Source organism: Bidens hawaiensis, unplaced genomic scaffold (assembly GCF_021521415.1).
Source record: "Bidens hawaiensis isolate Kalapana, Puna unplaced genomic scaffold, B.hawaiensis_p1.1 tig00032920_1, whole genome shotgun sequence".
NCBI lineage: Eukaryota > Viridiplantae > Streptophyta > Magnoliopsida > Asterales > Asteraceae > Bidens > Bidens hawaiensis.
The window spans coordinates 149,778-221,866 of NW_027495641.1; the positions used below are offsets into that span (position 1 = coordinate 149,778).

At 36.4% G+C, this 72,089-nt stretch overlaps 1 protein-coding gene and 1 pseudogene across 1 annotated transcript; one reads left to right on the plus strand and one right to left on the minus strand.

Annotated features, from left to right (window-relative positions):
* Positions 1-9,844: 9,844 nt before the first annotated feature.
* LOC143584326 (secreted RxLR effector protein 161 pseudogene) lies at positions 9,845-10,552 on the plus strand (annotated as a pseudogene).
* Positions 10,553-18,411: 7,859 nt separating this feature from the next.
* Positions 18,412-20,351, minus strand: LOC143584329 (bidirectional sugar transporter SWEET9-like). The gene is made up of 6 exons (XM_077066409.1): positions 20,222-20,351; positions 20,050-20,086; positions 19,734-19,944; positions 19,471-19,632; positions 19,265-19,384; positions 18,412-19,190 (listed from the first exon to the last, which is right to left on the minus strand). Exons 1-6 carry the CDS (start codon positions 20,268-20,270, stop codon positions 18,912-18,914), a joined length of 858 nt encoding a protein of 285 aa, XP_076922524.1. The 5' UTR covers positions 20,271-20,351; the 3' UTR covers positions 18,412-18,911.
* Positions 20,352-72,089: the final 51,738 nt, after the last annotated feature.

The window sequence follows — 72,089 nt, forward strand, 5'->3', positions numbered from 1 at the left end:
GTTCAGCGGTATTATGACATAAAGAAGCAGGTTGTAGGCAGGTATAAAACTTAGTATGGTTTTCATCGCTTCTGTGATACGGATTAGGTTCAATTAAGCTCAAAATTTAGATGGACATCACATGAGAGATTGTGGTGCCTCCTATCTATTCTCAAAGCGTATTTGTCTTTCCCAAAATCACCCCGAGTTGACTTCGACCCGTAGTGTCTGATTAAACAATGAGCACACGTCTATCTTCGGAGTCTTCTTCCCGCTCTTTCTTATACTTGAAAAATTCTTTCTAGCCTCTTTCTAGATATTTGAAATAACATAAGCTTCATAAGGCTTAATAATAATAACGGGAGTTTTTTTTTTATAAATAAAGACATTAATACGACTTCAAATTGAAGACAACTGCAAGTCCCGAATCTGTATCACTGCAGGTACTTAACACTATCTTCGCGGGAATCAGAACACTCATGGGCTCGTGTAAGACTGGGTACTCAATTTTCTGCCTATCATTTGAAAAGATGTATATGGAGACATGTACAATTCAGAATGATTCTCCACATTAAATCGAGAAGATTTAGTTTGTATCACTTCTACTTTTACGCACCATAGAAAGCTACCATAACATACAATGACTGTTCTAGAGTCTTTTAGGCCTAATAACTTCACCAGTTAAGCACACGAAATCAGTTCATCTATCACTTTCCAAGGTTGGATCAATTTTCATTTTAAACACCGTATTGAAACTTCTTACGAAGTTATAGACTTGAAAAATTATATCATCTCCCTTAAAAAAAATTTTAATTCTATCGCCCCGATCAAGTCAAAATCTTCAAATAAACGGCTATCCTGAAGATCCAATGGATCAGCCGGACCGACCGCATACGAGTATGTGTCCTTCTAACTAAGTATGAACGACTAATTTTAAGCGAAAGAATAAAAACCCATCATAAACCGCCCCGGTCACTTTCAGTCATCTGGTTAATGGATATCCTTATAATCTACAAGTAGAGGTAAGGACCAACAATATCCTTAGATATGTCCTTCAAACCTGAGCAATCGACATAATTTTAAGCGATAGTGATGGGTTTTTTTTTTAAGATAAAACTGAAACCAAGGTTACTCGGGATTGATCATCCCATTAAGCCCAACAAAATTTTGAAAACGGGATCGGTCAAACGCTTTAGTAAAAAGATCGGCAAAATTATCCAGTAAATTAACCTTTTCAAGCACAGTTAATTTCTTCTCAGCACAATCCCGTATAAAATGATTACGAATGTCAATATGTTTAGTTTTACTGTGTTTATCGGGATTGTTAGTTACTGAGATTGCAGTAGTGTTATCAATGCAAATAGGAGTTTGAGTGAAATTTAGACCATAATCGCGCAATTGCTGTTGTATCCTTTAAACCTGGGAGCAGCAGTTTGATGCTGCCATGTACTCTGCTTCGCAGGTGGAAATGGCTACTGAGGTCTGCTTCTTGAACTGCCACGACACCAATCTTCCTCCGAGAAACTGACATCCACCGGTTGTTGACTTCCTGTTCTGATTGAAACCTCCATAGTCATAATCGGTGTAAGCAACCAAATCCAGTTCTCCCCCTTTCGTGTACCATAGTCCCAACTTAGGCATTCCTTTGAGATACCGCAAGTTCCTCTTCACTTCCTTCATGTGGGATTCCTTCGGGTTTGCCTAAAAATGAGCACAAAAACAAACTGCAAACATAATGTCAGGTCTAGATGCAGTTAGATATATTAAAGAACCTATGATTGCCCGATATTGAGTTGGATCCACATCTTCATCACTGTCGGAATCAGCACCCAGTTTGTGGTTGACGCATATTGGAGTGTCAAATGGTGCACTATCATCCATCTTGAAGAGTTTTAGCACATCATGGACATATTTCGTTTGATGAATAAACATACCATCTTTCTTTTGATCAACCTGCAATCCTAAAAAGAAAGTTAATTCGCCCATGGCGCTCATCTCAAACCTCTTTTTCATGACCGCTTCAAATTCCTGACACATAGTTACTCTTGAGGCAGCAAAAATGATGTCATCGACATAGACCTGAACGAGAAGAAAATCTCCCCCTTTTCTCTTGACAAACAGCGTACTATCAATCTTTCCTCTCTTGAACCCATTCTCTAGCAAGTAGTCTAACAGTGTGGCGTACCAGGCACGAGGAGCCTGATGTAACCCATATAATGCTTTGCTCAGTTTGTACACATGATCAGGAAAATCTGGGTCAGGGAAACCCGGGGGTTGTTCAACATATACCACCTCATCGACTTTACCATAAAGAAAGGCGCTTTTCACATCTAACTGGAACACCTTCATCTCTTTGTGTGCAGCATATGCCAAAAACAGTCGGATTGCCTCCAATCTTGCTACAGGATCAAACACTTCATTGTAATCAACTCCTTCCTGCTGATTAAACCCTTTCACTACCAATCTTGCATTGTTCCGTATGATTGTCCCCTTCTCATCTCTCTTACATTTAAAAACCCACTTTGTACCGATAGCGTTTACTTCTAGCGGTTTCTCAACTAATTGCCACACTTCCATCTTCTCAAACTGTGCCAGTTCTTCCTGCATGGCTTCAACCCACGAGCTATCCTTCAGTGCCATTTGATAATTCTTTGGTTCAATCTGGCTGATGAAGCATGTGTACAAGCATTCATTTATAATTCCCGTGTCTTTTATGCTTGCGTAAACACATGTGTGTTCATCCAAACTTCTTCTTGTACGAACACCGTTAGAAGGATTACCGATCACATTCTCCAAAGGATGATTCTTGTGAATTTTAGTAGTCTGTATTGGACCGACTTCCAGATCATTCTCAAGATTTGAAGAAAGCTCATCAGTGTGAGACTGAGGTTAAGTGTGAAATGGATTGTAGAATTCATCTTCATTCTATACAGCAGGAGTTTCAACCGCACTAGACGAGTTTGGTTGATTTTCATCATATTGTGGACGTTGCATAATGGTCTCCTCGTCATCATAGAGTATCTGTGAGGCCATTTTCTCATCAATGTCTGCAAAATCCAAGTAAGGCATATTAAAAGATTTAAATAACTTATCATAGTAGAAAGCCTCTGCCGGTTCCATGCTAGGCCTTGGTGATTTGTAACTAGTAATGTCAGTGTTACAGACCACCTCAACCTTGCTGTTCGATAGATTAAAGACTCTTATGTTGGGTGTCCCAACAACATAGCCAACTAAGATACCTTCGTCGGCTTTCTCACCAACTTTACAGTTAGTCTTTAATATCGAACATGGGGACCCGAAAGGTTCGAGACCCTTCAAGTTTGGCTTTCTACCATGCATAAGTTCATAACATGTTTTATTTAATCTTTTATCAGTTAAAACACCATTAAGGATATAACAGGCTGTAGCAACAGCCTCAGCCCAGAACACCACGGGAAGTTTAGCATCTGCCAGCATGGTCCTGGCGCCTTCGATTAGAGTTCTATTCTTTCTTTCAGCTACTCCATTTTGCTGTGGAATATATGGGGCACTGTACTGATGCTTTATCCCTTTCTGTAGACAAAACATCTCCATCTGATAGTTCTTGAATTCTGTACCATTATCACTCCTGATGTACTTAACCTTCCTCCCAACAATATTTTCCACCTTGGTAATCAAGTTAATTACCAACTGAACTGTCTCATCCTTTGTCTTCAGAAAATACACCCAAGAGTATCGAGAGTAATCATCGGTTACAACCAAACAATATGAAGTTCCTCCTAGACTCTTTACATTCACAGGACCAAAGAGATCCATGTGAAGTAGGTCCAAGGTGCTGACAATCGAGTTAACTTTCTTGGAGTGATGAGGCTTCTTGTGCTGTTTTCCTTTCTTGCATGATACACATTGGTCTTCAAAATTGAAGTTCTTCAAAGGAACCCCTACCACCAACCCATTCTTCACTATGTAGTTCATCTTACGAAGATGTATATGACCCATTCTCCGGTGCCACAGTTCTGACTCAGATTCTGTTGCTTTTGACAGGAGACATGATTCTTCTGTTGTCATCTCGGTTGATCTCATATCCATCACATACGTGTTCTTCTCTCTTGGAGCTCTCATTACCACCCACGTTTCTGGTATCTTGAAACCAGGATAAAGTACAAGTGCCTCATCTTTAGTAAAATGAACAGTGTATTCTTTGTCACAAATCTGAGATACACTCAACAAGTTATGTTTCAATTCTTCCACAAAATTCACCTTTTCCAACTTTATTCTTCCACTCGTCACAGTACCAATACCACTAATTCTTCCTCCACTTTCTCCTGCGAAACTAACCCTTCCTCCTTGAACAGATTTCCAGTCACGTAACAATTTCTTGTTACCAGTCATGTGCCGAGAACAGCCACTGTCAACAACCCACATATTGTTTACAACCCTGTTTGACTGTTCCTGCACAATTAAAGAAATCGATTAAAATCTGGGGACCCAAGACCTTCTGGTCTTGGGTTGATTAAATCTGTTATCCGGCATCCAGTATCTTGGTTGCCCAAAGTTAGTTTGAAGAGAGTTTCTATAAGTTCTGTAAGGAAAACTTTTAGATGACTGGCTATGAGGCCATCCAAACCTTCGTGAGTTAACTGAATTATAATTATTGGTTTGGTAATTTACTGGGAAAAAACAAGACTGGTTTCTTTGAAATCTTGGAGTAGACCAATGATTGAAATTTGGTGTGTTAGTGTTCTTACCAGCGTCATAATTAGTACTCGTTTTATACTCAGTTTTAGTAGGACTCATATTTCCAGGTTTTCTTTGTTTCAGAGGACAATCAGCGACAAGATGTCCTATCCTGTTGCATCTAAAGCAACTTCTGTTCGAACTATTATGGTTGTTTTGAACTTTCATCTCAATAGTTGTTGCAGATGTCGAGGTTGGGTTATTATCCGTTTGTCTCACATATGGTAGGACCAACGGATTTAGGGAAGATTTCTTTTCATCAAACTTATAGTCCTCCCCTCGTTTTAGTAACACAGCCTCTTCTTTTATTTCACCCGATTCGGATGACTTGTCCGAATTTGACGAGACAGAGCTACAGACAGAACTTGTGACATTAGAACTTGACTTACTAGTTTCACTCTTATTAACTTCAGTTTCTTTAGCAGAGATTTTTATAGGAACTGTCTGACTAATCTCAACATTCGCGGATTGCTGATTACTAGGATCATAAGTATAGTTATTGTTGTATGGTGGTGGAACTTCAGAAAATACAATTCCCCCTTTGTTAACCGGGGAACGTTGAACACTTATGATGTGATCTAACATTGCCGAAAAATTTCTAAATTGTTCAATTTTTCTGTTCAGTTCCACCACTTTTACCTGGTAATCAGCTATCTGTTTATCTTTTTCAGCAATTTGTTTGGTCTTTTCTTATAACACTTCATAACTAAGATCAATTACTTGTATTTTTTCAGCTAGAGTGGCTTTAAGACTTCTGATATCCTTTTCACTCTCTTTTATTTTTACCGAGTAACTATTTTCTTTAGTTTTAGAATAGTGATGTTCTTCTTTCAAAGTTTTAAATTGAGTATCCAAACTAACAAACTGATCAGTTAATGTTTTCAATTGTTCAGACAGGTTTTCACATTTTTCACAATGAAGTTCAGAACTTATCTCAGAGAGCTGACCGTTCACATCTGCCATGTATGCTTGATCTTCCCCCGTCTCTTTCTCACTTCCTCCAGTTTCGATGTTTACCAAATTTTCCTGTTCGAACACCTCCTCAACTTGTATATTCCAGTTGTATCCACCGTTCTGTTGAGATACCATAGCTCTATTTTCACTACCACTCCCATTCTGTTGAGCAGGCCTGTTCTGACTTCGTTCGACTCTCTCATTAGTACATTCCTTAGCAAAGTGACCGTTTTGTTGACAGTTATAATATCGAACCTTTGATTTATCAAATCCTGGTCTTTCTCCCATGAACTTTCTACCCGTTTTCTTCATGAATCTCTTTACCCTTCTTATTATCATAGCCATCTGCCACTGCAGATCCATCTCTTCCAAATCATCAGCATCGATCTGATCATAGTCTTCATCCAAGGTTGCAGGGTCGACTATTTTCCCTTTGATGTAATTCTCATAGGATGCAATGAAGGAAGCATAGAGAGCAAACTACTGTTCAGCTGATTTGACACTCACGGGCATCTGTGAGTAGTTATTGCTTGAAGAATTGGATGAGAAATTCCCAGTTGTAGTTGAGGTTTTGAGGAATTACTACATCCTGCTACGAAACATACGTCACCATCCATATTGAGAATCACATGACCATCTGGAGTGGAGTTTGATTCCCCCTTTGAGTAGTAGGCAGTGGATTCTGATTTTAAACTTGAGCTTGGAGTGACTTTCGCACCATACATTCCCGGATCCTAAACCTGATCAGTTGGTGTCACCTTTCGAACCATGTTAAGTTCAAAATTTCGTAATTTATTTACCACCGTTTCCAGATCAATCTTGTTAAAGTCCTTATCTTCTCTCATCAGAACAGTGTACATCTCCCATTTTGGTGGGAGAGTATCAAGAAGTTTCTCCATTATCTCTTCTTCCTTGTATTCAATGGAGTAGTTATTTAGCTCGGTCATCAAATGATAATATCGTGTGATGATATCGTCAAGTGATTCGTTTTTCAGATACTTGAATATGGAGATTTGGGTTTTTAGCAGCTTTGTCTTGGAAGTACGTATCCCAACATTACCTTCATATCTATTCTCTAGTGCTTCCAATAGTTCTCTAGCAGTTTTGTATTTTTTGAAGGTATGGAGAATCTCTTGTGGAAGTGCCATTGTTATAGCTGCATGCGCTTTACTCTCTGCCTCATACATTTTCTTTTCATCATCTTCCATCTTACTGTAATTCTTAATCTGTTCACGACCTTCAAACATGGACGTTGGTGGAATGTACCCGTCTTGAATGCAAACCCACATCTTTACGTCTTGATACTTCACATACTGTTCAAACCGATCTTTCCATGCAACGAAATCAGTACCTTTCAGTAGTTTTAGAGCTTTAGTTGCAGAACCAGCTTCAACCTCCATCTTTACTAGTTCTGTGATATTTATCGAAGTTATTGTTGAAAGAAAAAAGATTCAAGAATCAAAGAAAAAATTCTGTGAACAGCTATAGCGACTAACTTCGCTCTAGCTTACAAGTTCGTTGGCCCTAACTTCGCTGAACTAATAATTTCGCTACTCAACTTCGCCAATATCTTCGCTACTTCTCAACTTCGCTGAAAACCTATATCTTCGCTGAAAATCCTAGTTTCAGTAGCGGCAACTTCGCCTGATGAACACTCGAGTTCTGCTGGTTTAATTAGGTCGTTTGCGAGGGACGCGAGGGTGAGTTGAAAGTATATTTGATGAGGGAAGATGGGCAAAAGACAAAAACGAGGTATATCAACGTAAACTCGTTCCGCGAATAGTCAAGCGAATTGCCAATTGTAGGTTCCCAGCCGGATCTACACGGGAATATCTCGTAACACGAGGGTGCGGAATCCCCACGTAATACGATACGAATGTAAGACAAATAATACGTTGAATATGTATACAAACACACGAGATTATACTGTAAAACTTGATGTATTGCAAGAGTCAACACGTGATACACAAGATCACAAAAACACGTTGTTCAGAAAAACCCTTAAACACAAAATACCCGAAGTTGAGGTATTTATAAACCTCGACAACTTTGCCTAACATGCTAGGCGAAGTTGTCATAACTTCGCTATGTCCCCAAGTTCGCCTAAATCCTAAGCGAACATAAACTAAACAGTATTCAACACAAAACAAACAAACTAAACGATTAAAGACACAGACAAAACACAAGATACTGAACTACTGACATCATGCACCAACATATATATCATATATTGCTACGGCAAGTTTACCACATGTTTGAATATTAATTATCAATACTAAAATGGAATGGATTCTTGATCTTAGACGGTAACCTTCGCATAGTTGAACAACTCGTTTAGAATCTCTCGTCTTGGTCACTTATATATTATATATATAAGCATTTATATTTTATAAAAAGTTAAAAAATTAGCCCCAAATGATTAAAACCTTCGATTAAAGTAAAACAACGATTTATCATTAGAAACATTTGTGTCCACGAATCGATACTTGGTTCTTACCAATACTATTCTACATATACGATGGGTACACTTGCCTATTTTGTGTGTGTTTAGTCTTTGTAGAAATCACTTTTATAAATTTAAAACACGATCTTGTGCAAAAAGCTAAATAAACAATCTATCATTTATTTTACAAGCTACACTACACGCAACATCAGTTCTACTTTCCAAAAACAATAAGGCGGCTCTCAAGCGGCTCACGGCGGTTCGAGCGTGCACCATCAAAGCACTACATTGCGCCCAACGCCCTTCGCCGTTGCCATCGTCCTCCTTCGAGCACGTACGCGTGCGCGTTGGGTGCTCCGCACCCTCCGCTAGGACCACTTGGTGCATGTTAAGCATATAAGAATATTACTATGGACACTCCATCTATTATAAAGAGCTTCCAAATCTATCCCACTTTTCATGTGGGATGGAATTTATCTTCCTTATTTATTCCATGAAAAGGAGTTTCATTTTCTTCCTTCGTTCCTTGTGGGATGGACTCCTTTCCTTAACATTGAATACTTCTATCTTTATAATTTATATATGTTATTATTACTATACCATATTTATATTAAAAATATATTTGGGTCCTTCTATTTTTCAAAGTTGACATTTTAACTCAAAAGTAAATATGGTATTTTTCGAGATGTTACAAAGTTGGTGACAACGACCTAGAAGAATAATCTGAACAAACAATTAACACCGAACCTGAATTTTCAAAAACACGAAACGTGCCACGTGCTGATCCATGGGAAACCGGGTCATTAGTTAGTCAAATGAAAACGGTCAAACCAGCACCACAATTGAACCAGTTAATACCGAAGGTGATGTACCGGCTGTCAGGAGGTCTGATCGAGTCAGAAAACAGAACCCGAAGTATGCAAATGTCGCCTTACTTGTTAGTCAAGAAACCGAACCCGTGACGGTAGAACCAGCTGTACGAGATCCTAAGTGGATGGAATCAATGAAGCAAGAGTGCTTTAGCCAGTAACGAGACCTGACATATTGTTCCAAAGCCTGGTGATGTAAAACCTATTTCGTGTAAGTGGGTTTTCGAAATTAAAATACGGGCCGAATGGTCGATAGAAAGATATAAGGCTTGACTAGACGCACGAAGTTTTTCACAGGAGTACGGAATTGGTTATGAAGATACATTTAGTCCCGCAGCTAAACTCGTTTCGGTTCGAGTAATTTTAGTTGTCGCTGCATGCAAAGGTTAGGATTTATGGCAAACGGATGTTACTAATGCGTTTTTGTTTGGCGACCTGGATCGAATAATTTACATGGATCAGCCAGGAGGTTTTGTAAGTCAAGAATTTCCTAATAATGTTTGTCAGTTAAAGAAAGCAATTTATGGCTTAAAACAGTCGCCGCGGGCCTGGTTCGGTAGATCGGTTAGCGCTTAGAACTCAACGGGTTTGTTCCTACAATAGCCGATACCAGTGTGTTCATCCGAGCCAAAGGTGACAAAACCGCCGTTGTCCTCTTTTATGTAAACGACTTAATTATAACCAGCGATTTAGTCTACGTGGTGGAGCGGTTAAAAACAAATATGTGCACTCGTTTTTTCATGAAAACTTGGGAAAATTAAAGCACTTTTTGGGTCTAGAGCTCGAGTACAAGAATGATGGGTTTATACTTCACCAAAATCGGCATGTCGTTAATCTTTTGGTGAAATTCTGTATGGAAAGTTGCAAACCGATACGAGTACCCATGGAACCAAACGGGTCTCTTCGAGCCGAAGAAGGTAAAGATTTGGAAGAAGTAACCATGTATAGGCAAATAATTGGAAGTCTTATTTATTTTACCTTGACTCGACCCGACATTGCATATGTCGCTGGTGTGCTTAGCAGATTCGTTCAAGCCCCAAGAAAACTACACCTTGAAACTGCTCGGCTAGTGTTGCGGTATGTGAAGTCAACTCCGAGCTATGGTGTTAAGTTTAAGAGGGAGTTGAGTATGGAATTAATAGGGTTTTATGATACCGATTATGCTAAAGATCCGGACACGAGACGGTGTACAACCAGATATGTTTTCTTGATTGGTTCAAGTGTTGTTACATGGTGCAGCAAAAGGCAGCCTACAATGTCGCTTTCGACTACCGAGGCGGAGTATCGGGCTGCAACTATGGCTGCGCAAGAGTGTGTGTGGCTGGTTCGGTTTCTAAACGAGTTAAATCAAGGTAAGAACGAGAAGGTAACCTTGTATGGGGAAAACGTGTCTTCAATACTGTTGGCTAAGAATCCCATGTTTCATGCGCGTACGAAACATACTGAAATTCATTATCACTTTATTCGTGAGAAAGTGTTTAATGGAGGTATTGATTTTAAATACGTTAACACGTTGGAGCAAGCTGCTGATATATTCACAAAGAGTTTGCCAAGAGAAAAGCTTGTGAGTTTTGTACTCGCTTGGGAATGAAGGAAGCAAATATAGAGAGGGAGTGTTAAACGAGACGATATTTAAGGGTGGTTCGTTAAATCTCATGGGGTGGCTTGGAGGAGATTTTAAAAAATAATTTGTTTATTATTTATTAATAAGTTAGTATTATTTTAATTAAGTTAGTCTTATCCTAAATCCTACTAGTGTTGGCATCAAATTGTGTATTTGAGTTCGAGTAGGACTAGACTAAAGGATATCTATATAAGCCTTTGGTATTTGACGTATTATTAAGTTTTTTGTTAGTCGTTTTTTAGAGTCGCTTTGTTGAGTCAAAAATCTGTGCATCCAAGGTGCAGCTCATTGTTTTTGTTCATTATTATAATATTTGGTTTTGTTGTCAAACCAGAACAAAGTTGTGTCATGTATTTGCAGTTAAAGAATATTAGCTTTATTCTTTCCTGCACGTCCAAGAAGTAACAAAGTCAAAGCAATTTTAGTTCTCTTATTCTACAATTATCAAGATCAGTTCTTGGTTACATCAATTTGCATCGGCTCCATTGTGTTAGATTTAACAAAAATTTCTATGTTTTATCCTATTATTGATTTCATATATATACCAAACGGTTTTATTGATATTGCGTTAATACATAGATTCATAGATTTGAATTACGAAAAGTACAACTCCTGAGGTTTGTCGCTATGCTGTTGGGTGTATAGTCCAATGAACCAAGATAATGAAAGATGGTTCATATGTTTAGTAGCGCCCCCACCCCCATAATTGGTATGCTTAGCTGTACACTTTCTTCATGTGGCCGTCTTTTATGCTTGAAACTCCAAACTTCACACGCTCCATCCACAAAGTGCTCCGAACAATATCTTATCACCTGACACATTCCAATGTTTAATCAATCTATTTGCATTCAAAAGAAAAAAGAATACTTGATTTTCTTTTGGTTCAAGCCGCTTTTAAAAGTTAATATTTGTTAAACTTCACATCATGAAGCTGACTCAAAGTTGGGCACGTACACCTTTCTTTCTCTTTGGCAACTTACATCTCTCTTTCAAACATTATTATTATTATTATTATTATTATTTTTGATAATCAAGTAAAATCCATCATTATTAACACAAACCAAGCTACATCTGGATAATAGGTAAGCGAGCAACAAGGTGCGCCGTTATCTCTCTTCCGAAAATACAAATACAATCACCTGTCTTTAATCATTTGTTTTCGTGGTACGTACAAATAGAAAATGTCATACTTCCCTATCTCCATCTTTTTAAATGTATATTTATTTAACCCATAAAATTCAATTACATAATCATAAAATATGCAATTTTCTATCCCTTAAATAAATTCCAGAATCTACAAAGGCGATTAACCTATGATCTCTCTCTTTCTAAATGAACATCATACAGTCTTTCAAATAATTTTGTTAAAGATTAGACAGCTAACTATTGTCATGTTGCCACACTAATGTCTGCTTATTAAATCAGACAGCTGGGATTGAATTCGTACGTTTGTTTTGTGAAGAGATTTTATCGTTCTTTTTCTTAAATATTAAATAATATTTGTTGCCTTCTTTTGCTGCTTCTATTTTATGGTCCAAATTAAAAACAAAATTAGGTTATGGCCAATGACACATGATGCACTTTGAGTCAACAATATCTGGACCATCTGTTAGACTCTGACAGTTCAAATTAAAGACGATCTTTGAAAACTCATTATGATTGTATGATTTTTGAAGCAATAATTGACACCGTTCCTACACAAAATATTAAAGTTCGATTGATACTAATTGACAAATTCATGTGAAATCAACTTTTGACCGTTAAAATTTGGTTGTTGACGGGGAAAGTAAAATTTTCCTGTTTCCAAGCTTAAGCTATGTGTTGCCTAGGTGTGTGCACAAGACCGAAAATCCGAATCGAAACCTAAAAAACCAGAAAAACCGAACCAGAAAAACCAAACCGAATTAGAAACTGCCGTTTTGGTTTTAAACTTAAGCAAAACCCAAAATATTGGTTTTGGTTCGGTTTTGTATTTTGTTAAGAACCGAAAAACCGATCCGAAATTACAAAAAAACCAAAATAACTATAGCATCTTAACCGTAGCCATTAAAAGAAAATCTACTGATAACCGTTTGTTTAGTTTTAACATATATATGGTCAATACCAAATATATTTGGTTTCTACATATGATTACTAAATAATAATACTTGTATTTTTAGTTTTGATTTTAAATCTATCTTTTATTAGTTTTTAATAATATTTAAGGTTTAAACATTCAATATTCCATTAATCATTAATTTAAATAAAACAAACAAATATCATGTCCAATTTCAATATCTTTGGTCAAGTTTATTTTGGCCCAAAACGTTTTGCCTCGATTGGTAAAACCGAAAAAACCGCATCCAAAACCGAACCGAATCCAAAAACCAAAAACCGAAAACGAGAAAACCGAAACCGAATGTTTTTAAAAGGCCATAAAACCGAAAGTTTGGTTTTTGGTCAGTTTCAAACAAAAACCACACTGAACCGCACCACACACACCCTTAGTGTTGCCATGTAGCGCCTCATCGGCGTTATGGGTATGTGGCCGGCCGATGTGTTGTTTCTTTTGCAGATTTCCAGAGTAGGGTCGTCTTCGAGAATTGTTAAAAAGTTGTCGGCCGAAGGCGAAAAAAAATTGGGTCTTAAGTAAAATGAGTTTTTTGTTAGGTTTAAACAATTTAATTATAAAATGGGCTTACTTGGTTATGATTTGGGTTGTGTAAAATCCTTGTTGTATAAAAATAGACTTAAACATGTCTCAAGTGAGACAAGAACAAACCCAAGCTAGTGATGCCCATTTGGCACTAGATCAAGTTAGTGATTGTGTAATTGACTTTAAACATGATTTATACATACCCTCTTTGAGAGTCGGCCATGTTCCAGAGATATCCGACGTTATACACCGCGCCGGATGGGTTTTTATAGTCGTTATTGGCGCATGCGCTAACGTGATAATGGCAAAAGGGGGAAACGAGGGGGCACTATGATGAGGCAGGTGGCTTCGGACGTGCAGGGGTATCACGCCAACAACGTCATACCACAACAGAAAGTGTATAAGTTATTTCAAACAAATTTACAACGGTAAGGAACTAAGGTTAAATATGTTAATTGGTAAAAAAATAAAATTAAGTAATCTTTCTACCTATACTAATAAAGTAAAATAATGAAAATGATGTGTCAGTCTCATATTCCTTCTTGGCTAATTCTTTGCGCTCAAATTCCTAATCTTTTTCTATAAGTATTTTAGAAACTTTCCATACTATAAATAAAGGTTAAATATATTCTAAAATTGGACAATTACTAATAAAATAAATAATGTTTTTGAAATTTAGATGGGATAAAATAAAACTAAAATTGGAATTATAAATATTTAATCAACTTTAATTTTTAATTTATAATACATAATTATAATCTACAAACTAATCTACCAAGAATAATAATAATAATAATAATATAAGATTTTTTAGATTACGTTTTCTTTTAAAAATCAAATCACTTTTCTTAATATTTTAATCCTTAATATCTTAACTTTCGTGGTATCGTCTTACTATTCTAACTAAAAAAAGAATGATGTTTATGTGTCTTAATCAGATTCAATCATAGTTTAAGTTTCTTTTATAATTCTCTAATCTCTTATTTCATTCGTCATAACCTTTCATGAGCTATGGCCAAAACCATTTTGACAAAAGGGTTATAAGTAAGAGAATAAAAAAGAAAATTAGGCTAAAAGTGTAAACCTAAGTAAATTCATTTTATCTTTTGTTTATTTCATGTAGCTCTAGAACCTGATACCGAGATTTGTTTATGTTTAAATTAATAAAATGAATTATTTGGAACAAATAAAAACAAGATACAAATTAAAAACATAAAATAAAATACACATTACATAAATACTAAAAATACCTACTACAAACAATATGGAGTAAAATTTAAAATTTACAAATTAAAAAAATCTTTTCATATACCATATTTCAAAATTTAACATTTACACGGGTTGTAAAATTGAAATTCTAGAATTTTTATTGTTTGCCCTGCATATTTTAATTTTTTTATTAACTTTATATTTGTGTCTTTATTTTAAATAATGCATTTTATTATTTTTTTTATTTGACAAATCTCGTGTAATACACGGGTTCAAAAACTAGTTATATATATAACTAGTAATTGAAATATAGTTATTAAGAATATTGTTTTTTTAATTAAAGTAATTTGAAACTTATTTTAGTACATAATTCCATTTAATAATGCGTAGAGCTTTTTAATTTACTTGATAGTTTTATTTATTTAACCCCTTATATAACAAACTAGTTTTAGAAATCCATATATTACACGGCATAAGTTAATGTATTAACTACAATAATAACTTAATAAAAATAAGAATTAAGTCTTTATATATTATTTAATTTTTAAGACTTATTAAACATTGAATATTTGTTAAAAAAAATAAAACTATTATAGTTTTAATAATTGGATGTTAAAGTACTTTTTAAACATAAACTTATTTATATACATTTTAATTTTAAAGAAAATATCTTTTATGACACGTAATTATTATATCAGTATTTTTTTATATTAAGTATTTTACAATATAATTTATGACATTAATAATTCAATCAATGGAGATTGACCAATTAATACGGTATGTTGAATTTATAATCAATACTATTTATTGAAAGATATTTTTTTTCCTTTTCCATCAATAGAAGAGAACTGATTTTGACATAAGTTTAATAGTGAGAATTAACCTTAAAATATCACGTGTCAGAATTATTTTCTTTTATTAGTATAGATAGATGAAATCAAATATGAATACAATTAGATAAACAATAATATAATGATTTGCTCGATCACTAGCTCATGCATGCTTACTAGAAAGTGATACGGACCTAATTTAATTATTATTTGGACAAGGACATACAACTGATTCAAATACAAATCGGGTTTGTAAGTAACCTGTTACGTTATTTTCCACACAATATCTTTACAAATCTTTAATTAAAACCTTAATTTCATCTTCATACATACAAATATCCTTACCCTATTTAATTTTCACCTCATCACTACCTATTAAACACAATATTTATATACTTTTTTTTGTTTTACTTTGAACCCACCTTTTCATAAGAGCACATGCCCTTGTTTAAGACCACTTATCCTAGGGGCAACACCCTCCAATGCTAAGAGCATCCGAGGGCTCATTAGAGATGGTCTAAGACAGGTTTGACGCCAAACAGCCGGCCCGTGCATAAATAAATGAAATACCCCATTTAGGGGATTTCACCTGAATTATGGGGGATTTCACCTGAACATAATTAATTCATCGCTAAACTAAGTTGTAGCTAAGTACAAGTTAGCTAAACTTAAGTAATCGCTCAATGCATGTTATCGTTAATCAAGTTATCACCTATATAACTTATCCTTGGAATAATTGTCACTTAACTAGGTTACGCATAACTAAAATTTTGCAATAACTATACGATATTGCGATTACTTCATTCGAGATAACTATACTAAGGTGGTATCTACATTCTACGATAACTAAGTCTAATTCGATTACTTATATCATGAGATAACTAGCAAAGTGTAAAAAATTATTAAAGAACACCAATAAGTTACCTAGTTATTCGTTATACTGAAAAACCAATATGATTTTTGGTTTTTTCAAATAAAAAAAAGAAAAAGAAAAAAAAACCTAAAACATGAATCAAGAATATAACTTCCTTAATTCTTGCAACTTAATCTAAAACCATTGAGAGTCCCATGCATAGATCGAAACAAAATCTCAATATTTTTAATGAGAAACTAACCTTTTAAACCAAACGAATGTTTAGATCCAAAAAAGATAGAACTTGAGCTTGAATCCAAGGATCTTCACCAACGAATCAACACGAATTAGCTAGGGAAACACTACTCCTTCGATTCAAGCTCAAAAGAGCGAGATAGTATCCTAGTCTTGGTCTCTCTCCCACAACTCGCTCACACAAAGACACTCTTTCTAGGAAGCAAATAAACAAAATATGTGTGTGGTGGTGGTGGTGGTGGTGGTGGAGGGGAGGGGGGAGGGGGTGGGGTGTTGGCTTGCTAGGGTTTATTCCTTAAATACCGTTTTAAAATAACCCCACTTACCTCCCTTTCACTTTAAATCATGGTTCAAAAACCACATAAATAGGAAACTCTTTTATTATTTATTTTAGTCGAAAACATGGGATCTTACATAAACCCGCTTTCTTCTCGACTAGGGCTTTAAAGTTATCAAATGCTTCACGTTTTTCATTCAACAACAAAGTTCACATATATCGTAAGTAGTACTCTATAATAACAAAGACATACCTATTATTGGAAATAGTTGATGGGGTCATTGGTCCACATATATCTCTTTGAACCAGAGCTAAAGGTCGAGTTACTCTAAACGAGGCCGTGTAGTTTGTTTACCCACCAAGCACGAATCACATAATAAATTTCCGTGTTAAACATGTGTTAAGCCTCGTATGAGATCATTCTTGGCCATTAATTAGATTAACTCGAAATTGATGTCCTAGTGTCTTGCATGCCAACACCATATATCATCTTCGATATTTGAGTGCAAAAACAGAGGAGCTTTGATCTTCATTCATAATTTATAAAGCTGGTTTACAAATCTCGTGACCTTCATGAATAACTACACGTTCTCATTATGCATGGTAAAAGAGTCATGTTTCATCAAAATATAACATCCAGACTTTGTTACTTCCCGAAGACTTATTATATTATTTGTTAACATACGACCCATCTCTAAACTTAACCCTCCCAGTTATGTTCTTTTTTAACTCCGTGAAATTTGATCAGTTTCCCTCATATGATTGGTTGCCCTTTTATCCAAATTCCATTCATCCTCTTCGATTTCATTGTTCTTGTAATACTTTAGGATTAGGTTTTATTCATTTAAGAACATGACCTGATGCATATACGTTGCTTCATTGTCCTTTTCACGAGCTACGATTTTGTTTGCTTCTTGATCGTTTTAAACTTGGTCCGGGTAATTTGATGCAGAGTGGCCTAGCTTGTCACGTTAGCCACATAATATTAGATCGGTCTTTTTATGGTTTCCTTGTCACATAAGTACTAAGAGTCAGGCCTTGTCCATTCGATCTATCTCGATCACAACCTCAACCTCCATATCCTCATCCCATGTTACATTCAAACTCACATGATTATTTGAATTAGAATTACTAAATAAAAGTTTACCTTGGTCACTCCCTTGCATATCATCTTCACGGATCCGCTCCTCATAGGCTTGTAGCTGACCTACAACATCTTCGAATCCTGTTTTTTTGAGATCAAGTGCTTGCTCAAATGAAGAAACAATTTGAATGTACTTTAATATCGAGAGACTTTTGAGAAACTTCTTTTCCAACCTCGCTTCGTCTAGAACGTCATCAAGAGCCATGGATTTCGGGGCAATACTCAATAACTTGCCTTATCAATGGAATCTGACTCGAACATCCTCATTGTGTCAAAATTAGTCATCATGGTTTGGAGACATGTTTCCCTAACCCTAGTGGCACCTAAGTGTCGGGTTTTAGTCAAATCCCACATAGCTTTAGTAGTTTCTTATCTTCGATATGCATGATCAAGGTTTTGGGCACGGATTGAAAATGAGTTCGTAGACATGTCGTTCTTGGCTGGATCGATGATACTCGAATCGATTGTTTCCCAGACCTTGTCAACTCTAAAGACTACCTTCATTCTCATAGTTCACACGGTGTAGTTCGTGGAAGTTAACATCGGACACTGAACATAAATGTTCCGTTCTCCTTCCCCATTTGGTGATGGCAGTGATCCATGTATGAAACGTCGGTGATCGACCCAACTTATTCAATCAAAAATCATGATTAAACCCAACTTGTTCGACCTAGACAACTCGGTTCTTCCTTGGCGGCAGTGACGACACCTTCTACGATCGACCCATCTTGGTCACTGAACAACGCGATTTGTTGTCAATGGTAGCTAGGATCGTAACCCTTCTCGTTGGCTGATTCATTAATTATAGTGTTCTTGAAAACAATTGTGTAATTAAAAACAATAATTATTAGTTTACTCTATAATCTATACACTAGATATTACGGAGTATTAAAATAAAGTAGGATCGAAGAATTGAGGAGCAACTAAAAGTAACCGAAAATCAAATTCATTTATTCAGATAATCATCAATCTCCATACAGAAACAATAGGACAAGGTTAGCTACCTAGAGTTGGATAAAATTATAAATTTCAACTAATGATCAAAAGACAAGACCTAATCAGAGACACATGATTGTCAACCATGAACCATGCATCAACTGTTTTAATACCATTTATGTTGAGCTCATGCAGCTACCTCTATTATGTGGCTAGTCACCAGATTATCATCAACAACGTTGTTCTCGTTTAACTTTGCAACTACAGGAATCGAACACATTAAGGTACTCAGCTTCACGATATCGAGGATTTCTTGATCTTTTGTGTCAGGAATCTTTTGTTCTTCAGTTTTGTTCTTGATTTCTATTTCTGACACTTTTTCACTACAAACCGGCTTCTTGTTCTTGTATATGAAGTAAAGGATAATTTGGAGAACACCAAAGGTGAATCCCAGTACATTCGGAATCTGTAAAGCATATTATATATGTTATAAGAAAATAAAGCAAAAACTAAAACAATTTGTATAAATGTTTTACGTACCGCGATGTTAAAATCATGAAGAAGCAGTCCGTAAAAGAACCATGTGACAGCATTCATAGTTAAAGCCACTGATAGTAGAATCGGCATGTATTCGACGCTCTTTGTTTTAATTACTTGTCTCTAAAATAATCAAATAATTTATTAGAAAAAAAATAATTTATCTTTATTTAGCTATGTTACGTGTAGACATATATTTTTATACGTACCACAACACCCAAGGGTGCAACAAAAACACATAGAGCAAACACAAGGCCAATCCATCCCACTATTATGACACGATTGGCGCCACTAGCAAGAAATTGAGTTAGGCCAACGATCAACCCGAAACCGACTACTATCATCAACCCGATTAACTTCAGGCTTTCAATCTGCATAAATACGTGTTTTAATTTGCTATCCCTATTTTAATAATTTATATGCACATTTACTTTTACAAAATGGCACGTTAAAAATTCCGATTATCACATACCCGAGCCTTCTTTGGTGCATAAAAGAGGAAGACACAAATGTAGAAGGTATTGATGAAAACCCCTACGGTGTTGATGGTGATGAGAAGCATCATATTAGACTTGAGCAATGCGTAATATATCCAAAGCATGGCACTAAATAACCCCACCACGTATGGCACCGATTGATACCCTTCTGTTGATTTCTTTTTGTAAACTTTGTAAAACGTCGGTCTACGATATATAACAAAAAATTTATCAGCCTTGAACCTATTTAATTAATTAACGAGAAAATACATATGCAAGACTTAATTATATATGGTAAATAAAGTGACTTACAATGGAGATAGAAACACCATGAATGATACAGCATTGCCTACAACATAAATAAGAATCAAAACATTAGTAACACATTTTTTGTATATTTATCATAACATGCATGTTAGTGCTAGATTCTCATGCACACACACGTGTGTGTAGGTGTAAGGGAGAGAAAGATAAAGTTATGTACCAAGAAGGCCAAATGCAAGAGTAAGATGAGCAAAGCTTTCAGCAGTCATCTTCTCAATGAGGTTTCCACACACACTCAAGACAAAGAGATAAAGAGAAGTGTTAAATCTCTCTCTCTTTCTTGTTTAGTTCTCTCTCTCTAGCTCAAGTCTTGATGAGTGGTGTGTATAAAAGGGTTGAATGAAGGGTTTATATAGGGCCAAAATTGTTACTTTAGCTTAAAGTATACTAATCAGGAGAAAAAGGAAGCTGATTAAAATTGTTGTTAATAAGAGCGGTTCTGCACTTCCGTGTATAATCACTCTTTTCTTCAAACCTAAACTTTTTGCTTTGCATACAAACCCTTCAATTATTTTTGTTTATAGGTATCAAAAGCACACTAAGGCATTCTGGCCGGTCATAGCAAGTTACTACTTTGCCCTAAGATGTGTGTGTAAATTACGGACTAATTAAAATTTTATTCATTAAATCATATATATATCACTAATTTTTTAATTCTGATTATTCATTAAAAGTTGAAAATGATTCAATTATAATAAAAAAACAGGTAAGCGTGCAATAATATGCGTCGCAACCCTCTTTTGAACAATAAAACCGATCATACTGAAAATAAAATATTGTTCTTCCTCATCGATGAGTTACTGTGCAAGATCCGCTAAACTTTTCTTAAGAACACAACAGCTTCAGAAAAGTATCATAGTAAAAGAGAATGAAAATGTGTTGAATTTTAGCACATGATTTCTCATACTTAACAACTTTCCTATTTTGTCTTCAACACAGTCTACCGACCAATTTCCGTTATCACCATTACGTTATATTTTTGGGCATATTGAATGTCATCAAACAAAATTGATCGATGTATATATAATGGTGGAGATTTTATTTTCATTTCATAATTTTCCTGACACCACATAAATATCTAATTTTGCTACGGAAATCCTGGTTGCAAAATCCACAGTAACAGCATTGGTCACAATTCACAAATGTCACTAGGGTTTTAAGCGACCAACGAAAACTGTAACAACAAAGCATTTTGAGAGAGTGCTGTAACCATTTTAATGTTAGGCTGTTAGCAAATGATATTTTATTAGTAGTGTAGGAAACACTATGTTTTTTTAATTATAAATAATATTTATGAAAGTTAATAATATACTTATGGTTTGATGAGACCCAAGGCCCGTTTATTTTTTTACTATCAAATTGGTTTTTAATTTAAATAATATATATCTTTTTTAAAATAAATAAGATATTAATTTTTATTATATCCTACTTTATAGGAATTTTACACCAATAATTTGTAGAGAATAAGTTTTAATTTAATGACATGTTATAACTCGTTTAAGAAATATCTGGGTTTAATAAGACTCATACCCATGAATTCGGGTCAAATGCATGAGAAACCTCCATTTAAAAATCAAGCAAATCTGGTGACTTCAAAAAAAGGGGGAGCGACCACATCGCGACACATATGATTTTCATATCTTCGTTTATATATATTATAGATAGATTAATCGTAAATTCTAATAAAAAAAATTAGGTTCCTTTCCGGAATAAAGGAAAGAAGCTATTTGACGTATTACTCATCACACAACAAACGAACTAAAGGTGTTCCTCAATATACAAAAGTATAATATAAATACTAGTAGTTTAAATGGAATGATGACAAAATACATATATATCGTAATGCTTGGAATAAGACAATATACATATATAGGGTAAAGCTTTCTTCAATAAACATAAAACAGATACTAGTATTATTAACGGTATATCACTTGTTTTATATGTAATTACTGATTACCAAACCAAATTAAAAAAGACATGTAATAGCGAGATTACATACGTACGTAATACATCTTATTACACATAAATATATATATATATATATATATATAACTTAGAATTAAAAAAATGATTTTTTAAATTGTTTAAAAGAACTTATCTCAAGTTCTCGCAATAAGAAGGATATTATTTGCTTATTTAATATTTTTTCAAAGAGTATTACGATTATAGTGGGATATTCAAAAAACAAGAATATGAAGACATAATCAATTAATATTGTTTAATTAGATAATAGACTTATAGATTTGGGATAAATGGCTCGGTGACATATACGAAGTTTTTTAATTACATAATGATCTTAAGTTCGTTTCTTGGAAATAAAAGAAGTTTGCCGTTAGAAAGTTTGGATAATAGGCATGTATACTAAGGTTCTTATGAGTATTTAAATTTAGGAAGTTAGATGCTTAGCTGTTGACACATATATTTATAGTCGACAAAGTTTAAGATCAGTTTATATAATATATATAAATTAATGAAATTCAGATGTTTAGTTTACCCAGAAACGTACAACATTACAAAGAAAAACCTAAAACGAAAAGCAAGAACAAGTCTAAGAAAGAAGAATTAAAGCAGACCGCAACCAATACGAACCACACCTAGACAACAAATCATAACTAGATTTTGAATATTTATCACAATCTGACACAACTTTAAATCTGTAAATTTTAAACATATATAGTCGCCCATTTTAAGACTCGTATTTAGTGAACTGTTATACCTTTTTATTCAAAACCAAAACCTTTTTGTCACACCCCATTTTGCATTCCAAATATAATTGCACATTTTGAGGCTCAAGCCTAGAGAACCATCATAACCTTTGACCAAGAATAGAAACTTGCTTATTACCTCCCATTTTTAGGGTGAGTGTCTCTTAAGTTGTTAACCAAGGCAACATTTATCTTTGTGTCAGGCACTATCTAATCTCAATGGCATCCAACTCATATATTCCCCGTTTTGCTTGTTTTTTTATCTGTTTCTTTGTTGACTTTATTTGTATCCGTAGAAAAGCTTTCCTGAATATAAAGATGTGTTGGACCAATAAAGTGCTGCCATATCAGCACCAATAATACAAGGTTGGGGTCATTTCTCATTCACTTCTAACTTTGAGTACTTTGAAGGGTATTTCATGATTGCAAACCTGTGGTCAAAACCTAGATGGAAACCTGTTGCAAGAATAGGCGTCGCAACCACCATCTCGAACCAATTGTAAACAGGCGACCACAAAGCCGGCTAGTCACAAATATTGCAACCGCTTAAGTGTATCGAATGAATTAGCCTCCTTGAATCTTTTACAACAAAGATTTCACATGTAGCAGTCATGGCTATATTATGTCTCCGTAAATATCTAGAGATGATATGGTTTTTACTAGACTTTCAATACATGGTTACCACGGGATTTTTTTTTTCTTTTTTATTTGAACAGCATAAAGCTACATTAAATTAACTAGATAACCAACGTGTACTAAATATTAAAAATAGATTTTTGATAATCAGTTGTATATTTTCTATATTTCCAGCCAAATTGCAAAGTATCAGTACACCACTAAAGTTATTTCCTTTATGAAATTTCTACCATTAATTTTAATCTTCAGGTTAGGTAAATATGATTTCACCCTACTTTTAACAAATACTGAACTTTAAGAATTCATCATAATTATCCGACAAAAGTTCAATATATATACTCAACTAAACTTCAAAATACTCATTTTATCTCAAGCATGATCCTGACGAGTATTCTGGCTGCATGGATTCTTTGCTAGTTCCAGGTTCCTGAACTAACCGACTATGTGTTATTTTTATTTTTTGCTTGCAGGTTACTCAAGCCTATAACGGCTTACAATGGCTATAATGACTAATTCTCACCTGAAGAATCGAAGAACCAGTTGAAAAGCACGTGGATAGAAGAATAAGTTTTCTAACGGTCATTGCGGCTCGGGTTCCTGGATTTTTAGGGCTTCTAGTTATTTTTATTTCCTATATAACGAGGCTGATGAGAACAACTTAGAAAACACAATTCTCTGCACTCACTACTCGTAATACTGTACTTAGCTTTTGTTCTTAATCAACTCTCGAGTTTTAACACCTTTCCTTATTAATAAATTGAGTCAGGAGATAATTTCCCCCTCCTGAGGTTTTTTCCAAAAATCCTCACCAGGATCTAAAGCTTTTCCTCGCTATATCAGCGTGCCAACCCTTCACTTTTACCGCAACTACTTACCATATTGTTGAAGAACAATCTACCTCACTTTACGAATTTGTTCAATTATTGCTTACGTAATTTTTTACCAAAACAATTTTGTGCCCACTGTGAGGCAAGTGATGTTTTTCATCTTCACATCTATACTTACATTCATTCGAATCATTACCTTGCAAAACTCTACTAAAAAATGGCCTCTCAATCCAAAGTTGCTTCTTCCTCCATGTCGTCCATAAGTTCCGGAGTCTTTCAACCACTTCCTCCTCCACCTGCTATCCAGATAAAGACGACCAACGCCGGCATCAACATCTCAGGATCCCGAAACATGCCTCCTACTACAACAAGGCCTTCCACCGGTTTGCCTACTCAAGGAGAGGGGTCTTCCAACACTAGACCCGTTCTCATGTCTAACAATAATATACTTGATATTTTAATGCAGATGAAGGACCACATGGAGACTTAGAAGGAAACCAACAATTCCGTCATGAGGGAGCACCGGGATATCCGGGCATAAGAAAAAAAAATTGGCGGAGGAATCCTTAACTCTATTGCAACCAAGCCTTGAATTTCTAGGTGTCAGGATCCCAGGGGAATCGCTATGATGATTTCCTATCCATGCAGCCAGCAACGAGTATACATATACATATACATATACATATACATATACATATACATATACATATACATATACATATACATATACATATACATATACATATATAACTCTTACTGACTGGTGGTTGTAGTTGTGGTTGTTAATCCATAATAATCGCTGCTGGTGGACTACAACTAGTGATGATTTCTTACATACCAAAGCCATCGCAAGTCCAATGACAACTGATCCCGTTCAGTACACAAGAAATGATGTTACTAGGGATTTTGGTGTTGTATCGGGATCCTCGGCCAGGAATCCCGATGCTGGTAACTTTAATCATGATTTTAATATGCATGTCACTAACCTTGATATTGCACAGGATTCCGGTATTAGTCCACTAGTGTAGAAGGAATTGCATAAGCCCAAGGACTTGATCTTCAACGTTCCTGGGATAGTTCAACCAATCCCGGAAGTATCTCCAAGCATTCATAGGATCTCAAGATTCGCACCTCCCATATGCAATGCTAAGATCCCGAAATGATTCCAGACTCCTAACATGAAGTTGTATGACGGTAGTACAAATCCCAAGGAGCATGTTGCCCAATACTGTGAAAAGATGGATATCAACCCCATACTCTCAGAATCTTAAAGAAGCTTGCTTGTGTAAAGGCTTTGGTTCAGCCTTGACTAGAGCTTCCTTAAAACGGCTCCTAAGCTTTCCTCTCTTCTCCATTCAACCTTTTTCTCATTTGGTTAATTTGTTTAATAATTAGTTTTCTTGTAGTAGAAGCTTCGAAAGGTTAAGTAGTTATTTCTATATGGTAACCCAAAGCAGCAATGAATTCCTCAGGGAACATGTCAGCAAGTTCAACAAGGAGGCCTTGGATATCCCTAACTTTGACGTAGCAATGACGTTGCAAGCTTTCAAAATGGGACTCAAGAAAGATAGATCGTTCTATGAGGATCTTGTTTTGAATCCTTACAGGAACCTAGACGAAGCAAGGAACAATGCTTTCAGTTTCATTAGGCTAGTGGAAGACCGGATGATTCAACATAGGCTAGACACTTCCAACAACCCAAACAGGAAGTCAGATCCCCATCATCCAAACTATACGGACCCATACCATACTCATAAACGACGTGATCAATATGGTGGAAGATGATGAGGATGATGATGAATCTTGTCCTAATTTAAATGATTATTGTTTTTCAGTTGATATTTTGGACTAATGCGTGCTATGTAGTAGGTGAAAAGGCATGACAGCCGCGCACGAACGAGAAAAGCGCTGCTTGGAAGGCAAATCCAAATGTTGCGCTTTTCATGAGGTTTGGGCTTGATTAGCATAAGCATTGCGAGGGCAATTGTTGCGGAAATTGTTTTGGACAAAAATCTGCTAAGGAGCAAGTATCCAAATCTGTTAAGTGAAGTAAGGGGCTAACTCGGTAACAACTAAGGTATGAATGAAATCTTGTTGAACTCAGTGATGTGATTACGAGGGAAAAAGCCCTTAACCAAGATAGTCTTACTTCGGTCAAAACTTATCAAGGTAATCTTTGATAAAATGACTTTGGTCAATTATTGATAAGATAATATTTGGTTGAATCACTTCAGTCAAGGATCAACAAGGTAACCTTTGGTCGATGAGTATGTGATTATCGTGATCTCTGGCACAAAAAACCCCCGGACGGTGAAAACTATCACCGTCGTTTATATTAAGTAAAAAGGGTGTTACAATTGTTGTGAAGTAAACAATCGAGATTACAAAGTAAGCTAGTGAATAGAGAGAATGCTTGTTTCTGCTCTTAGTGTGTGTGATTATACACGTGTTCCCTACTCGATCATATCACTATTAAATAAGATAATATCACTAACAATATTTCCTAACTATCCGGAAGTCTTCCACCAGCCGCTCCACGACCTTTGACCACGTGCCAATAGCCGTCCAGTAGCGAGATAAGCGGAAGAACTAGTCTTGTAGCCGTTGTTGATATTTAAACATCCATCTTCATATGAGTTCGTCCACTAACAGCCATGTTGAATTAGGATCCTGGATCCATGCTCTAGCTGTAAAGTGCTCTGTGAGGATAATTGATGCAAGTACGTCTTAAAATTGCCACACCTGTCTAACACATCACCATACTAAATGCAATCATTAGTAAACAAGTAATACCGAGAATCGTCGATCCTTCATATCCTGATACATATTTCAAGAATAAACTATCCATAACATAGTCAAGGATAAAGGATCCTCAGTATAAAAATCATGGCCTAACAATTTCCCCAAAATGGCGGGTGATTGTGCGAAACAGCTGTCATTTTGAATTTCAAACTTACTGCGAAAACTGAAAGATGGGACGGTTTTGCCATAATTAATTACCATTTAGCCCCCAAGATAATAATAACCGTCTATATATGCCGCCCTATATCTTTGATTATATACACGACTTCTTCCGACGCATCAGGTATCCTTCCTACCTTTCTCTCTTATTTTCTTTAATCATGTCTACTGCTTCATCTTCTTCTTCTCCGGCTCCTTCTAATCCTTCCAAACAGATTTACGATGACTGCAAGTTATCGGCAATGGAACCTCAGTGCCTCGTCAGTCGAGATTTGCAAATTTACGGATCCCGAGGTCGACGGTTTTCACTCGTTATTCCCTCCGAGAACCTTATTCCGACCCTACGAATCCAGTGTTAGGTGTGATGTGTACTCCAAGGTTTGGATCTGTTTTCCGGCGACTCCATTCCTGATTGGCTACAAGTACCCTTTTCCATCTTTTACCCAAAGTTTTTTCAACTCTACCAGCATATCCTACATACAGGCTATGCCGATGATTTGGAGGGTTCTCAGCACTATCGAGAGAATCATTGAAGAGGAGAAAATCAATTTCGGCCTTCCCGAGTTATCATACTTATACACCCTTACTACCCACGAACCTGCTCGTTTCATCTTCAAATCCAAGTCCCGACATCCCCATCCGATCTTAAAAGCCACTCTAGATGATTCCGTGTGGAGGAATCAGTTTTTCTTCGTAAAACGCGATTCAATACCGGGGGGAACTGATCGTCCTTCAACGTGGGTCACGAAGGGTAGGATCCTGGATCCTTAAGGAATAGCAGGATCCTTTATGCTTCTATTATAATCCTTATTCTTTCTTGTTGTCTGCAGTTGAGGACTTCGCTTCATTGAGTAAACTACCTGAAACAGAAGAGAAAGCAAAACGGTTCCTAGCACTGAATACCGAAGTTAGGACCTTTCAGGATCGATTTATTGAATGTTTTTGTGATATCTCCTCAAGTTCAAGCATGTCAAGTAAGTTAATAATTTTAAGGTAAATAAAATAAAATAGAACACTTATCTGTCGATTTTTCTTCTACAGGCAGCAAGAAATCAGGAAAGTCCGCTCTCAAGTTCTCCCTAGATGACATCGACTGTATGGTTACTTCTCCTGCTGTCAAGAAGGAGGCAGGCAGGCACTAGCTCCGAGCCCAAGACTGTCACAACCAGGGCCAAGTCCGCAGCTTCCAAGGGGAAAAGATCCTCTGATCCTGAGACCCATTATGACATTGTCAACTCTGTAAGTATACTGTATTATGTCCCTTAGTATTTTAGGATCCAATATTGTCCCAATTCTGATATGAAATTTATTGATAGGCTGTGACCGCTATGAGGGATCACTATGAAAAGACTATCCATCAGATGAGCGAAAAAATGTCAGGTTTAGGGAAAGCTGTGGTTGCTAAGGACAAGGCTATGATCCAGCTCTCCAAGGGGAAGAAACAGTTGGAGGATTAGCTATCCTTAGCCGAAGCCCAACGTCAAGAAGCAGTGGAGCAGGCGACTGATGAAGCCAAGTTGTGGGCTGCCAGGTCGGTATTCCAGGCGCGGATCAAGATGGCGAAGGGGGCCGGTGATCCTGCTTTTGACAAGTCGGCCTGGGATGTGGAGAAATGGAAGGTTGCTCTTGACGATCTTGGTGGTGAAAATGATGAGGAGATGGCTGAAGTCACCGAGGCTGGGACTAGTGGCGTTAAGGAGGCGGTTGAAGCTAGCAAGGGAGAAGGTGATGTTGCGGTTGAGGATGCAGCTTAAGTGGGCAATGAAGGATATCAAAGACAAGGCCCGAGCCCACTTTTTTGTTTAGTGTTGATGTTTTTATGAACAATTTCTATGGTCTGTAATAAACAATAGTACATAGGATATAGGATCCATGATCCTTAAGACAATCAGCGGGGGTGACAAAGGTGGAGGGATCCTCTGTTTGTGGGGATGAGCCTTTGTTGCCCCTGTTTTTAATTTTCCTGCACTTATGAACTATTAGTAACTCTCACTTAACCCGGATGGATGGTCCATCTTTTGCATGGTGAAGTCCGGGTTAAGAATTTTGGATAAGTTCTTGCGGCTTATTTTAATTAATATATAAATCTTTTGACTTTTTTACTTGTTATTTATTTTCAAAATTTTGTTAGATATAACTCTAACATTGTTTATAGTTTGACAAATAATTTTAAATAAAAAGATTTTTAGCATAAAAGATCCTCATGAAAATCGTTTAGGATAGAATATCCTTAAATAACAAATATTAGGATAAGACATCTTCAATAGTTACAAAAATTTGTATAAGAGAATTCCCTCAAAGGGCAAATTTTAGGATAAAGTATCCTTAAAATATGCAAAATTTTTAGTATTAAAACAATTTTAAGGGAATAATCCTTTTAAGCTGAAAGATCCAAAATTATTGCAACAAATATCATACATAAGTTAATTAGCAGAGATCATACCAGAAGGTCTAGATAAACCTAAGTTACCAGAAGTATTGAACTCTTAATGATCCTTAAAGGAATAGCTTTAGGATCCGGAATCCTTAGTTTCTTGAACTTCAGAAAGAACTTAGAAAATCTGCTGCAAATAATTCGTAATATTAACTGGGATCAAACCCATTAAGCTGGGGACAAGCCCAATAAATATACTAGGGACAAGCCCGTGCAACTGGGGACAAGCCCGTGTAATCTGGGGACAAGCCCGTGTAATCTGGGGACAAGCCCGTGTAATCTAGGGACAAGCCCGTGCAACTGGGGACAAGCCCAAATACGGATGTTAACTGGGGACTCGCCCAAACCGGGATTTAGCCCAAACGTGAGATAACGTGAAAACGTTATAAACCGGTGGTATGGTACGTCTACCATAAATCGTAGGATCCTCCATATAGCCGGAAACAACGAAATTGTCAGCCACTAAACGTGTACTGGTCCCGCTGCCCCGGACTATACATCGGATAGCGTGCACTACTGGCGATCGGTAAAAAGGTGAAAACCTTTAAACCATAGGGGATATGACCATCGGGGGTCATATCCAAATGTGGGCTAGGCCAAGAGAAATAAGATAATACCTCAAATGCAAAGGAGAGGTGGCCAACCTCTTGAACATCAAATGAATCATTATAATTCTGCATGGTTATTCAAAACTTGGAAAAAATAAGGTGTTACGAATATATTATCCTTAAATTAACAGTAATAATTCAAAAAGAATAACTGATCAGAAAGATGTTACCGATTTAAGGATCCTAGATCCTTTTTTGGATAATATATCCTCTCAGGATAGTGGATCCTGATCAGAAAAAATATTCTTTGAGATGGATGGCATTCCATACTCTCGGTAACCTGTTGCCTTCCATAGTGAGCAAATGATATGCCTCCTTTCCTGCTTCCGACACAATTTGATAAGGTCCTTCCCATTTGGGCGCTAGCTTCCCATCAGCCGGATTTGTTGTGTTTTGGAAGGCTTTCCATAATACTAGATCTTCTTCTTGAAATCTTCTGATTCTGATATTTTTGTTATATGCCCTAGCTACCCTTTGTTGATAAGCTGTCATTCTGATCTTTGCTAGGTCTCTGAGTTATTCTATAGTATCCAAGTCTTCAAGAAGGATTTCTTCATTGGCTTCAGGATCACGGATGCTCGTTCTGCAGTAGGAACCACCATTTCTGTAGGGATCACAGATTCTGATCCAAACTCCAAAGAGAAGGGTGTCTGGCCTGTTGCATTTTTGGATGTAGTCCTGTCTGCTCAAAGAATATAAGGAAGTTCTTCAGCCCATTTTCCCTTCTTGGATCCTAGCTTCTTCGTTAGATTGTTGATGATGATCTTGTTGCTAGACTCTGCTTGACCATTGGCTTGAGGGTGAACCGGAGTGGAAGTAATCATTTTGATGCTCCAACTGTCACAAAAGTTAGTGGTTCTATTCACGATAAACTGGGAATCATTGTCACAAACAATTTCAGCGGGAATACCAAATCTAGTTATAATATTTCGTTTAATAAAAGATATTACTTCCCTTTCTCGGACTTGTACAAATGCTTCTGCCTCAATCCATTTAGAAAAGTAGTCAGTCATAGCAAGCATAAAGACCTTTCCACCTGGTGCTTTTGGTAGCTTGCCTACAATATCCATACCCCATTTCATGAAAGGCCATGAGCAGGATATAGGATATAGAGGCTCCGCTGGTTGATGAAGGATATTCGCGTGTCTTTTACAAGCATCACATTTCCTTGAATACTCCACTGCATCCCTCTTCATTGTTGGCTAGAAGTATCCAGTTCTAAGTATCCTGGAAAATAATGCTCTTCCACCTGTGTGATTGCCGCAATCTCCTTCATGAAAATCCTTGAGTACTTCTTGGATCTAAGGATCCTCAATGCATCTCAAATATGGACCTTCAAGAGATTTTCTATGTTTTGGATAAAAATCACTCAACGATAATGTATCCAAATTCGTTTAGTGAGGATTAATGCTATGGTGATGAAAACAAGTATGTATCGACTGCAAACACAAACACACGGATTTGTTACGGGGAAAAGCCCTTGATCTGGTTCGGATCGCCGGCACAAAAACCCCGGGTGATGACAAATCGTCTATCACCACTTTATTAATCAAAAAAGGGTGTTACAGTTGTGGAGATTATGATCAGAGGTACAATAATTCTAAGTGTGTGAGCTGTGATAGAGAGAATACTCAGGTGTGTGTATACAATGTGTCCTATAATTGGTCATAATCTCAATTATATATAATAGATAATAACTCAATGGAGTTATTAATAATAAATGCTATTAACTAATTTTCCTAAAAACCGCATTTATCTTCAATGTAAACGTAACAGCTACTTTAACCACGTGCTCCATCACTCAGGCTGCGAAATAGGGGGTAGACCAGGTCTTGGAGCCGTTACACTTGATAAATATCAGCCTTCATATAAGAAATAACCGTTAATAGCACCAAATACCGAGGATCCATGATCCTGACATAGCTCTGGAACTCTTCAGAAGGATAATTGATCCAGATACGTAAATATCTTCTTGACTACAAGTTAGTAGATAGACTGAGTCTTCTAATCGTTATACATGCTAAATATTAGATTACACATGAGAACAACCGTTAGTAAATAATAAGTACTGTGGATCCTTGATCCTGACGTGATCTGGAACACACGCTAAGGATAATTGATCCAAAACATACGCCAGGATAACATATCCATAGTGTCAAATTTCTATGCACTAACAATTGCCCCCAAAATGGTAGTTGTGATAAGATCACAGCTGTCATTTTTCCTTTGAATTTAAACTTCCTGCAAAAACTTATGAGATTTGACAAGTTGGATATAGTAGTCACATATCAATGGAGTTTCCATGGGAACTTCCCTTCCGGCTGTATATCCTTCTCCCTGCAAGTCATGAACAACTAGTAACACCTGTTTAACCCGGATGGATGGTCCATCTTTAAATGGTGAAATCCGGGTTAAAGATTTTTGGTAATTGCAAGTAAATAATATCTTTTAACTATTTGTTGATTGTTTGTTATTTTGAAAGTATGTCTGATATAGCTCTAGACTTGTTGAAAGTTTTGAGAAATATTCTTTAGTAAAAAGTTTTTAGGATAAAATATCCTTGCAAAATAAACCAGGATCTTAAATCCTTATAAAAATAGATTGAGAATAATAAATCCTTATATCTATGAAGATATAAACTGAAATCAAATAAATGTAAACCGATAAACAGAAATCATATTATAAGGTCTGGTTAGACCTAATTTACCATAAGTATTGATCCTTCGCAATCCTTATAAAACTGAATTAAAGGATTTTGAATCCTTAAGTATTGATCCTTTTGCAATCCTTATAAAACTGAATTAAAGGATTTTGAATCCATAAGTATTGATCCTTCGGTGATCCTCATAATCTAATTTATGATACCTGAGGCAAATAATTTATGATATTATCTGGGATTAAACCCAATAAACCGGGGACAAGCCCATAAAATAAACTGGGGACAAGCCCGTGCAACTGGGGACAAGCCCGTGTAATCTGGGGACAAGCCCGTGTAATCTGGGGACAAGCCCGTGCGACTGGGGACAAGCCCGTGTAATCTGGGGACAAGCCCGTGAACTGGTGTTAAACTGGGGACAAGCCCAAAAACTGGGGACAAGCCCAAGGATACGGATGTTAACTGGGGACTCGCCCAAACCGGGATTTAACCCAAACGTGAGTGACGTGAAAACGCCAAAACCTTAGCTAACATGAAAATGTTAGAAACCTTTGTCTTGAGATAACGTGAAAACGTTATAAACCGGTGGTATGGTACGTCTATCATAAATCGTAGGATCCTCCATATAGCCAAAGACAATGAAATTGTCAGCCACTAAGCGTGTACTGGTCCCGCTGCCCCGGACTATACGTTGGATAGCGTGCGCTCCAGGCGAGAGTGTAGAAACTCTAATTTATAAGAAAGGTGAAAACCTTTAAACCTTGGAGGATATGACCATCGGGGGTCATATCCAATCGTGGGCTAGGCCAAGGAAAATAGCAATGTACCTTAAGCGTGAGGGAGAGGTGGCCAACCTCTTAGACATTGAATCTCTTTTTGAAATCTGATTGTTACTTAAAAACTTGGAAAAGATAAATGTTAAGAATACATTATCCTTAAAATAACAAGAATATGAAATGAATAAGTAATCAAATAGATATTACCAATTTTAGGATCCTTAATCCTAGATGGATGCTTGATTTTCGAAGGATACTAGATCCTGACTAGAAAAATACTTCTTGAGATGGATAGCATTCCATGCTCTTGGTAACCTGTTGCCTTCCATGGTGAGTAAATGATATGCTCCCTTCCTTGCTTCCGACTCGATCAGATAAGGACCTTCCCACTTGGGTGCTAGTTTCCCATCTGCCAGATTGGTTGTGTTTTGGAAAGCTTTTCTCAATACCAAATCTCCTTCTTGAAATCTTCTGATCCTTATATTTTTGTTGTATGCTCCAGCTACCCTTTGTTGACATGCTGCCATTCTGATCTTAGCTAGGTCTCTGAGCTCATCAACAGTATCTAGATCTTGGAGAAGGATTTCATTATTGGCCTCAGGATCACGGATGCTTGTTCTAGCAGTAGGAACCACCATCTATGTAGGGATTACTACCTCTGATCCAAACACCAATGAGAAGGGTGTTTGGCCTGTTGCATTTTTAGGTGTAGTTCTGTCTACCCAAAGAACATAAGGAAGTTCTTCAGCCCATTTTCCCTTCTTGGATCCTAGTTTCTTCTTTAAATTGTTGATGATGATTTTGTTGCTAGACTCCGCTTGACCATTGGCTTAAGGATGAACTGGTTTAGAAGTGATCATGTTGATGCCCCAACTGTCACAAAAGTTAGTGGTTCTTTTCCCGATAAACTGGGAACCATTGTCACAAACGATTTCAGAAGGGATACCAAATCTAGTTATAATATTTCGTTTAATAAAGGATATAACTTCCCTTTCTCGGACTTGCACGAATGCTTCTGCTTCAATCCATTTAGAGAAGTAGTCTGTCATAGCAAGCATAAAGACCTTTCCGCCTGGTGCCTTTGGTATCTTGCCTACAATATCCATCCCCATTTCATGAAAGGCCATGAAGAGGATATAGGATACATAGGTTCTGCTGGTTGGTGAAGAATGTTTCCATGCCTTTGGCAAGCATCACACTTCTTTTAGTATTCCATAGCATCCTTCTTCATTGTTGGCCAGAAGTATCCAGTCCTAAGTATCCTGGAGAATAATGCTCTTCCCCCTATGTGGTTGCCGCAATCGCCTTCGTGAAAGTCTTGAAGTACCTCTTGTATTTCAGGATCCTCAATGCATCTCAGATAGGGACCTGCATGAGATTTTCTATACACAATATCTTGTAAAATAATGAATTGTGATACCTTTAATCTAAAAGCTTTAGGATTTTCCCTTGTAGGGATCTCTCCATCTTGCAGGAATTTTTTGATTGGAAGGATCCAAGATCCTACTTTTGAAGAGGATGGAGGATCCGTATGTTCTCCTGTGCAATCCACGGTTATCTTCACGGATTCTTGTTCTCCAATTGCCGGAGATAATATATGAATGATGGGTATCTTTACATCATCTGGGATCTTCAACGATGATGCTAAGTTTGCTAAGGCATCTGCCCCAGCATTCTCTTCCCTTGGTACCTGTATTATACAAAACAATTCGAAGGATTTTGCCAATTCCTTCACAATTTCTAAATATTTGACCATATTCTCACCTTTCACAGTATAAGAACCGTTAAAGTGGTAAGTTATAAGTAAAGAGTCTATATAAAATTGAAGATAACAGATCCTCATCTGTTTAGCTAAGAGTAAACCTGCGATAGGTGCTTCGTATTCTGCCTCATTGTTGGTGGCTTGGAATGCACATGCAATAGACTGGGATATTATGTCCCCCTGTGGCGATTTTAGTAGTATGCCCAAACCTGTTCCTCTTACATTGGATGCTCCATCTGTGAAGAGGATCCAAGGATCCTTGGTTTCTTCAAGTTGTTGGACTTCTAGATCAGCTTCATTTTGCATGTCACCACTGAAATCAGCCACAAAGTCTGCAAGCGCTTGTGATTTAATGGCTGTTCTAGGCTCATACTGAATATCATATGCACTCAGCTTCACAGCCCACTTGGCCATTCTACCTGACATTTCTGGTTTTCTAAGCACATTCTTAACAGGATAGTTAGTTCTCAAAATAATAGTATGTGTTTCAAAATAGTGTCTCAACTTGGTTGAGCCCATAATCAAAGCAAGAATTAATTTTTCAAGGTGAGAATACCCGACCTCTGCATCTAAGAGGCTTTTACTTACATAATAAACGGGATGTTGTTCACCATCATGATCCTTTACAAGGACGGCACTTACAGCATTACCTGACACAGCTAGGTAGAGGTATAAGGATTCTCCATCCACAGGCTTCATCACAGCCGGTGCTAAGGATAAGTAACCCTTCAAGGCTGTAAGCGTAGCCTCATGCTTTTCTGTCCACTCAAACTTCTTATTCTTCCTAAGGATGTCATAGAAGTCCTTGCACTTCTCGGAGGATCTTGAGATAAACCTATTGAGAACGGCTATTCTTCCTGTGAGCCTTTGGACATCCTTTGCGTTTGCAGGAGATTTCAAATTGAGGATGGCTTCATTCTGTTCGGGGCTTGCTTCAATTCCTCTTTTAGTCACCATATATCCCAGAAACTTTCTAGCCTTAACACCAAAGTGGCATTTTGACGGATTCAATTTCATGTTATACTGGTCGAGGATATTGAATGCTTCCTCGAGGTCTCTAAGGTGATCCTCATCTTTCTTCGACTTTACCACCATATCGTCTATGTATACTTCCATAGTCTTTCCCAACTGATCCTTGAACATCATGTTGACTAGTCTTTGGTATGTTGCCCCTGCATTTCTTAGTCCAAACGGCATAGCAGTATAACAGTATATGCCGGTAGGAGTCATGAATGTTGTATCCTCTTGATCAGATGGTTCCATCTGAATTTGTTGAAATCCATAGGAAGCATCCATAAAGGTAAGCATTTCATGTCCTGCCGTTGCATCCACCATGGAATCTATATGTGGTAATGGAAAGGATCCTTGGGACATGCCTTGTTTAAATCAGTAAAATCGACACACACCCTCCACTTTCCATTCTTTTTAGAAACAAAAACCACATTAGCTAACCATCGAGGATACTTAACCTCTCTGATCATACCGGCCTTAAGAAGTTTTTCAACTTCTTCTTGTATGATCGCGTTCCTCTCAGGAGAGAATTTTCTTCGCTTCTGATGGACGGGTTTAACAGATAAATCAAGGCCGAGTTTATGAGTGATTACCTCTTTTGAAATACCTGTCATGTCAGAATGCTTGAAGGCAAAGGTAGATCTTCTTCACCCTAAGAAAGATATGAGATCCTCCTCGATCTTGCTAGGGATACTGGATCCTAGGAACACCTTTATCTCTCGATCCTCGGGGTCCAAAGATACTTCTTTAAGGTCTTTCTCCCGAGCTTCCAGCACGTCCCTAGGATGTTGCTGTAATTTCTATGCTATAGTTTGCTTGGTCATTGACTTCATCGATGAAGAATAATAGTTCTTGGCCTCTGCCTGATCACCAACTATCTTCACAACTCCCCACGGAGTAGGTAATTTGATGCATTGGTGGTAAGTTGAGGCCACCGCCTTCATTCCATGCAGCCAGGGCCTGCCTAAAATAACATTGCAACAAGAAAGGTTATCAATAATTACAAAATTTTTGATATGAATTTAACCCTTCAATATAGATTAGGAGGTTGATGTCCCCCAATGTCTTCTTGGTTTCTCCACTGAAACCGACTAGCACTGATGTTCTAGGAATGATCTCTGAATCCGGTATATTCATCTTCTTGAGGACATCATGCTGGATAATGTTGACCGAGCTGCCACCGTCCACTAGGATTCTGCGTACATAATGGTTAGAAATAAATAAAGTAATAATCAAACCATCGTGATGAGGATCCTGAATGTTTAGCTTGTCTTCCTCATCGAAGAAGATTCTTTTGTCTGTTGTCAAGGTGGTCGATACTATTGGTCGATCTCCGTTATCCATCTTGATTTCTTTGGCAAGTCTTTTTGCTGCAGAGAATGAAGTTCCACATATGTCCGATCCTCCGGAGTTGAAATTGACCGTTTGCATATCCAGCTTATCCTGATGAGGATCCTGGATCCTTGAATTAAAAAAGATTCTCTGATCAGTCACTCGAGTAGTGGGGATGAGCGGTCTTCTTTCATCGTCCAACTTAAACTCTTGTGCAAGCTCTCCTTTTGCAGGACAAGAGGTTCGAAACATGTCGTAATCTCTGGCGACGAAGTTGATTACATGAGCATCTGGTGGTGGTGGCGTTGCTTTTTGTGGAAGGTTTTCCGGATCCTGGATCTTGGATTTTTTCCTTCCCAGGAGTTCTTTAAAGTGACCCTTGCTCAGGAGGTATCCAATTTCCCTTCTTAAGCCGATGCACTCGTCTGTCATGTGGCCAAAATCTTCGTGAAAAGCACACCACTTAGACTTGTCCTTGAACGCGGTTGTCTTCTCGTTTTTCGGGGCCACCTTGCTTTTTCCCCTAGGTCCTTCATGGCACAGATCAAGCCATGAGTGTCCACAGAGAAACAATAGTCAGAGATGCAAGGATAGTCTTCATCGTCATCTCCTTCTTCGACTGCTCGTACGTTTTGATTGTTGAACTTGGTGTACGGCTTCGAATTGTTGTTCCTGTATGAGGATCCTTTATTCTTATTGGGGGATTCTTGTTTCATTTGCCCCCCAAGACGATCCTGGATCCTTTTATCATCTTCTAGTCAGATGAATCTTAACGCCCTGTTCCTGACTTCATCTAAGATCCTACAAGGAATCATCACAAGATCGTCATAAAAGGGGGAGCCCCTCTGAAGTCCCATCTTGAAGGCCTCAACAGCCATAGCCATATCAAGATTAGGGTTTTCCAGAGCTTCCCTACCAAACCTCGTAACAAAATCCCTAAGGGATTCATCACTCGGCTGGATAACCCGGTATAAGTCACTAGTTAACTTTTCAAATTTCCTACTACAGGAATATTGGCTATTGAACAAGTTAACTAAATGAGAAAAAGATGTAACAGAATAAGGAGGAAGACTTAGCAGCCATTTAAGTGCAGATCCTGTTAGTGTGGATTCGAAACCCTTGCATAGACAAGCTTCCTTGAGTCTTTCAGGAATTGGATTGATCTCCATCCTTTCCCTATACTGAGCCACGTGCTCTTCCGGATCAGTGGTCCCATTATACACCTTCATGTTGGGTGTTTGAAAGTGTTTTGGGATCTCCGCATCGCATATTGGTGGAGCAAATCTTGACAACTTATGGCTCCCTTCTGGTATTTCAGGAATTGGATTGACCACTCCTGGCATGCTGGATATCATATCCTTAAGCTTCTGAAGTTCCCTAGCCATAGCCTGATTGATACCTGTATCCTGCATAGAGCCAAGGTTAGTGTCTGAGGATATGTAATTATAGGCGTTACCTCTTGGTTGGTTGAACGTTGGCATCCCAGAAGTGTAGTTAAGATAAGAGGCATCTGCTACAGTAGCAGGTCCACCAGAGGCAATGGTCTGCATGGGGATGATGTCCCCTTCATGGACCTTAGAAGACCTTTGATGGTGAATTCCTGAGGATCCTTGATTCTGCCAGAAGGATCCTTGAGGTTGGGAGCCGAAGGATCCTTGAGGATACAACCAAGAGGATCCTGGTTGAAAGATGGATGATCCTTGTTGAAGGAACGAGGATCCTTGAGTTTGCTGACCCATGGACCCTTGTTGAAGGATAGATGATCCTAGCTGAACGAATGAGGATCCTTGAGTTTGTTGACCCATGGACCCCTGTTGAAGGATAGATGATCCTGGCTGAAAGAACGAGGATCCTTGAGTTTGTTGACCCACAGACCCTGGTAGAAGGATGGATGATCCTTGCTGAAGGATCGAGGATCCTTAAGTATGTTGAGCCACAGATCCTTGTTGAAAGATAGATGATCCTGGCTGAACGAATGAGGATCCTTGAGTTTGTTGACACATGGACCCCTGTTGAAGGATAGATGATCCTGGCTGAAAGAACGAGGATCCTTGAGTTTGTTGACCCACGGACCCTGGTTTAAGGATGGATGATCCTTGCTGAAGGATCGAGGATCCTTGAGTATGTTGAGCCACGGATCCTGGAGTAGTGAAATCCAGCACCCTAGGCGTCAAGGGAGTCTGATCCTCCGCTGGCCTCTTTCTTTTCTTGAGATCTTCAATTTCAAGTAGGATCATCTGGTTGGTTTTGTTCTGCTGCTCCATGTATGCCTTAACCTCTGAAAACATTGAAGAAACATCATTGTTAGATTTGACCACCGAAGTGGCAGCAGTGGTTTTTGAGCTCTGGAAGACTGGAATTTGTGTCTTGTTTCCAGCCGCGGTGGTCGTTGGTGCTCCCGTAATTGGAGGAGGCATCGGCGGCAAAGATCTTGATGAGAGAGAAACCGAAGACGGCATTGTTGATGAAGCAGAGGTTGATTGAGAGGCCATTGATGGTGATATGGGTATGAAAAGTTGAAAATTGATAGGAAATAATCTGGATTATAGCACCAATTGCCCCACGGTGGGCGCCAAATTGTTTTGGATAAAAATCACTCAAGGATAATGTATCCAAATTCGTTTAGTGAGGATTAATGCTATGGTGATGAAAACAAGTATGTATCGATTGCAAACACAAACACACAGATTTGTTACGGGGAAAGGCCCTTGATCTGGTTCGGATCACCGGCACAAAAACCCCGGGTGATGACAAATCGTCTATCACCACTTATTAATCAAAAAAGGGTGTTACAATTGTGGAGATTATGATCAGTGGTACAATAATTCTAAGTGTGTGAGTTGTGATAGAGAGAATACTCAGGTGTGTGTGTGTATACAATGTGTCCTATAACTGATCATAATCTCAATTATATATAATAGATAATAACTCAATGGAGTTATTAATAATAAATGCTATTAACTAATTTTCCTAAAAATCCGCCTTTATTTTCATTGTAAACGTAACAGCCACTTTGACCACGTGCTCCATCACTCAGGCTGCGAAATAGGGGGTAGACCAGGTCTTGGAGCCGTTACACGTGATAAATATCAGCCTTCATAAAAGAAATAACTGTTAATAACACCAAATACCGAGGATCCATGATCCTGACATAGCTCTGGAACTCTTCAGAAGGATAATTGATCCAGATACGTAAATATCTTCTTGACTACAAGTTAGTAGATAGACTGAGTCTTCTAATCGTTATACCTGCTAAATATTAGATTACACATGAGAACAACTGTTAGTAAATAATAAGTATTGTGGATCCTTGATCCTGACGGGATCTGGAACACACGCTAAGGATAACTGATCCAAAACATATGCCTGGATAACATATCCACAGTGTCAAATTTCTGTGCACTAACATTCTATATACCATATATTTAACAAAATATATTGGGATACCTTGAGTTTGAAGGACTTGGGATTTTCTGTGGCTAGAATTTCTCCAGTCTGAATATAGTTCTTGATAGGATGTATCCATGATCCTTTGTTATTTGAGGATAAAGGGTCCCAAAGCACGATCTCTTTATCATTCGTTATCTCTCCAACTCCCTGTTCTCCTGTTGCTGGCAAGAGAATGTGGATTATTGGGATTTTCAAATCCTCAGAAATCTTCAGAGATGATGCTAAGTTTGCCAAGGCGTCTTCCCTAGCGTTTTCTTCCCTCGGTACCTGTGTAATACTAAATATTTCGAAGGATTTCGATAACTCCTGATCCTCATGCTTTTGGCTAATTGCAAACCTGCGATTAGAGCCTCGTACTCTGCTTCATTGTTTGTTGCTTGGAATTCACAAGCTATGGACTGGGGTAATATGTCCCCCTGTGGCGATTTCAGTAGGATCCCCAATCCTGTACCTCTTACATTGGAAGCACCATCGGTGAATAGTGTCTAAGGATCCTTGGTCTTTTCCAGTTGTTGAACCTCCAAGTCAGCTTCTTTTTGTAGATCACTAGTGAAATCAGCCACAAAGTCCGCTAGTGCTTGAGACTTGATTGTTGTTCTTGGCTCGTATTGGATATCATATGCACTTAATTTTACAGCCCACTTGGCCATTCTACCTGATAACTCTGGTTTTCTAAGAACATTTTTTACAGGATAGTTAGTTTTCAAAATAATAGGATGGGTTTCAAAATAATGTCTCAGTTTAGTAGAGGCCATAATAAGTGCAAGAATCAGCTTTTCTAAATGAGAATACCTGGACTCCGCATCTAGAAGACTTTTACTTACATAGTAACAGGATGTTGTTCACCTTTATGATCCTTTACCAAGACGGCACTCACTGCATTTCCTAAGACGGCAAGATATAGATATAAGGATTCTCCATCCACGAGCTTCATCAGAGCCGGAGCTAAGGATAAATAATCCTTCAAGGCTGTAAGCGCAGCTTCACGCTTCTCCGTCCACTTAAACTTCTTATTCTTCCTAAGGATGTCATAGAAGTCTTTGCACTTCTCGGAGGATCTCGAGATGAACCTATTGAGAGCGGCTATCCTTCCTGTGAGCCTTTGGACATCTTTGGCGTTTGCAGGAGACTTCAAATTAAGGATGGCTTCGATCTGTTCGGGGCTTGCTTCAATTCCTCGTTTGGTTACCATATATCCCAGAAATTTTCCGGCCTTAACACCAAAATGGCATTTTGACGGATTCAATTTCATGTTATAATGGTCAAGGGTATTGAATGCTTCCTCGAGGTCTCTAAGGTGGTCCTCAGCTTTCTTTAATTTCACCACCATATCATCTATGTAGACCTCCATGGTCTTCCCTAACTGATCCTTGAACATCATGTTGACTAGTCTTTGGTAGGTTTCCCCTGCATTTCTTAGTCCAAACGGCATAGCAGTATAACAGTATATGCCGGTAGGAATCATAAATGCTGTATCTTCTTGATCAGATGGTTCCATTTGAATTTGTTGAAATCCAGAGGAAGCATCCATAAAGGTAAGCATTTCATGTCCTGCCGTTTCATCCACCATGGAGTCTATATATGGTAATTGGAAAGGATCCTTGGGGCATGCCTTGTTTATATCGGTAAAATCGACACACACCCTCCACTTTGCATTCTTTTTTGAAATAACGACCACATTAGCTTGCCATCGAGGATACTTAACCTCTCTGATCATACCGGCCTTAAGATGTTTTTCAACTTCTTCTTGTATGATCTTGTTCCTCTCAGGAGAGAATTTTCTTCGCTTCTGATGGACGGGTTTAACAGATAAATCAAGGCCGAGTTTATGAGTGATTACCTCTTTTGAAATACCTGTCATGTCCGAGTGCTTGAATGCAAAAGTTGATCTTCTTCGCTCTAAGAAGGATATCATATCCACCTCAATCTTATTGGGGATACTGGATCCTAGGAACACCTTAACTTCTGGATCCTCGGGGTCCAATGACAATTCTTTAAGGTCTTTTTCCCGAGCTTCCAGCACGTCCCTAGGATGTTGCTGTAGTTGCTATGCTATAGTTTGTTTGGTTGTTGGCTTCATTGATTAAGAATAATAATTCTTGGCCTCCGCTTGGTCACCAACTATGTTTACAACTCCCCACAGAGTAGGTACCTTGATGCATTGGTGATAAGTTGAAGCTACTGTCTTCATCCCATGGAGTTAGGGCCTACCTAAAATAACAATGCAACAGGAAAGGTTATCTATAACACAAAATTTTTGGTATGAATTTAACCCTTCGATGTAAATTGGGAGGTTGATGTCCCCCAATGTCTTCTTGGTTTCACCACTGAAACCGACTAACACTGATGTTCTAGGAATTATTTCGGAATCCAGGATGTTCATCTTCTTGAGGACATCATGTTGGATAATGTTGACTGAGCTGCCACCGTCCACTAGGATCCTACGCACATAATGGTTAGAGATAAATAAAGTAATAATCAAACCGTCATGATGAGGATCCTGAATGTTAAGCCTGTCTTCTTCATCGAAGAAGATTATCTTGTCTGTTGTCAATGTGGTTGACACTATTGGACGATCCCCGTTATCCATCTTGATCTCTTTGTAGAGTCTTTTTGCTGCAGAGAAAGAAGTTCCACATATGTCTGAACCTCCAGAGATGAAATTTACCGCTTGCACATCCAGCTTGTCCTGATGAGGATCCTGGATCCTTGAATTGAAAAATATTCTCTGATCAGTCACTCGAGTAGTGGGGATGAGCGGTCTTCTCTCATTATCCAACTCGAATTCTTTTACGGGACTTTCTTCTAAGGCACAAGAATCTTTAAATAATTCGTAGTCTCTAGAGACAAAGTTGATCACATGAGCATCTGGCGGTGGTGGTGTTGCTTTCTGTGGAAGATCTTCAGGATCCTGGATCTTGGATTTCTTCCTTCCCAAGAGTTCTTTAAAGTGACCCTTGCTCAGGAAGTATCCAATTTCCCTCCTTAAGCCGATGCACTCGTCTGTCGCGTGGCCAAAATCTTCGTGGAAGGTGCACGAATTGGACTTGTCCTTGAAGCCGACAACCTTCTCATTCTTTCGGGACCACCTTGCTTTTTCTCCCAGATCCTTCATGGCACAGATCAAGCCATGAGTATCCACAGAGAAAAAATAGTCGGAGATGCAAGGATAGTCTTCATCGTCATCTCCTTCTTCAACTGCCCGTTCGTTCCGATTGTTGAACTTGGCGTACTTCTTCGAATTGTTGTTCCTATTCCAGGATCCTTTATTCTTTTCGGGAGTTTCTTGTTTTGTTTGTCCCCCGAGACGATCCTGGATCTTTTTATCTTCTTCTAATTGGATGTATCTTAATGCCCTGTTTCTGACTTCATCTAATGTCCTGCACGGAGTCATCACTAAATCATCATAAAAAGGGGATCTCTTTTGAATTCCCATCTTGAATGCTTCAACAGCAGTAGTCATATCAAGGTTTGGGATTTCTAGAGCTTCCTTGCCAAACCTGGTAATGAAATCCCTAAGGGATTCATCACCAGGTTGGATAACACGATATAAATCACTAGTTAACCTCTCAAATTTCCGACTACAGGAAAATTGAGTGTTAAACAAATTAACTAAATGAGAGAAAAATGTAACCGAGAAAAAGGGAGACTTAGCAGCCATTTCAGTGCAGCTCCCGTTAGTGTGGCTCCAAATCCTTTGCAAAGGCAAGCCTCCTTGAGTCTTTCAGGAAAAGGATTAATTTCCATCATTTCCCTATATTGGGCAACGTGTTCCTCAGGATCAGTGCTCCCGTCATAAGTCTTCATGTTGGGAGTTTGGAACCGCTTCGGGATTTCTGCATCACAGATTGGTGGAGCGAATCTGGATAACTTGTGACTTCCTTCCGGTATCTCAGGAACGGACGTATCACCCCGGGAACACTGGATATCATATCCTTGAGTTTTTGCAACTCCTTGGCCATTGCCTGGTTGATACCTGCATCCTGCATGGAACCATGGTTAGTGTCTAAGGATATAGGATCATACCAGTTACCTCTCTGTTGGGTGAAGTTTGGCATCCCGGACGAGTATCAGGGATAAGAGGAGTCAGCAATCGGAGTGGGTCCTCCAGAAGCTATGGTCTGCATGGGGATTATGTCCCTATCATGGACTTCGGAAGATCGTTGATGTTGGGATCCAAAGGATCCTTGATCCTGAAAGAAGGATCCTTGATAAGGATCCTGGAAGATCCTGGCGAAAGCATCCCGGATCCCCTTTGGAACAACGAGGAACTTTGCGTCGGTTGACCCATCGGCCCATGGTTGAAGCTAGATGGTGCTTGTTGGAAGTCCGAGTATCCTTAGATCTGATGACCCATGGATCCCTACTGGAGGATGGATGATCCTTGCAGAAAGGCTGAGGATCCTTGAGTCTGAGGACCCATGGATCCTTGTTGAAGGATGGATGATCCTTGCTGAAAGACTGAGGATCCTTGAGTCTGAGGACCCATGGATCCTTGTTGAAGGATGGATGATCCTTGCTGAAAGACTGAGGATCCTTGAGTCTGAGGACCCATGGATCCTTGTTGAAGGATGGATGATCCTTGCGGAAACTGTGCCAGGGATCCTGGACTTGTGAAATCCAGCATCCTAGGCATCAGAGGGGTGAGATCCTCTGCCGACCTCTTAGATTTCTTGATGTCTTCTATCTCGCGAAGGATCCTCTGGTTAGTCTTGTTCTGTTGCTCCATATATGCCTTAACCTACGAAAACATATATGAAACATCATTGTTAGTGTTAACCACCGGCGCAGCAGCAGCGGTTTTTGAGCTCTGGAAGAATGGTAATTGCGTCTTGCTTCCAGTAGCAGCAGTTCGTTGTGCTCCCGTGATTGGCGGGGGCATTGGTGGCAAGGTCCTTGATGAGAGAGAAATCGATGATGGAATGATTGATGAAGCAGAGGTTGATTGAGAGACCATTGAAAGTGATATGGGTATGAAAATGTCGAAAATCGATAGGATTAATACGGATTATAGCACCGATTGCCCCACGGTGGCGCCAAATTGTTTTGGATAAAAATCTGCTAAGGATCAAGTATCCAAATCTTTTAAGTGAGGTAAGGTGATAACTCGGTAACAACTAAGGTATGAATGAAATCTTGTTGAACTCAGTGATGTGATTACGAGGGAAAAAGCCCTTAACCAAGATAGTCTTACTTCGGTCAAAACTTATCAAGGTAATCTTTATAAAATGACTTCGGTCAAGGATTAATAAGATAATATTTGGTCGAATCACTTCAGTCAAGGATCAACAAGGTAACCTTTGGTCGATGAGTATGTGATTATCGTGATCTCCGGCACAAAAAACCCCCGGACGGTGAAAACTATCACCGTCGTTTATATTAAGTAAAAAGGGTGTTACAATTGTTGTGGAGTAAATGATCGAGATTACAAAGTAAGCTAGTGAATAGAGAGAATGCTTGTTTCTGCTCTTAGTGTGTGTGATTATACACGTGTTCCCTACTCGATCATATCTCTATTAAATAAGATAATATCACTAACACTATTTCCTAACTATCCGGAAGTCTTCCACCAGCGGCTCCACAACCTTTGACCACGTGCCAATAGCCGTCCAGTAGCGAGATAAACGGAAGAACTAGTCTTGTAGCGGTTGTTGATATTTAAACATCCATCTTCATATGAGTTCGTCCACTAACAGCCATGTTGAATTAGGATCCTGGATCCATGCTCTAGCTGTAAGGTGCTCTGTGAGGATAATTGATGCAAGTACGTCTTAAAATTGCCACACCTGTCTAACACATCACCATACTAAATGCAATCATTAGTAAACAAGTAATATCGAGAATCGTCGATCCTTCATATCTTGATACATATTTCAAGAATAAACTATCCATAAGATAGTCAAGGATAAAGGATCCTCAGTATAAAAATCATAGCCTAACAGAAATGATTGGGATCACCATAGGTAAAGCAAGCTCGGGGTTGTTGAGGAGGGTTTTGTGGGTATGGTGCAAAATGATTTTGAGAATTTTGGGGAGTGGTTCTTGGTTGATTGGGTTGAGTACGCTGTGCGGATCGACATGTGGTGTTTAGATGACCAAAACGGTTGCAAAGAGTGCAATGGCGACAAGTCAAGTGAGACAGGTGGTGAAGTTGACAATTGTTGCATAGTAGGAAGGTACCGGTATAGGGTTTTCGATTTTTGTGGGGGAGCTTGGGGTTGTTGTTGAGGTTGTGGTTGGGTAACGGCATAATTTCGGTGATTGGATTTGGGTTTCTTTTTGTTATGTGGCGAGAAGAGTTTGAGTAGTTGATGGCTTGAGGTGGTGGATCAACTTTGGCTTGTGGTGCGGGTTCGGTTTTGCTTATATCACTTTTCTTCTTGAGGGTTAGGGTACCCGCCTTGACATGGTTCTCAAATAGCGCACCGGCTAGAGTAATAACGTCCTCAAGGTTCGCGGGTTTGCTACTCATTACTGAGTCCCGGATTCTCATAGGTAAACCCCCGATGTATTTGTCAAGTTCTCGTTCTGATGGGGTAACCAGATGGGGGGCGAGGATGCTCAGTTCGGGAAAACGGAACGCGTAGGCGGCGTTCACCACTTTCTTGTCAAGTTCCAAAATTCCTCCTCGAGCTTTTGGAGCTCGTGTTTGGGACAGAACTTTTTCATCATGAGTTCTTTGAGTTCGGACCATGGAAGCGTCATAGCCGTTTCCATCCCTTGAAGGTGCATAACACTACCCCACCATGTAAGAGCAGTTTTCCTAAACATGCTCGAAGCGAAATTTGTCATTTTCGCATCGGGGCACTCGCTGTGTCAAAACAAACTCTCCATCTTTTCAAACCATTGGAACAAGGTAGTCGAACAGTTTTACCAAGGAACTCGGTTGGGTTAGCACTGGTAAATTGTTTATAACAGTAGGATGTGGGTTTGGGTTCAACGGGTGCAACAACGGGTGGAGGTTGGGTAGCTTGTATATGGGTTAAAAGTTCAGGAATCACCGCGGCCTTTTGTTTGACGATGAAAGCAGCCGTACGTCGGTTGGAGTTCTTGCGCGGTTGGCTTCTTAGTGGAGGCATTCTATAAATTATAAAGAAATGAAATAAGTTTGATGTAAATAGAAATGAATATGAGGGTGTCTAAAAATAAATTTTCAAGTTTGATTGTGAATTCCTAGAGTTAGTAAGGAGGAGATGTTAGTGCTAAAAATATAAAACTTTGTATATAAAAAACAATTCGTAAACAAAATGTAAATGATTTTGAGATGTTGTAGCTTGATCTATTTTGAGATTTGTAGAGTCGGAAAGTCGTACATGAACCACCATGATTTGATATTCCGACACTAAATTTTTTTACAAAATACCATGTTGGAGTTTAAACATGTGCACGTATCACCGCGTCTTTTTCATGTTTTCGACTCAAATAACGATAATAAAATAATAAATCGGGATACAACGTCATGTCAAAACACGAGTCCACGTATCACCGTGGCTCTATTGTTTCAACACCAAAAATTTGGATGGCGACCGGAACGCTCGCATTCGACTACTTAAAGTTATCGTTTCATATAATATAAGTCGTTTGGCCTAGAAGTAAACACTTAGATCCAACCTTCCCAGGTAAGTATAACACCTTCGATTCTCGGAATCTTTTTGTCAAAAGGTCGTTTCCAAGTGTTCAACTCCCTACGGTCATCGCGACAAATATTATGGAACCGATATTTAAGGAGATTTGAAACAACGGAATCCAAGTTAAGCTTGTAGTCCATAAAACATAATAAAAATCTATATTTTTGTATTTTAAGGTAAGGATACCTTGAAGTACTATGAAAGTGTGTGTATGTGCACATTTATGATTTTGTTGAAATAAATAAGTTTATAAATAAATAAGTGTAATGAACAATCGAGTAGAGTAAACACGTATAAGTAACACGATTAAGGACCCTAAAGCAAAACTATACTAGGTCGTTACGTCTAACCACCTATCCTATAGTCATGTAGCTCTGATACCAATTTGTCACACCCCGACCAAAGGCGGCGGAACATGACGGAGTGCAACGGATTTCCCCAGAACACGAGACACTATTAAAGTGACAATATTTAATCAACTTATTTAAATTCATAAAATCATAAAGAGTCACATAACTTGTTCACACAATAACCGAATTCAAACATAGCAAATAATATATTGTTCATTTTGCTAATACCCTAATAAAAAAGTCAGGGTAAGGTTTTGTTAATATGAAATGGTGTTTATTTTGGGAGATGACAAACAAATGAGTGGTTGACAACTAAGCATGAAAGTTATTTTTTAATGAAAAGGTCATGAGTATAAGTAGCATATCGTAGATAGGGATGAGCAAATTCGTTATCGATACCGTATCGGTATCGAAATCGGTACCGATTTGGTACCGTCGATACTGAATCAGTATCAAAGTTTAGAGTTTCGGGATTTGTACGGTACAGGTACCGGTATTTCCTGAATTTTACCTTTGGTACCGTTATTATACCGGTACCAAGAATTCACGATTTTCGGGATCTGTATTTTTGGTACCAGTATGGTACCGAGCTCATCCCTAATCGTAGACGTCATAATATGGAAGGATATTTGTGGAATTTTCTTTAAATGAAGTATTATTTGAAATCCAATGGGTAAAAGGAACAATTTGGGAATCTTCCTATACTATTAAAGCATTACGATGTGTACACATTGCATCATTTTAGGATGTTCACCTTAATGTCATGTCATTGCCAAGTCACATGTTTCATTTCTTTTTAATGCCAAATCATCTCATTCACATTATATAAACCTTAAGATTAGAAACCATATTAATCATTTATCTCTCTCTCTCGGATTACTACCTCCACCTTCGCCTATTCTAGTTAGGGAGACTATTCCGGTAAATGAGATTAATCATTTTCCGGTAAGGTTTTATTTGATACTTTAATGGCTTATTATCATATTATTAATTAATACATTGACAATTCTTTTTTTTTCGTTTTTGTTTGTATTGATTTTAATTATTATATGATTTTCTCATAATTTCGTTAGGTTCTATATCAAAATCCAAGATTCAATAGAGATGTTGAACTATTACGGTTTTCCGGTAAGGTTTTATCTGATACTATAATGGTCGATTCTCATATTATTCATTATTTCATTGTCAATTCATTTTCTTTGTCATTATTTCATTGTCAATTCATTTTCTTTGTCATTATTACATATTATTCATTATTTCCGGCTGTTGGTAAATTTTTATTCCTTCCGTCCCGTTATAAGTGTCCAAGTTTAAAAAACACAAAGTCTAAGGTTGATTGAATGATTACTTTTTTTCTTACCAAATGACATTAATACCCTTGAAAAGTGGGTCCATCAATATTGTTTATTAATGTTAGTTGTGTGTTTAAGGGTAAACTTGAAAAATGACTAATAAATTTTGAAGTGAACACAAGTAATGGGGCAAATAAAAAAAGAAATATGGACACTTATAATGGGACGGAGAGAGTATATTAATAGACTACTGAAAGTACATTTTAATCATACAAGATTTACTCATTTTAACGCCCTCCTTGCGGTACGCGCATATAATTTATATATGTGTGAACCTTCGGGTGGACAAAAGTAAAATTGCACTAATTTTGACGTTATTTTACTAATCTCGTGAAAATAACGTTAAAAGTGGCGGAATGTTAATCAAGCATTATGTGGTGGCGTTGATAGCCGAAAGACAAGAGTACATGCACCAATTTGCCGATGTCACGATGATTGAGTGATATGTGTCTTATGTCAAAGGCTTGATGCAAAACTACTATCGAGCCGTGGGTCTCATGGGAAGCAGCCTCTTTATCCTTATGGGTAGAGGTAAGGTTGTCTACATATTACCCTCCTCAGACCCTACCATAGCTTTGTTATTGATAAGATATACTGATATACATGTATTTATACATCCCGGGTCCCTTGTAAAGTTATGTTTATTTAATGTTTCGAGTTCGTTTTAGTTCGTGTTTTGGTTTATCTTTTATTAATTAAGGTTTTGAGTCAAGTTTTATATATTTATCGTGTTTTAACTCGTTTGGTGTCTTGCATGTTAAACTTAATTCTTTCTATCTTTTCATGCGAAGTTTAAGTTGTTTTGCTCATCATTTGTTACATGATTACTTCACTTAGGAGTTTTGATTTATGTTCATGTAGATGGTGGCTTGGTGATCAAGGGAAGGGAGGTTTAGAAGTTTCTATGCGTTACTTGGAGTTCAAGAAAGATATCTAAGATGATTTAGCAACAATTAACAAGAAATAACAAAAATAATTCGTGGGCTACATCAGAAGGGTGTCGCGCCGCGCCAAGGCAAAAGGCAGTATGCCTTCGCGGGGCGCCTAGGCCTTCTAGTCAGCAAAGAAAAAGCAAGCGCGCCGCGCTAAGGCAAAAGGCAGTTTGCCTTCGCGGGGCGCCTAGGCCTGGTCACTCGTTTTTGCAAGTCCAAGCCCATTATGCATTCTATATATACATCTTTATAACCAATCCGATTCTACAACTTTGGGCAGCCGAATTTAAGAGAATTATTAAGGGTTTGAAGGTGATTTGAAGCTAGGAATCAAGGAGGATCAAGAGTTCTTTCATTCGGGTGTTCAGGGATCAATCGCAAAGGGTTTTATCGCTCTAACTTTCGTTCCTTGTTCATTATTTGTCATGTCTTTCCTCTTTGTTTTTAATACTTGTTTAGGATTGTTTTTAATAATGATTCTAGGCTAGACTTCATGTCTACCTAGGTTTGATGAACATGTTTAAGACTTGATTCTTGCTTTGGACTTATACTTTGATTATGGTTTCGTTGATTTAATAGTAAAAGACTTGATTTTGCTTTCATGATGCGTATAAGTGTTTATTATCTTGGTTGATTATTAACTATTGCTTCACATGGATCTTGCTTTCTATTGATTGTGTTCTTTAGATCTTAGGGTTCATGTTTAATCTTTACTTGGTGTTTTGATTATTATGGTTGAATAGGCCTATTAGATCATAGAAGCTTGTTAATTGTTGGTTAGGGTTTTAAATGCTTTGCTAAATTCCAATAGCTGTAAGGTGAGGAGTTGTTCATGTGTCTTGGTCAATTGCATGCTACGATAGTTAGTGACAATATTCTTGCTTATTGTGTTGATCCATGTTCATGATGTCATGTTAGCTTATCAAGTTATCTAGGGTTTAATGTTTCGTAAGATTGCTTGCTTTAGATACTATTAATTAACCCTAATTGATGACTTTGTGGAAATCAATTCAACTGATTGCTTAATAATCTAATAATTGTTCTTTGGGATTTCGTTTGATTCAGTCAAGGGTCCTTAGGGTTTTGTTATATGAATACGTTTAGAAATCAGTTTCCATAATCATGTTATTTGTCCATTGCTTGACGATTGTTGATACATGGGATTCTTATCTAGGTAGATTTCTTCTCTGATTGGTTTCGATCTTATGTTTAGTTGCTTATTTCTCGTTTACTTGCTTATTTGTTTTCTTAGTTTAATATTAGTTTTAAAACCCCCCTTAAAACATTAATAATAAATAATCGTGTCGTAAGTCGAGTCTAGTTAGTTAATTTACGTAATTTATAGAGTCCTTTAGGTTCGATATTCCGGACTTACTTAGCTTAGTACAATTGACCAGTTCACTTGCCGGTGTTTTGTTTAGTTGAGTCTTAGGTCTAGTTTTTATTACTTGTTTAATTTAGTTAATATTTAATTGACTGTTTTTAGCACATCATATACTGAGTACGATGATGATGATGATGAAGATATACTCATTTTGTTTTTTTTTTGTTTCTCTCATTTGTAAGACGTCTCTAGAGTAGTTCGCAAATTTGCATATAATTAGTTTGCAGGTAACCTCCTATATATACTACTATCCAATCATCCATATATGGCTAGCTATATGCTCAAGCTTAATCCGAATGCATAAAAGGATTAAAAAAGTATATAGTATTTGGCAGGCTTTCGTATGCCATTATTAGCCGACTCTAACATATGTGAGTCTAACGTTAATCATCAAGTTACATCCCCTCACGTGCCACCACACATGGATGCCCATTATGAGATTAGTTAAAAAAACGAAAAAAATATCAAAATGTTTAGATAGTTAAGAAATAGATTACCATAGTCTTGGCAGCTGCCTTAGAAAAGTTGAAAAGTGTTAGATATTTCATGCTTTGTGACTCACTTTGGCATGCTGCTAAAGTTAGTTTGGGCACAATATGTTCGTTAGGCACGCATGCATAACATTTAACTAATACCAACATTAAAAACAAAAAAAAAAATCTTTTGAACACCAACCATCACCAACACATTACACATGCAAAGCTCGTTATAAGAGCACCTCCAACTCTAACATTTAACTAATTGGTGCTCGTTATAAGAGCACCAATTCATCCGTCTGGATGATGTGCAGCCAAGCACGCAGACCTAGCTAAAACCAAACTCTAACATTGTGGTGCAAGTCTGCATAGTTGTAGTTCACTTTTGTAACGATCAAGTGGCCCCCACTCTCTCACTCTCTCTCTTGCATATACACAAACACACAATTTAAATAATTTTTAATTTGGTTAGTGAAGGTTTCGTGTTGAAAAGAAATGAGTTTTGGCATTCTAGAGCTCTGAGATGTTGTAGAAAAAAACGATTTTAGTAATTGATACAACAAGAGAAAATGACAACCATAATCGCTTCGTTTTTGTTATTTGGTAGCAAAAAGATGTTTACTTTGAATATCATTTTCCCGATTCCAAACATAAGATCAAGTACAAAAGCATTCTACGTCCGTTGAACTGAATTGTAGATAGGTCTCTTTTCAATAAAAGGAGACCCCAAAAGTTGGTTAGTGTGTATGACAACATTCATGAACCATAAAAGAACGAAGAAATTGATCAATCGTATATTGTGATTAGGCATAAAAGACCATGTATGAAAAGAGGAAAAGACAAATAAACCATTAAAAAGTGTATTAGATGAAGAATTCTAATTGTTTATCCGTACTATAAAACCGTAAATATCTTAATGTTATTCTTAAATATGTATAAATGAAACCTTTAAAAGCTTTATGGTTGTTTATCACTTCTTTATAACCACTTTATTTCTTTATTTGTAAATAAACACTTCTTATGCGCGCATTTGACCTGAATTCGCGGGTATGTGTCTCATCAAACATTAAACGGGTTATAACATCTCATTATATTAAAAATTAATTTCACCAAATATTTGATATGAAAATCATATAAAATAGAGATATACTAAAAATAAATATATGATTTTTAATATATATATATATATATGTGTGTGTGTGTGTGTGTGTGTGTGTGTGTGAATAATCTTTTGAGAACTTGATTAGTTGTAAGAAATTTAAAAATTCAATACGGACCACACAATCAATTAAATGGGTATTTAATATGTGCTGAAAATAAATTTAATTAAAAAACTAATTAGGAGAGAGAATAAATATTTTTAATGATTACACAAGTTTAAATATTAGTTACACATGTGTAATAAGTCGATTCGGTGTGTAAAAAATACTGTAATTTTTTTACGTTAATTCCACTTACATATTACATATGTGTAAAAGAATTCAAAAAAACAAAATTACGTTAAGTTCTTTCGAGTTCTTAAAACTCAAAGTGGTTCTCAAAATAAATCAATCATATATATATATATATATTATTTATAATTAATAAACAAATTTACAGTAAAAAATAAGTTGGTCATGAGTTTTACTAAACCCAGATAACTTCTAAACATGTTATAACATCTCATTTATTTGTGAACATCTTTCATCATTAAACCCTAAGTTTATTATTAACTTTATTACAATAAATAAAATTCCAAAAAAATATATAAATATTATATATGAAAAAGTAAATCAACCCCGTAACACTAACCGATAGCTAGTGATGTTATAAATATAATTCTACTTTTAAGAGAAAGTGATTTTGATATCCAATCATACTTCAATTAAACAAATAAACCCAATTATTGTAAAACAATAAAATATAGGGATATTGGTTTTAAATACTCTCAACTTTGACCCATTAGTAGATAGCACTCCCAACTTACGAATTATTTCCCAACACTCCCAACTTACGAGTTATTAGTAACTAGACACTAACTTCGTTAGTGTTTTGGGTAAAAAATGTCATTTTTCAAAGATCAAGGATTAAATCAAATTTTATTTATTATATATTTCAACATCTATCTCCACCCAACAAGGCAACAACCACCCCTCTTCCATCTTCCCTGCCGACAACCACCAGCCACCACCGCCACTGGAAGCCGTCAATCACCCCATTCTTTAGTGTTTGAAACCGAGTCGGTAGAAAACCATATAGGAAACACTCCGAATCAATCCCACCCACCGACCTTTCCGGGCCAGAATTCACCGACGCCTCAAATGCTGGCGGAATATGGCCACTTGAAAAACCCAACTCTTCATCATTAAAACAGTTTTACCTCCGATAATATGGTCGGAAAACCCAACTCTTCATCATTGTCACCATTCTCCTCGTCGCCGCCACCACCATCTTCCTCCCAATCATAATCACCACCGTCTCCCACCCACCACACCACTACCACCTTATCCCACTCAATAACAACAACCACCCACTCGACTTCCCATCCTACGCCTCCCAATTCCTTCGATCCAACGGCTTCAACTTCATGGCCAACCTCATCCACGTCTCGCCGGACCTCTTCCTCTCAACCTCCGAATCCATCATCTTTGTCATCCCGGATTCCGCCATGTCCAATCTCTCAAACCCTTAGTGGTCGGCGATTGGTGGTTGTCGGTAGGGACCATGGAAGAAGAGTGGTTGTTGGGTTGAGATGGATGATAAAATATATAATAAATAACTTTTGATTTAATCCCTTGAACTTTGAAAAATGACATTTTTTGCCCAAAACACTAACGAAGTTAGTGTCTCGTTACTCCGGGAGTGCAAAAAGAAAATATGTTAAAAGTTGGGAGTGTTGGGAAACAATTCATAAGTTGGGAGTGCTATCTACCAATGGATCAAAGTTCGGAGTATTTAAAACCAATATCCCTAGAATATAATGTAGCAATAGAGCGTGGTTTCTTAGTTAAACATTTACAAACAAAACATTTTACTCTTGTGATAAACATGTTATTTATTACAAAGAGTCAGATAAACATTTGCATAAGATTACATGATATCTAAAATCGTTATAATACAAATTAAAAATAAAAGGTAACTCAGACCGAATACACATAACTGACTAAGCATGCATGCACATAACGCAGTCATAACCAGTTCTCTAATGGGCAACAACTCCCTGAGAACCCTTGAATTGTGTGTGTATGGCAGTGGTACAAATCCTAGGAATGACCAACAATCATGTTGAGTTTGTAATAGAAAACTATCTGTGTATTTAACGACTGTTATAAAAAGCTTTTAGAGTCAGTCAACGTTTCACCAACTCATCGCTGACGTATGTTTCCCAACCATTGTAGGTATTTAGATGTAGGTAGCAATAAACAAGGATTAGAGTCATGATGATAGATGATCGCAGATATCTCAATTTTGAATATTAATCCTTGTAATACAATGAAAAAATATTTTGTAACTAAATAGTCGGGTACTTAATTTCTGAGTAAGTTTTCAATGTAAATTAATATTTTATAAAAGTCTTTCGTTAAAATAGCACGGAACTCTGATATATTTACAAAACATGTACCAACTGTGTGTCATACTCTTAGGCCCTAAGTCGGAGTGTGACAATTGGTGCAGGGATCTAACCATTCAGTCACATTTTCCTTTCCTTTTTCTCTCGAGTCGAGGAAGGGGTGTCAATTGTCCGATCGTCTTATAATGTACTCGGGAAAAATTTGTGAAAAATGGGGATGGATTCGAGCTCCATTAATGGGCTGAGTTAGAGAACATGAGGGAACTATTGTTAACTTGCCAACAGGTTAAAAAAAATAGAATTTGGCAATTACCTTTAAAACCTTGTGTAGTTGGTACAACTTGGAAGACTAGTATTGAACGCTCATGATAAGTTTAGTCAGATTTAGGCATGTGGCATGTCAAATCCTACAAGAACTAATCATGTTCAATATTACGTTTGTATCAAATCTTATATCAAATTTAAAAAAAAAACAAAAATAAGAACAAAACCAAAGTGATCGAATTTTGCGAACGAAAAAATAGACTAAAAAATTTGAAATTGAAATTAAATTGTCGCAAAATTAGCAACCGAAAACAAATCGATAACAAAAATTTTAAAACGAAAATTTAGAATAGCTAAAAATTAAGTCTCATCAGTCATCACTAAGTCGGTCACCAATATATATTACAAAAAATAAACAACAAAAAATTAATGCAGTAGTAAAAATATTGTGTTATTCAGTCGCAAAAATACCTAGATCATTTCTTTAATTTTTTAAATAAAAATTAAATCATACTTTGAAAAATTCATAATTAAAATAAACTTTCATTATAAATTAAAAATTAGATAATTCAATTTAAAAAAAAAAGTCTAAAGTTACAAGGTTAGCCACATTTGCTCGCTATTTAATTTTTTCGGTTGATAATTTTATCCAACATCAGATGCGATCCTATGGTCATGCAAGTCCATAAACGAAACGTCTTCAAAGCCTAGCTAAATTGTTTTTCCTCCCCCCCCGGGCCTCTTGCTCTTCCACCGATGCCTATTACGCCTCCATCAATGCAAGAGTTTTTTTTCTTGTTTCTTTTTAATTTCTGCATCTCCACCAATTTAATTAGTTTCTTTGATTGACGTTTACCTATCAAGATTGTTGATGAAAGTTGCTTTTCTTGAAGGCTCGCCTTGTCTCCTTTTTCTTTTGGAGTCGGTCTTCGTTGAGCTCCGACATATGAATAGTGAAAGCATCGTCGAGTGTATTTATGTTGTAGTTGTCGGCTTCTGATAACTTTTTCAGTTTTTCCTCTTATCAGAATGACTATTGAACACTTCACCCATCAAAGGAACCGCCTTTCGGTTGTCATGCTTTTTTACTACTTCAATTCCCACGCATCCACGTGAGTCGTGACCAAATCTACCCATGTGTTTTTTTTTGTTGGTAATCCACTAATGATGGTTTCATCATGTCAAGATCGTTGCCTCCGTTATTTTGTAAACGCTCCTATAAATTTATAAGAATATAAATTAAAATAATAAAAAAGTATAAAATAAAAATTTGAACAATTATTAACCATAAATATACATTAGAAATTGTATGCTTGCTGAAATAAGTCAATAACCCGTTGAAGCATGTCATCTTTCTTTGCATAACGGTCCATTTTATGGGCAAGTGGGTGTGTACACAATTGTTGGAATGGATGCATTTGTGGGCATGTGGGTGTTGCGTAAACAATAGTTGTTGCGGTTGACTTTGATTTGGAGTCTATCTCAAACCACTTTCTCTTGAGTCAGAACCACCTCTTCATACGTCTGCTCCTCGAGATCTCTTGTCTCCACCAACGTTTATTTTTTTGTGAATCTTCGACTTTAGTGAATTAGTTTTACGAAAAAAGCTACATATTTAAAAGATTAAAAAACTTTTATTTTATTAAATACATTAAATACTACGGCTATAGAGTCGTTGTCCAACAGGTCAAACAACAGTTCAACCCGGCAAAAACTACCCAAGAACCACACCACCGGCCTATCCGAGTGAGTGACATAAGTTTAGCCGAGCGGTAAACATTATCCAGGTGGGTGGGGTATTAGCATACACCCCTGCCCACTTATTGGCTTATTGCACCTAACTAATCTTGTAATTTGAGATATTATTTCTTTTGATGTATTGATATACCCTATTGCTTTATAAATATCATATCTAAAGCAAAAGGATGCGGCGCCACTCATAAAAGATCAAAATTATTAACGTTGTACTTATTATCATAAACATAAATACATAATCTCCCACTTCGCCACCTAACTTTAGTACCACGGATTACACATTTTGATTATTTTACGTGACAGCTTGATCCAAGAGATCAGTGTCGTCTTCAACCCATTAGCAAGTGAAGAAGATAGAATGCATTAGTTACCAATTACCAAGTAGTCGTGACAGATGGTGTTTTGTTCAATCTCTTAATATGGTGGAAGACGTAACCAATTCCATTAAAGGGGTGACTTTTCAACCAATCACTTAATATGGTGGAAGACGTAAAGCCTTTTACTTTAGTACTAACTTTGTGTGAGGTTTAGTTTGATTTAACTTTGGATTACAAGATTGATTTGGTTAACGAGTTTGTCTGATAACCAACACCAAACTCAGTAGTTTAACCATTAACTCTTAAGCTATTGGTCTAGTGATGGGAAATTTAGTGGAAAAATCATATTCAGTACATATTGATAATCGGTTTAAGACCCTTCCACAAAACGTGTATAGTCTTTCATAATATAAATTGATTTTGCGTTCTTTAAAAAAAACATAGGCTAATTAATATAGGGATGTGATCCTCATACACCATCCACACATGTCTACGGCTCGCATAGGCCTATACAGCCGTATAGGGTACGAATGACTGACAATGGGACAAAAAAATAGCTTTTGCAGTCTATACGACCGTATAGACCTATACGAGCCGTATAAGCATTAAATGACTCGTATTGCTCACTGATAAACCATAAAACCTATACGACCGTATATAAAACATTTGCAGGAAAATTCAGATTGTCTTTTGACCACTATTAATCGCTGTCGAAAAACGACTATACGAGCCGTATAGACAAATTTTCAGTGGTGCTATACAACACATGAAAGGGGTCGAAAAGAAGAACGTTTAAAATTGCTAAAGAAATATGATGCAAGTCAGATAATCTATCAAAAAATCTTTAAAAAAATGTCTATACGACCGTATAGGGCTATACGAGGTACTATAAACGATGGCCGGCAACATCAAACACAAGCTGACACGATTCAGGTGCTATACGACCGTATAGCCCTATACGAACCGTATAGGAAAAAAAATAGTATGTGAGGATCATAGGTGGTATGATAGAATCCTAAGCCTTAATATATGACTCAGCTTGTTGCAAAAGAACTCCATTAGAAAAATGAAACATGGTTCCATGTCGTTATGTACACACCGCTTTTGATATACAAAACAAGGTCATATTATTTGTCTATAAAGGTGGGATCTATTTTTCTGTAAAAATACAGGTGCGTCAATAGGGGTAGTAAGAGTTAACCAAATATTAACAAAAAAAAAATCCAAAGAAAACCATGTATTCATAGTGTAAATTAACATGTAGACCAACTTTTGTAATGTTCAGGTAAAAAGATCAACAAAGAGTATTAAATAAAAAAACAGGCTGTATAATATATTTGCATATTTAGTAGTGTAATAGTATGACATTATGACTCAATTTGTTGCAAAAGAAATCCATTAGAAAAATGAAACATGGTTCTATGTGTTATATATACACTGCTTTTGTATACAATTAAACAAAGGTCATATTATTTGTCGATAAATTAATGCGGGCTCTATTTTTCTAGTAAAAAAATAAGTTCGTCAACAGGGGTAGTAAGAGTTATACAAAGACTTAAAAAAGGAAAGAAAAGAAAATGAAAACATGCATTTATAGCGTAAATTCACATGTAGACTAGCACTTAAGCCACTTTTGTAATGACCAAGTAAAAAAGATCAACAATGGGTATTAAGTGGTGTTTAAATTTTCAAAATATGAAAAGCAAGATCTCATAAACACTATGATAGTCGTATAGATATTCATTTTAATCTTATATAAAGATGAAACAAAAAGATACCATTACATATCGAATGAGAATGCATCGCTAGTTTGTTAATTAGAGGACTAATCAATTTGATTACTGTTGGAATTATGGTTTTCTTTAACTTGGTTACTTTATTTGATTGTGTTTAAGTGTTTTCATGATCTTTGTGGTACAATACCTTAAAATTATTTTGTTGTGACGAATGAGTGCTAAGTTAACAAAGTGTTTCAACTGGGAGGCATTTTTACTAAAAATCTACTACAACCCCTGTTTGAAGTCTTTCACACTATACTATATGTTGGTCCACCATGTATTTGCTTGATATATGACTGGTATTATGGAGAACTTTGAAAAGGTTAGTTACTCGTGTTTATCTTAGACTACGATATGATGTATATGCATTGTATTATTATAAATACTTACCAGTACATCTTCAATGAGTTATGGTTGATTTTCACAAACTTGTAAGCCTAATACATAGATGGAAATATAAAGATACCATTTAAAAATGTGATATATTGGTAATATGGTGGTTATTTCTAACAAATATGATACTGAGTTCAAGACAGTGTTGAAATATTTAAGGTGATGTAAAAGAACTTTTGTTCACAAAAAGTAACCACTTGATCAATATTGTTGGAATTATGGTCTTTTAACTTGATTATGTTATTAAAAAGTGTTTCGTAATCATTGTGGTACAAATGCAGGGATAACTTCATCTGTGATGACGAATGAGTAGATTTGTGGGTGCATTCGATTCTAATTCATTCAAAACATAGACGACCCTCATGATATATAAATAAATGTAACGGCCCTAAATTTTAATTTATTTGGAAGGATCTTCATTAGGTATCTTTCAACATGTAACGTTAGTGTGTCGGTCCAAGGTCAAAGAAAATGTATCAACGTAGGTAAAGACACATAATAAACAAATGCTTTATTATTTTTTATTTGGAAAAAGTTATACCATGATGTAAGTATTCGTTGATTTAGGGAATCAATAGCCGGCAAAGTCCACAAGCTTCGCAGCGATGCATGGTTTAAACACCACAGATAGTTTTGAAATGTATGGTTTAAACGTAAAAGAGAGGATTTTTTATTTTTATTTTTTCATAAAAAAAAAGAACGGCTACAAAAAGGCCCTAGAAACTAGAAAGCAATGGTCGTGATTGCAAAACTGCACGAGTACAGATTCGGCCAGCATCTATCTCTTCTAATAAAAGCCTACCATCTTTGCCACTTGTCAATACCATAGTTCTCCTCATCTTTTTTCAACCAATTTTCATATATAGTACTTATCTTTTAAGTCATTTCAATATATGACATTAAAATTATAGGTTTATTTCAATTAAATTCGTTATTACATATAATAAGTATTCTCCATATGGATTGACAAGAGACGATTAGTCATTAGTGTTTATTATGGTTTATATTCAAAATAATAAACAATAAACATTCGATTTATAATATGTGGAATGAGAACAATCAACTTGGACTAAATCCTGATAACGTCAGCGGCTAAGGCTTAGCCTTTAATACCTAAAAATACATATGATTTTGAACTAAAAGTTTTCAGGTTGACCCGAAACCTAGAATTCGGACCCAAGAACCAACCGGAATTACTTCGGTTTAGGTTTTGGTTAGTATTTTCTTATGTTCGAGTTTCTCGGGTCGGGTTAGTTTGGGTTCAGGTACGGGTTTTCTTGGGTTGGGTTTCATGTTACGGGTAAAAGTGACAGCCCTACTTTCAACGATTATATATAAGAATCACTACATTCACTTTATGCAACTTTAAATCTTATAATATTCTTCTAACTCAGAATAATCACTATTATTTGAACATGATTTTAGTGTTAGTATGTATTTTTCATTTTCCTGCCAATTATATTCATATGAAACAAACAAATCATTTTGTTATATTTAAATTTTCGGTTTTTATTTTGCTTGATTATACAATTTTTAATTGTTTAAATATAAAGTTAGTTAAAACATTTGTCATACACAGAATATTAATAATAACAAATTTATCATGATCAATCAATTTCAAATCGTAAAGATTTTAAGGATGATTATATCATCAAAGTTCAGGTATATGGTTTTTGAGATAATCATGTTTTTTTATAAATATGAGCAGATATTCTCAAATGACATGATATTTTATGTGTATGAATATTTTTTTATTAATATCATAGATATATATTATCATTTACTTAGAGTTGGTATGTACTTGAAGAACCTTTTTTGTCACAAAGACAACTATATATGGCTATATCAAGAGTTATAAACAGACCTATATGTTACTTTATTAATAGCTACAAGCAGACATGGACTAAAGATTTTGATTTTTGATAAACAATGTATAACTGCTAATACAATCACAAATGTAGTGTAAAAGGAAGTTTTTACATATTTGTAACATATTTGTGTAATCTTAGTTATGTAATTTATGTAATTTTAATTTAATTGTAAATTGTATTAACAATATATAATCAATTTCTTGAATGTATTTCACTTAATGGTCAAAGTTTAAAATTTTCAACAATTACCCGTGTAATACACGGGCCTCAAACTAGTATATATATATATACAATTAAATAACAAAAATAGAAAGCAATTCATTTTAATTTATAACTCTGATACTAGAAAAGATATTCAGTAGCATCTATGACTTTAAACAATATAAACACACTGTTGCACAACCGAATTGCAACCAACACCATAACATAACATAATCGGGAAATTAGCGACTACATCCATCGACGGAGAATTAAGATGGTCGCAAACCCTGTAAAGAAACTATATTAAAATTTGGTTTTGCTAGAAATCAGTAATTATGTTAAGTTTAAGGAGTAATAATACTATTTTAGCCCGTCCCATTTAACCATTTCAATTCCTGACGTTTTAATATTGTAACCATTTAAAACTCACATTAACTCTGTTAATTTTTTTGTTAAGTCTAGAAGTATTTATGTTATTATATATATAAAAACTATGGGGAAAGCTCATGTACATTTTAATTTTAACATGAGAACGTAAAAAATAATACAAATTTATAAAAAATGAGAACGTAAGAAACAAACTACAATACCAATATACATAAACAATGATTTGTAATAATCAAGAAAAATAACCTAAAAATACCAACAAAAAATACCAACAAATACTTATAACATCAAAAGAAAAAATCTAATAATAACAACAAAATATAAATCAACAAATACTTATAACATCTCCTAATCGAAAATTAGCAAATACGAACAAAAATTAACAGCAAACACCTATAAATATAAACTTAATAACAACAACAAATTGGTTCTCACTGCTTTTATGTTAAGAATAAAATGTATTTGATTATGTATCTAAAAACTATTTATGTAAATTGATAAAACCATATTATAGTTTGGGATCATTTGTGTCAATTACAAATGATATAAAAATAACAATAATATGCATGATTGCATGAACATACAATTTTAAATTGTGTTGTAATTATAACATTTTTTATTATTTTAAGTAAATGACACACGTACATGACCCCGGCCCCAAGCAATTAAGACGTAGGGTTTTGTTTGAGGGGTGACAAATACGAGAATTACATAGCCATGCGTTAACATGGATACAACAAAGAAAGAAGAGGATCCCAAGGTCAACACTACTGCATTCTAGCTCCCAGAACCCTAATTGCAACATTTTTTTAGGCTATGTATAGTTGATGAGCTATAAAATATGACGTTTTGTGTCATGTGGCTTCCAATCAGTAAAGAGAATTTTTGTTTTAGGTGTGTAATGGTGTTTTAGCCCTATATGTATATGTATGTATGTGTATATATATATATCACACACAATATAATAATAATAAAACCAAACCCACGCCGGCAACAACTTCTCGTCGCCCCCACCCATTGTCGACCCCTTATCGCCCACCGGTGCAATGTTCTTGCCCCCAAACCCAAATTGCCTCCCAATTTTGCCGCCCACTACACATACCCTTAACACGGAATAAAGAAAGGTATAAAATAGGAAGGTTTGACAAGAAAAAACGATAACAATAATAGTAAAGGTATCCAACGAAAACGAGCAACCATTACCATTTCTATATTGGTATATATATGTCGGATTACCATTTATGGTAGGTTCTTTGTGCTTTTTACAGACATTAACACCTATTGAATTACATCTCAAATTGCGTTTGAAGACTCTGGGAATCCCCTTTAAATCTTATCCTATTATTCCAATGCATTGCCTAAGAGCAACTCTAATGTCATGTTTAGTTCAAATTCAGAATTCTGAACTGGACAATTTATTTTTGAAGTCAAACATGATAAGTGAACCAAATGTAATTAATTTTCAATTTAAATTTTGAAACCAATTTATTTTTTGTTTGTTTTACTTTCAGTGGTAAAAATATCATTTGTTTCTAAGTTTACATACCAACGATAACAATCTTAATTTTTTTGAAAGGTACTAACCCTCTATAAATATTTAAATAATATGAAATAAAAAAATAAAATAGTTATAAAAGTATTTCAGTTTATTGTTAGGCCCCGGTCCCGGTGTCTTACATTGGAAGTTGGATTTACTCATAAACACAGTTCTTGATATCAGAGTGAATTAAAACTTTCACGGAATACTTGAAACATCAATCATTCATACATAAACATTTAAAACTTAAACATGCCTTTAAAGTTCAAACACCATAAACATATAACTTCAAATCTTCAGATGTCAGCTTCTTTATTCTTCATCCATGTGTGCTCCTCAAGCCAGTTGTCTCATCCTATTTACCTTCGTGCATGCTAAAAGTCAGTTACGCTGAGTGAATTCTAGTTAATCAGGCAACATACAATTAATTCACATACTTACATATATACGTATCCGAAGATACATATTACATACTTTAACATGTTTACCATCCTTTCATACATACATACATACATACTTTCATTCTTTCATTCATACTTTCATTCTTTTAACATGTACATTACATACATAACTATCTATACGTTTTAAACAACATTCAGCCCTATAACCTTTGTAGATATTATTAGGGTTTGCAACCCTGTAACCTTCGCATATATTATTAGGGTCTGCAACCCTTTAACCTTCACAGATATTATTAGGGTCAGGAGGCCTTTAACCTTCGCATATATTATTAGGGTTTGCAACCCTTTAACCTTTGCATATATTATTAGGGTCTACAACCCTTTAACATTCATAGATATTATTAAGGTCTTCAACCCTTTAATCATACAACCATACATACCGTACATACTTTTAGTTTATATATATATATATATTCATATACATATACGTGCATACTTTTAGCTTTTCTTACATCATTCAAATATCGTTCATAAACATTCATACAACATACACTTACAATTTAAGGTAAGTATATTAACTAAACACATAGGAGTATGCACACAGCCCCGAAAAACATAACAGAGAAAAAGGGCTAAAAACTCACATGTGTCATGTTTCTTTCTGAGTTTATGGTCACACCTCTTCTCAGCTGGGCACGACTAACTGTGTAGCAATTAACATGCATCAGTTAACTACTCCTAATTATATCATAGCTAACGGCGGTCCATGGGCAGCGAGGTTCTAGGGGCGGCAGCCCCTAGCACGGTCCAAGGGACAAAGCCCCTTTCTGGGCTTAAGCTACCGTATATGTCAAGTAACATATGCGCTATATATGTCAAGTAACATATGCTCCGTATATGTCAAGTAACATATACGGCGTATATGTATACATATGCGTCGTATATGCCAAGTGACATATGTGCCGTATATGCCAAGTGACATATGCGCCGCATATGTTAAATAACATAAACGTCATATATGTATACTTTTACATATACGCCCGTATATACATATTCGCTCCTACTTATCCGCTAGGCACATATTCGTCAGATATGTGTAGGTCAGGTCATCCTTAACGCGTTTTTAGGGGTTATCAGTGATTCCGGCACCGTCAGCCGCTGTTAACCACTACGGTTGGCCGGATTTTGATCGTTTATAGTCCAGGTAACTTCGCGTGTCCAGATCCAACCTAAGGTGGCCCTTAACCTCGTTTATGATTGATCAACCACCCAATTAAAGCTAGATACAGATTCAAACGGCTCATTCAACATCTTGAGGCTGCGGTGTTAGATTTTAAAATGTTGGGTCAACTGAGATAAAGGATTTCTTACTTTCAGTTGTTCTTAGATCGTTGATTAGAGTGGTGTAGAGAATGTTTGGCTTAAGTGTATGTTTTTATGGTGAGAGCTAAGGTGTAGAATGATGGAGATGAAAATGATTTAGGGTTTAAGGGGGGTATTTATACTCCTTAACCCTATGAACCTTAGGCCCATATTTATCTTAAGTCGATGATCTAATTCCATCTATTTTAGTCTACCATCCTTTTATCATTATTACCATATCATTATTATTTTTCTAGGGTAAAGTTAAAATACAAAGAACAACAAAAATGAGAAGTGTGAGAAGGAATCTAATCTATTGATCTTAGATTTAGATGGTGGAGATTAATTTGAAAATAAAAATGTATGAAAAGGGCATGAAAGTAATAACCCACTTATGATGACTCTCTCTCTCTCTTCACATGTAAGGCACATGTCAATTCCTCCATCATTTTAAAATGTCTATAACTTTTTCATACGACGTTTTTTTTTGAACTTTTTTTACCATAATAACGAGTGTTTTTTTTTATCTTTAACATGAATATCATATTGTTATACAAAAATAAAAAAAAAGTTGGTGGTTTTTTTGTATTGTGTTATTTGGTTGTCCATTGTATTTTTTAATTGGGTTTTTCAATGCATTGTGTTATATATTTTGGTCATTGTGTTTTTCAATTGATACTCATATTAAAGATAAAAATTAAAACAACGATTACGTCATTGTGTCTTTCGTTTATTACCGTGTCTTTGTGCTCAACATTTGCTTTATGTTGATTGTGTATTACGTTCAAACCATTGTGTAATATGTAGATTACATTGTGTTTTATGTTTAAGGTCGTTGTGTTATATTTATTTACCATTGTGTCTTAGGTTTATGGTCACTGTGTTATATGTATTTACCATTGTGTCTTACGTTTAAGGTCATTGTGTTATATGTATTTACCATTGTGTCTTACGTTTAAGGTCATTGTGTTATATGTATATACCATTGTGTCTTATGTTTAAGGTCATTGTGCTATATGTATTTACCATTGTTTCTTACGTTTATGGTCATTGTGTTATATGTATTTACCATTGTGTCTTACGTTTATGGTCATTGTGTTATATGTATTTACCATTGTATCTTACGTTTCAGGCCATTGTGTTGTTATATTATATGTATTCATTATTGTGTTTTACGTTTCATGCTACTGTGGAATATGGATTTATCATTGTATTTTATGTATTAAATAATTTGTTGGTATATATATATATATATATATATATATATATATAATATTACAGAAAGGTGTTATTAGTATTTAAAAAAAACACAATGATCAATTGAAAGACACAATGGCGAAAAAACACAATAATAAACAGAAATACACAATGACGAAAAAAGACACAATGGTAAGCAAACAGACACAATGACGTAAATTATTTTTTTATTCTTATATAACAAAATTATACTCATATTAAAGCTAAAAAAACGCTTGTTATTATGGTGAATTTTATTTTAAAAAAAAATATCATATGAAAAAGTTATAAACGTTTAAAAATGATTGGGGGAATTATCATGTGACTTGTATGTGGAGAGAGAAAATGTTTAATATTACTTTTATACCCTTTTTTATTTGGTCCATACTTGATACATATCAATTAATTATGACTTCTCATCCTTCTCATTTTATTCCTCTTTGTAGAATAACTTGACCATATTTTTCTAAGTCAAATTAATTCTTTCAGCGTAAATAATATTTTAATGTTATTCATAGAAATTCGGGATGTTAATTAATAAAATTATTTTAGTTTATAGAAAGAAAATATAGAAGTAGGTGATTCTCTGGAATATACGGGTCTTTAAAAGTGGATGTAGTGTTGGAGGAGAAATGAGAGTTTTTGATGTTTGAAAGTGAACGAGTAGAAATCTGATGTGACAGTTGATGTGGCGCGTTTAATTTCTTTTTACTCACACTACAAGAAAACTGTTCTGACATGAGTGCTCCTATACCGGCCACAATTGTTTTCGCTATAGAACACATGTACCGACCATATGCGGTCACTATATGGTTTGACCATATTTCACTTATGACAAACCCTTTACCGACCACATGTGGTCGGGATTGATTTAGTGGGAAGTTGGCTCTTCGAGAAATTTTATACCGACCACTTGTGGTCAGAAAAAAGTAAATATCTTTTATTTTTGATTTTTTGTAGTCTTTAGCCGTGTATATATGTTTTTACAACACCTATACCGACAACATGTGGTCGGGATATGTTGATTTAATTTTATTTTTTATAAGTTAGCGGGAGCAACAAATATTTAAGCGTCATCTAAAAACCTTTTCCTGACCACATGTGGTTGGGATAGGTTGGTTTTTATTCTAATCTTTATTGTTTTTAATTTAGCGGGAATATCATGTTGTGTTGGAATATAGTGTGACAACCTTTTCCCGACCATGATAGCTTTCCTTTTGTTTTGATTTTTGTTTTAATTTTTGGAATGTCATCTAAAAACTATTTCCTGACCGCATGTGGTCAGGATAGGCTTTGTCTTATTTCAATTTTATTTAAATTTTTTGGATGCAAGATCGTTTCGGTAACTTTTATGCCGACGACATGTTATCGATACATGTTTTTTTATATAAACTAAATAAATGAAAACATATTGGCTGCTCGTTTCTCTTATGACATGTTGTCGGTACAAGTTCTTTTTTATGTATTCTAAATTTCGTTTTCGAAACTAGACAAAATGGCAACATCTATGTATGTGTGTGTATGCATATGAAGTTATATGTATGAGTATAAGCATATTTCTATGTGTTGTGTGCAACTTTGTATATGTGTGTGTTGATGTCGATGTATGTGTGTATAACTGTATATTCATATGAATGTATATGTTTGTGTATTGTGTATAACTATATCATGTGTACGAATGCATGTACTTATGACTGTATTGTTAGTGCACGGTTTTGCGTCTCGAGTCTTTGTAATTATCATTAATGTTTATTTGATTATTTTAATGTAATATTTAATGTTATTTAGACTAATTCGTTATAATTGAGTCTAGTTTGCTAGGTGTGTTAGCGAACTAAGACTAGTTCGTTAAGGTTAAGTCTAGTTCGCTAGGAATGTTAGCGAACTAGGACTTTATAATGTATTCCCTCCTGATTCGTTAGGGGATGTTAACGAATCAGGGGGTGGTTCATTAAGTTAAGTTATTTAACGAAGGGGATGCTGGTTCGCTAGGGGATGTTAGCGAACCAGATCGTCTTCTATAAATAGTGAACCACTGTTCACTTGTAAAGTGTTGAAGTTTTGAGAGAATTAACATTATTCAGAAAGTTTAAAGTATTCTCTCTCTCTCACAAGCTTCATGTTAATCTTATATCAAGCTAAGGTATTAAAAGAGTTAGATCCGTTTAATTAATATCAATGTATAGATCTGGATTAGATCTAAGATATTGATTAGCACGAGTGATAACAAAGAAAGGGGATCAAACAAGTGGTATCAGAGCTTTCGGGGCTCAATTCACTTGGTTTGATTGTTATTGTTATAGTGTTTGTGTTTATTTTCTGTTTGGGTTGAGTTTGAATCAATTCGAGTTGATTTGGATTGATTCTGAATGGATTAGAGTGAATCTGGTTTAGTTAAAGTATTATTGATGTTCAATTGTGTGGAATTGGATGTGAATTGGATTTGTGATGTGTATTGGGTTTTCGGTTTAAGTCCGTAAACAGGGGTTTCGTTTTGGTTGAAATTGGTTCGTATAGTGTGATAATCGGTTACGAGATGTGTTGAGTTGAAATCGTGTTGTGATTACGAAGAGTTTGGTATATTATTTGTGAAGATTGGTCAATAATTGAGTGAGTATTACGGATCTAGAATTGATAAGATTTGACAGCACTTGAATTTCTACAAAAGATCGAAGCTAGAGAATATGATCTTAAGTGTCAAAAATCTTCCAAAGAAAATCAAGATCCGGCTTTCTATGGTGGAAGTATGCCTCTGAGTTCAACAATCTCACCTATCACTGCTTTTCTTACTCATGCCGCAAGTGAAAAAGAATCTGCTATATTTAATGATCCAAAAGTTTGTTTCTACTCTGCTGGTAATTCAGATGGTTCAGGAAGTTCTACTAGTACTAATCCATTTGCTACACCACCTAGTGTGAATATGAAGGAAGCTGAGCAAAACTTTGCTTTTCTGACGGCATTTATGTCTTCATATGAAAACTTGGTAAGTAGTAAAATTGCTACAAGTGAGTTAACTAATGAGGATTATGATCAGATAGATCCGGATGATCTAGAGATTATGGATTTGAAATGGAATATGGCCATGATCGTTCGTAAAGTTAAAAGATTCATGCAGAGAACTGGAAAAGATCTTCCAGCGTTAAACAAGAAGTTAGGTTTTGACAAATTGAAGGTGAAGTGTTATAATTGTCAAGAATTCGGGCATTTCGCGAAGGAATGTGACAAACCAAGAAAAGAATACACTGGACCTCGTGGTCAAAGTCAAAATGCTTCTTCACCACGGAGAAGTGATGCTGAAAAGAAACCATCTTCTTCAACAACACAAGCAATGATAGCAGACGGGACTGATTGGTCACAACGGCTACTATGCAATGATGTTCAAGCAAATTTAGCTATGTTTGGGTTACATGAAGATTGTCAAGATGCTACTGCTAGTGTGATGTCTTCAGATAATGATTCTGGATCTAATTCTGACGATTCTTGGTGAGGATGGCAGAAATGTAATAACCAGTCATACTCAAGCCTTATATTTGTTGATCACCCAAAAATCAAATAAAGCAAATAACAAGCGTTAGGATTCTGAACATTGTGAGTCTCTATGCGGCTTAACCATTTGGGTATTCATATGCATGAATATTTCACTCGCTTTCTAGAGCAAACCCAAAGTCATTAAATTTGATCACCGCTATACCTCGT

Coding starts and splice junctions, on each gene's coding strand:
- LOC143584329 (XM_077066409.1), bottom strand. CDS start 20,270: ATGACTGCTGAAAGCTTTGCTCATCTTACTCTTGCATTTGGCCTTCTT. Junction 19,945..20,049: donor ATGGTGTTTCTATCTCCATT/GTAAGTCACTTT, acceptor TATATATCGTAG/ACCGACGTTTTACAAAGTTT. Junction 19,385..19,470: donor TTGCACCCTTGGGTGTTGTG/GTACGTATAAAA, acceptor TGATTATTTTAG/AGACAAGTAATTAAAACAAA.